This window comes from Maylandia zebra, linkage group LG15 (assembly GCF_041146795.1).
Source record: "Maylandia zebra isolate NMK-2024a linkage group LG15, Mzebra_GT3a, whole genome shotgun sequence".
NCBI lineage: Eukaryota > Metazoa > Chordata > Actinopteri > Cichliformes > Cichlidae > Maylandia > Maylandia zebra.
Window position 1 is genome coordinate 722070 of NC_135181.1, and position 72089 is coordinate 794158.

At 44.2% G+C, this 72089-nt stretch overlaps 3 protein-coding genes across 3 annotated transcripts in view; all 3 read left to right on the plus strand.

Moving 5' to 3' along the window:
• Positions 1–2530: 2530 nt before the first annotated feature.
• On the plus strand, positions 2531–32701 carry emilin1a (elastin microfibril interfacer 1a). The gene is made up of 12 exons (XM_004542308.5): positions 2531–2874; positions 20338–20454; positions 22276–22442; positions 23472–23571; positions 23798–23906; positions 23990–24160; positions 26238–27512; positions 28024–28438; positions 28685–28801; positions 29572–29589; positions 29689–29823; positions 29922–32701. The coding sequence occupies exons 1-12, from the start codon at positions 2762–2764 to the stop codon at positions 30239–30241; spliced, it is 3057 nt and encodes a 1018-aa protein (XP_004542365.3). The 5' UTR covers positions 2531–2761; the 3' UTR covers positions 30242–32701.
• A 1713-nt stretch (positions 32702–34414) lies between these two features.
• Positions 34415–48479, plus strand: ankef1a (ankyrin repeat and EF-hand domain containing 1a). Its single transcript, XM_004542307.3, has 11 exons — positions 34415–34596; positions 34882–35088; positions 35830–35991; positions 37846–38045; positions 38133–38282; positions 38474–38597; positions 40666–41482; positions 41719–41945; positions 42203–42342; positions 46933–47088; positions 47262–48479. The coding sequence occupies exons 2-11, from the start codon at positions 34899–34901 to the stop codon at positions 47388–47390; spliced, it is 2295 nt and encodes a 764-aa protein (XP_004542364.1). The 5' UTR covers positions 34415–34596; positions 34882–34898; the 3' UTR covers positions 47391–48479.
• Positions 48480–71212: 22733 nt separating this feature from the next.
• Positions 71213–72089, plus strand: part of snap25a (synaptosome associated protein 25a) — a 33059-nt gene continuing 32182 nt past the window's right edge. The window contains exon 1 of the mRNA XM_004542306.5: positions 71213–71382. The gene's annotated coding sequence lies outside the window, so the exon portion shown is untranslated. The remainder of the gene's footprint in view (positions 71383–72089) is intronic.

Genomic DNA, 72089 nt, shown 5'->3' on the forward strand with positions numbered 1-72089 from the left:
CAGCCTGCAGCAGCAGTTAATGAGCCATGAGCCTGTGGAATAAAGTACAGTGGCTCTACCATTGCTAAACACAGGCCACTACTTCCCAATCTGATAAATATGTTCCAGCGTTTCTTTGGAAGGAATTTAGTTTGGTATGGATCTGCGTAGGTCAGGGGTCACTGCGCTGGAAATCCAGTTCACAAAGCTAGAACTGGGCAATGGCCAATTTTACAAGCCCAGCAGATGCTTTGCTAACTGTCACTCTGACTTATGAGGATGCTGAGCTGCTTGGTAGAAAACATCAAAAAGGGCAAGCATGGCAGTCATGCATCAGCTTGTACCACACCTGGCTTCCTAACACTGTTGGGTGTATTTCAATGATATATCTGAGTCATGGCCTAGCAGAGTTTATCTTTAATTTGCCAACTATCCGTTTATCATCATGCATACAGCTGCAGGTACAGCTGCATGTTCCTGTTATGGTCTATGCTCCTCAGCATGCCTGGCTCTGCTCTCAGTGGGGAGTCGGCAACAGCGCAGCTGGGAGAGCTGATCTCATTTGTGGGTTGATGGGAGGGCTGCTGAGCTGGGCATTCTTCTGTGGCAGCAGTGGAGGAGATGCACAGCTTTCAGTGAGTGAAAGAAATAAACCAACAGACCAAGAGAACTCCAGGGAAAGAAAACAGCCTCCTACAACCAGTCTCACAAAAGTTGCTCATCAGGACACAGAAACTGTTCGAGGCTCTCTGAACATGAATAACCAAACGCGAAAAACAAACCCAGTGTCATGAACCGAAAGGTTTGCGAGGAAAGTGGAGCCAAAAACGCAGACAAACACGGGCGAGGAATGCTTTACAGCGATATTTATTTGGAACAGTGACCTAAAGTGACGAGGGAGGCCCAATAAGGCTAGTTGCAGGAATGGGGAAGAGGTCGGAGAGCCGGGGGAATTTTCTGTAACAGAGGGAGAGGGAGCTATAGTCTGAAGAGAAAACTGGAGCTTGATAACTAGAAACTGGAGAATTGTTTGCCTTACTGTGCCAGTCCGGGTTAGTATCACTGAGGGGAGGGGAGAGAGGTCCGTGGAAAGTGTCTGGAGGGTCTCAAGCTCAAGCGTGGAGTTCGGAGGGCAGGCGGGTGAGCAGGCAGGGAGACAGAGACTGTCCAAGTAAGGTGAAGCCAGGGTTGGAACTCCACGGAATGAAGGGAAGACAGAAATTACTCCAAGAGATAAATCACACGAGGAAAACCACGAAGGGCAAACGTCATTTACCACCGAGAAGAGTAGAACAAACTGGCGAGGAGAAGCAGTCGAGTCAGCTTAAGTAGGTCTCCCGCTGATTGCTCGCAGAAGAGGCTCAGGTGAAGCACTGCAGTCTCCGCCCCAAAGGGATGGCTCAGCAGCCACAGAAGGAAAACCCCTCCGGGTACTCCCACGGACCATGACAGCCAGTGTGTCCTTTCCCCCCTTTTTCGTCTGAATCACAGAGTGTGGACAATTAGAGTTCAGCAAATGTTTCCAAATACATTTGAAAGCACGGTACAAATAAAAACGACTGTTTTTAAACCGACTTTGGACACCGTGTCACTCACAGGAGAGCTGCTGAGATCGCAGCCGTCTATATTTAACTGTTGGGCATGTTGGCCCACTTTGGATACGTATAATAGCAGGAAGAGAACTGAAGCAGGAAATGAAGAGCAGCGTAAATCATGGCATGAATAAAAGCTCTCTCTTGGCTCAGAGAGCACAAGAATATCCACAATGCTTCGACTACTTGCTGTCTGTGTGCGTTTGATTGGAGTCGCTCGATGTCATCTGCTTCTCAGACTGAAATCTGACATCAGCCTACGATATAAAATCCTTACTTTGAGTTAATCGATTTTCTATTCCAGGCTGGCTTAAAAGATGAGACTAAAAGTTTTACAGTTACAGCGTGTAAAACAAAGTAAAATAAGTAACTGGGACAATATCAGAAATAAATAAGCATGTTTCATGCCTCAGAGCCTTGACTTTAGCTCAGTGTGATTTATTTTAACGTGAGCACATATTAAAATAAATATACTTTGAAATGTGTCCAAACTGACACATTTTAAAGTATATTTTTGGGCGGTTTTAATAGTTCAGAGACAGGTTGTTGTTCTAACTCATCCATCTAGATAAGTTATGGCCATCTTTTCTATACAGTTTATCCACAGTTATATTTACACTGTGATTTTGGCGCAGGGCCTGAGAGCAGAGGAGTCTACTTCGTATTCTGACGATTTAGGTTATAACGTTTATTAAGTAAAGTTTAAAAATAACTTTGCTCTGTGCGTGTGACTGTCTGTCTATGAAAAGCGTTTAATAAATCAACTTTACTACTTACTAAAAAGATAACAACACACTGAAAAGCGTCACGCACGTCGACATGAGTACACTTGGGAAGCAGAGTAGAAAGCGAAGTGCACTTCCAGTAAACTGAGTATCAAAGCGAAACAGACAAACGGGGGAGGGTAGGGGGCATGCAGGGAGGGAGGGAGCTGGCATGGGGCTCACTGAGCTCAGCAAACTTGCTTCTTGTTCCTTCGCTCTTCAGCGGAAGTCTGCCTCCAGCACGCTCGCAGTTTAGCGTCTGAAATGCACTTGACTGGACTCTGCGGGTCTTCATCATCCTGTGAAGTCATGGCTCTGCGTCTGCATTTACCGACTGTGCGTCACTGAACGGATCCAGCGGGCTTTTTCTTGGAGAGACTTTGGACCTAAATGACTTTCATTTGTCTTTGACTTACATTGGATTTAATGATGGAGCATTTATTTTACCTGCTTACCTTCTTACTAGCCCGTGTGTGTTCGGGTCTGGGATACGCGGAGTCTACAGTTCCAGCGGGTCAGAGAGCGGCGAGCAGGCACAGGTAAGGTCCACCGCGCGCAGAGATCACCAACCTGTGACTCGTTCAGTTTAAAACGTTTGTTTACCTAAAAATAGTTTCAAATTAAACTCTTTGGTTAAAAAAGTTTGCTTTGTTATTTTTTCTTCTCCAAAGAAAGGTTCGAGACCTGTGAATTTCCCCACTGGTCCGTTCATGGATGAACTCATGGATGCAACAATCTATTAGTCAACAACTGTTTAAAGTTTGCTTGTATCTGTTTAAACCATTCAAGCATCAAATGAATGGGCCGTTTATAAGCAGCTCACACGTGGTCTGAATTCTCATTTTCACATGAAATGTGTTATTGGTGATAAAGTCTCTTACGCAGCAGAGAATCGGGAATAAAGCGTGAGTAAGTGAGTGAGTGGGTGAGTGGGTGGGTGGAGTGTGATGATTCAGGGGCCCCGGAGCTGGACAGAGCTTATAGGAATTACAGACATTTACTGTTCCAGATCCCCAAGTGAAAATTTTTCAGGAGGCCCTGAATCTCTCACAGGCTTCAAGTGTCAGAGGAGGATTTATCATTCTGCTTTGGAGCTTGTTAAGTAGAGGTGAAAGGGCTCACATTGTTCAGGAGCTGTCTGCCATAAAGGATGTGATACAACCAGGGCTGCTAGGGAATGATGTGTATTCCCAGACTGGTTGGCAAATGGTTCCTGGAGGTTGCTGGCTCTGGCTGTCTGAGTTTACAAAGAAAGTGCTGCACAAAAATCTCCTAGGAGTTGCTTTGGTTGCCAGCAGGTTGCCACAGTTGCTAGCTTCTTTAGCTTGGATTAACTTTCAAATGGCCGTGAAACTTTTATAAAAGGGAAACTCTCCATTAGGGCTGCCACGAATAGTCGACTAGTCACGATTACGTCGACTATCAAAATCGTCGACGACTGATTTAATAGTCGACGTGTCGTTTGAAGCTTTGTAAGATCCCAAAGGACGCAGGAATAATAGCAGGATTTAAGAGTGTAATAACGGACTGAAACAGAAGATGGCAGCACTGCATGTACAAGGATGCCAAACCCCGAAGAAGAAGGAGCAGTGTCCGGTATCGTAGCTGTCTCCAAAGTTAGCGGCTGCATCCTTCGGAGGCCGCATTTGTAGACCAATTACGTTACAGCGACACGGCGAAGTCTGTCCAAATTCGAAGACTCCACCATGCCGAAAAATGCATTCTTCATTTCCCCAGATATGAAGGATGGGTCGGGCCCAACCTATCCCAGAATTCATAGCGCAGCCCAGCTCAGTTTCCAACAATGGCGGCAGCTAGTTAGTTTTAATATTACTCTTATTATTCTTTCTGGGTCACAAAATAAACGTTTAACATATTTTCAGGCGAGAATGTAGCTGTGTAAACCTCAAATATCTGCTCAGTTTATCAGGACACCACATATTTTCAAAAGGGCTCCGACGTTTTCGGAGACGTCTGTTACCCGTCTGTTCTATCCTGTAAACATGCTTTGTAATTCCGTTAGTTTTTTTTAACCTTTCATGTTGGCTTCATTTTTCAGAACTGCTGGTTCAGCTGGATTTGCACCATTCCCGTTTTGATCCTAAGACAGCTGCTTAGTAGTCACTGATGGCGTCCCAGCTCAGACCCGGCCAATGATATTGTTAGTGGGCGTATAATTTTTATTATCCTGTATCCACCCCGTAGGTTGTTATTAGCATGTAATTGATCGCCTCCTTCAGGGGCCCGTGTGTGGACGACCCCCTCAGACAATGCGAGTGACTTGTACGGCTGTAAATGGATGAATAAAGAACTGATCTGATGATGTAGGTAGTCGCACATGTGTGTGAATAAAAAGGTTCACTGCACTCACATGTGGTGTGGGTCTGCCTCGAGGCCTGCATGTGTTTGTAGTTAGTGTGTATGTGTCGGCAGGATAGGCCAAGCTTCTGGGAGCTGAGCTCCTGCGACAGAGGTTTCTATCAGGTTTCTGTGCTGCTGATGCTGTCTGTGACGAAAAGCAGCTGTTCACGTGTGCATTCAAGTTGAGCTGTAACCACAGACAGGAGGACACAAGATGGAGATGGAGAACGAGTTGATTGGTCGAGTGGAAGCAAGAGATAGGAAGCTAAAAGAAAAAAAATCAGACGGAGACAAGTAGGCATAAAACGTTCTCTGTCTCTGCAGGAGTAGAAAAAGTGGTATAAAAGGCTATCTGGAGTGAGACCAAGCAAGCGGGCATGGCAAAAGAGAGTGAAAGAGTGACAACAAGGCAGGGAGGGGAGACAAGACAAGAAAAAAGACAGACTGACAGGGGCAGAGGGGGGGCTTTGCTTCTTAAAAGGCTTCCTTTTGCTGCAACCAGCAGGCTATGAAGGAGTCACCATGGTTGGCCTGTGATGGACACACACATACGCACACACAAAGTGACGTATCAGGAAGAAGAATGTATTGGCCCATGACGGTGCAGTTTGCCCCTCTGACATCTGTTTGAACTCAAGTGATCTGTTTTGACAGATGTGTGAAGTATTCCAAAAGCGGCAAAGGCTTTGGTATGAACTGGAGACATCCAGCAGAGGTTTGATTGCGGGATCAGGAGGACCCAGAGCTTTCTGACACATCTCCTGCCAAAATCTCCAAGCTGCAGATATTGACTGAGGAAGAGCGGAGGAGATGTTGGAGATGGATGCAGGTGGACTGCAGACCTGTTTTGGCTCGTTGGTAGTTTGATGGACGAGGCATTAGATCACCACTGGAGGGTAGCAAGGAGCAGAACATGCTTACTGTCACCGTCTGTTAGTTATCACACTTAGGTTCCCTTATACATGGGTCACAAAGGGAGACAAATGCACTGTACACTTATTCAGACACTGGAGTAATCTGGAGCAAAATGAAATGAATGTGTAACTTTGTTGTACCTCCCTGTGCAGCAAATGGCTTTGGAATAAGTCGGTCGCCTCTCTCCGTACTCAAAAGTCTAAACTTTTTATTTTGGTGTCCTCAAACATGACACTGAGAACAAAAGTCTTGAATGCGGAGCCCTGATGGTTTTTGGTACTTACTCCTGTGGCTGAACTGAAACGTCAGTCGTAAACACCGAGATTTGCTGTCAGTCCTTCATAACTGAATGACAAAGGCTTCTTTGTTCTGGGCCTAAGGTTTAAGGATCCACTGAAAAATGAATCAAATGTGAAATTTCCAAAAGCTTCTTGACCAAAAGTTACCGGCAGAACCACAAGACTCTGTTTCACTTTCTAACCTTCTCATTGTGGTTTTCTGTTTAGAACGCTCTTCTTCTGTTTAAGGAATTATTAAGGAAACAGGAGCAGATTCGGATTGTTCAGCAATGTGGGAGCTGCTGTCCACAACTTAGCTTGTCTTAATTGCGTCTGAGCAAGCATCCGTTCATTAAGCATCGCAGAAGTTTAAAGGCAGCGTTCGGTGGTTCTAGTCCTCTTTATTTAACATCAATGCATGCAAAACCTAACTGACCACATCTGCATAAATCTACAGGGAACTAATCCTTAGATTCAACTAAGCATTAGCCCAAAATATCATGTTCACAACTGTTGTTCACCCACATGTGATCCAACACTTTGTGCTCTTCGTTTATAAATTATAAACACCTCATAAAGTGCTCCCTCAGCCGATCTTAATGCACGGTGAGACTAAACAATGAGGGGGTTGAATTTCTCACACACTCAAGTGCTTAAGTTTGGCTGTGTGGATGGTAATGCCTGCCAGCTGATACAGGCTGAATGATCTCAGCATTCGTGGTAGCTTTTTTTTCTTTTAGGACCACCGTGGAGTTCAAATTTGTGGTTTTGAGTGAAATGTCTCAACAACTTTTGGATGACTTGCGATGAAATTCCAAGCAGAAATTGATGTCGCTCTCAGGGTAAAAAGTAAACAGTGTTGTTAAAGAGATGTTTGCATATGAATGTGCAGAATCAGGGGGCATGGGTGCAGGAAGCTTTCACGTTTCTGTCGTAGTCCAAGAATTGTCGACCTGTAACATTTGAGTGAGTTTGTCTGTATGCGGGCAAACGGTCTGTGTGGCTGAAATCCAATCTCAAAATCACCAACTGTAGGCCTACTCAGATATTATTGCTTTGTATCACTTTATCAAAGCTGATAAGCATCCATAGTGTGAATGGACAATGATCTGTACACAGACTAAGAACCGGGCTGATGTGTTGGTTATCTTTATTTAAACCTGGTGGCTGACACCCACAACACAAGACAACACTGACTGTTGTCAGATACTGAACCCCAAATTGCTCTGAAGTGTTGTGAATGTGCATAAATCTCGGTGGTTACGTGAACGTAACATGTTGTTTGAATGCTCAAGTAGATTTTTAGGCCGTTTACCAATATGAAGCACTTTGGGGCAACCGTTGACAGTTTAAATTGAAGACTGTGTTAAATATCATCTCATGTAAGCAGCAGCTAAGAAGCTCCAATGAGCTTTCTAGTTTTAGCATGTTACTATGGTAACATCTGCTAATTTGCACTAAGCATGGCTATTACTTTAACTCTTGTTGCAACAGAATTGAAGAACATAATTATTTGATTTGTCTGACTGGCACAGAAGTGATTAGCATGTCCTCTATTTGTCTTTTTGGCACGTGTTTGATCAGCTCCAGCTCATCTCTGTCAGTGTAATATTTCCCTAACAATCACCCATCTATATGACACATCTACCCACAAAATTACTCAGAAGTGAGGGGCGTAAACTTCATTGTAAATTTAATAGGACTGCACAGTTAGAACATGTTTAACGCTGCACTATGCAGCCGGTGGATCAGGCTGTTTGTCTCCTATTGAACCAAAACTTGGAACGCGCTCAAATTCACTTTATCCGTATTTTCTGCTTCCTGTTAATTAGGTCAGTATAAAAAACATCTCCTTAAATATGCTAATGCCATGTGGGAACAGGGATGCTCTCCAGGCACAGCCTTTGTAACCTAATTACCATAGTTTCAGCGCGCATCACATATGAGGAAGCCGTCCTTTGTTTACATAAACCTACAGAAAGTTATAAAGACTGGGATTTCTTCCCATCACATCCCCCCACACAGCTCAACAGCTGAGACTATGAGCCTCGACTCGGGTCACGGATGCCATGACAGGACATTTGTACTACAAACAGCTTGGAGAGCTTTACCTTGCTATTCTGGGCAACTGTGATTTTAAGGCTTTGAGCACTTATGCTCTAAATGCGCACGCTTCCATAAATGGCTAAAATTCAAGTGGGTCACCAAAAATCCCCCGCAGACCTCCGAATGCTGATGTGTCTTAGCAATAATATTAAAGCAAATGGCAGAATCCTAGACATTCTCAGTATATCTTGGTGACCGTCAGGCTAAACAATCAGAGAGAAGTTTACATAGTCACGCACGTCCTGGTGTGCGTGCCAGTAAAACGTGTGCAGAGCCTGGAAATATGCGTGCGCCTGCCTTTTCTGTACGTTAGCCTCTCCAAATGGGATCGCTCAAGCATGAGTGAGTGCACTCGAGTCATCCGTGGCGATCCGTGTGCCTTTCACTGTGTGTACAAGGACTTCATAGGGACGCTCGACCTCCGGTTCACAGTTCAAATGCTAGCCTACCCCTTTCAACCCACTCATTCAGGTTGCTGTCGAGGCCTCTCCTTGAAGATAAGTGAAAGATTCCTCAACAATAGACGCCGCCAAAGGATTTCTTTGTTTAAGCATTAAACCTCAGCCCACTCCTTTCTTTCTTTCACTCCCTCTTCCGCCCACTCATTCGATGCGAATATTCTACTTTACCCGCACGTTCTCTGTGCAGGTCCCATGCAGTGATGCTGCTGAATATAATGAACCTGGAATGCGTGGGTAGAGATGTCAGATCACAACTTCCTGCTTGGCTGTGAAGTTTCTGTCTGCTGTTTTACAGGGAGCTGAAATTTATTGGGCATTAAAGCAAGGTTCAGGCAGGTGTAAGACTTTCACTCACGCTGAGTTATAGCTCTGTATATAAAGACAAGATGCATACGTTCAAAGATTCCCTGCTCTGTGTCTGCCAGAGAGCTAATGAAGGCATAGTTTGCATGTTTGTGACTGTGGGAGACTGACGACGTGGATGTGAGGATGTGAAGCCAGCATTCAAGGCCAATCGTTTGGTTACTTTCTTGCATTGCAAAGGCGCGGCTTTCCCGTTTCGTTGACTTAAAGCTGCTATAATCATTAACCTTCTGGTAACAATGACTCACATTACTGTTTACAAGAGAACACTTGTTCATAGCTACAAACTCTAAGCAATTTCCTGGTTCATCCTTAGAAATCAGCAACATCTTAAGGCGGCAAGGCAGCAGGTATGTCTTATCATGTTAAAGTAACTTTATACTCACCTTCACTTTACTCACCTTTACTCTACTTTTTAGCCCCTTTCAGTATTTTGTTTTGGTTTTGTGGTCTGTAGCTTTAGTGTTTTAAGTGAAATTGAATTCAGCTTTCCACAAAAGTCAAAGTTAATTTGTGATTTAACAGCTGGTAGCTTTGAACCCAGGCCCGACTTTACTGTGCCACCACATGAGTTATGAGCTAATCCCCGATAAATGGGTGTTTAAAAAAAGTTGCTAGAGAAAATCTTGGACATTTTTTTTAGTTTTTGAAATGAAGTAAAAAACCTGTCCCGCCTTTCTCATGCAGATGCTGATTTTCTGCAGTACGTCCGGCAGGTCGACAGGTGATGGAAATTACTGTAGATGCTGTGAGTTTCTCAATCCCAGAACATTTCCAGTGTGCCATCGCTAATCTCTTTATTACAACTGTCAATAAAAACTAATCGGCTCATCACATGACCTCCTGCCTCGAAAAAGAAAAAGCCAGACAATACTGTTTGTGCAATGAACACCTCCAAAGAGCTGCATTTGTACGTCCTCTTATCTGACAGAAGTCTCTGTTACTGCTGATGGTTCAAAGCTGTGAGAACAAAGTTACACTTGTAAATGTGACAGTGTCTGAGGGAAGGAGCGGCTCAGGAAATACTGATACAAATGTGTGGATTTAAAGGGTTTTTAGCGCTATGATAAAAAAAAGGTTACATAATGCAATTTAATAAATGGATGTGGATTTTTGAAATGCCTTCTCTGTGTGTCCATTTGGATTACTTCCACATGACCCCAGCCTCAGTCACACCTTCTTCTGTAATTACCTGAACCAGTTTGTCCACTTCCACTTGAACTCTTTCCACTTGCACTGGCACAAGGAAAGCGTCTACAGACTCAGCCTACATAGTGAGTTTCAACTACAGTTCAGCAGGTTTAACAATGTTTGGTTGCACAGCACAATAGATGTTTGAATATGGATTGAATATCATTGTACTTTAGCTTTACATTTCTGGCTCTATCTACTACTGTCAGACAAGCATCCTGAAAATACACAATGTAGCCATAAACATCCTGAAGCATGTGCAGGAACTGCTCTGCACATGTGCAGTATTATACTGTGGAGCTGATATAGTAAAGGAAACGTTGCTGAATGGCCCCTGATGGGAGGCAATAGTACAGACCCATACATGGAGACCTGTGCATTTCAAACACGAGCGCTTTAATTCTCAGTTGCCTGTAATAACTCAGATTTTTAGCTTTTTAGCTTTACAAACTTCTCCAAAGTCCAAATGTCTTAATGTCATTTACTCTTAGACATGTTTAGAGTTTCAGTCGGTGAGTTATCTAACGGGATGTGAGTATTCGGAAACAATCCAAGTTTTTTTAATGCTTTATTAGTTTATCGAAGCAAAGAAAGGAAAGCTTTCTCATCATTAAAATGCATTAACAGCAGTAAAGCGTAAATTATGTTTATTGTAAGCAAACTGTAGAAAAAGGATTCAATACTGGCAACAGCTGTGCACTTTAATTTGGGAGTACAGCAGTGTACTGGGATTCATGTGAATACAATCCAACTGGTACAATTTTGGCAAGTGACACACTTTTTTTGTAGCTCTGCCTCTGTATGCCATCACGCTGGATCAATCGGTCAGCTTCAGTAAGTGTAGACTAGGGCTGTGCGATATGACCATATCCCGATATCAGACATCTGTCTTCCCGATAACGATATAAATCACAAAAATGTAACATTTTCTGTAAATTCTGTGAATCTCGGGCAGCTCGACTTGAAGTGTTTCCAGCTGGGCGTCGTGTAGCTGGAGTCGAGTGTTTTAACCGATGCATGCAACGACACATTTTTAGACACAAGTTGTAACGGCCGCCGTTTCCTTTCAAGGTCTGAGTCTAAGGTTTATTTTTTAGCACCTGACGGCTCTTTTTTGTTTCTCATCCATAAACTCTGCATACTCTTTCACATGATTCAGTTTATTTTGAAAAGTCTCAACAGGATCTTAAGCTTTATTGTGAAAGGTTTACTTTAAGAAATTAATGTAGCCACTACAATGACCATCAAACGATGAAACAATATTAATATAAACAGTTTATTTTACGACACCACGAAACCAACGATAGCGTGATAGGACACGATAAATGTTTTTATATCGTTATATCGAACAGCCCTCGTGTAGACCTTCAGCTCTGATTCAAGGACATTAACAAAACTAATGCATGAGCTGTTTATGACAGCGGGACTGTGACCAGCATTTTAGGTTTATTTACTGTTTTTGATTCCTCATGATTTATTAGAGTAATTGGTAAGTTCTAGTGTATTATTAGTATGTCTTAGTTTCATCCATGCTCCCTTGTTCATGTGTTGCTTCCTGTTTCTATCTTCCTCTCCTTGTGTATCGTTCTGTCTATTGTGCGTTTCATGTCTGCGTGTTCCATGTCCCGTCGTCAAGCCATGTCTTTCCATGTTTCCTGTTTTGTCTGAAAGTCTTGTGTTTCCATGTTCGGTGTGTTTAGTTTTGCTTCCCCTGTGGCGTCGTGTTCACTTGTATCAGCTGTGTTTCCAGGTGTTTCCACTTCCCTTGTTACCCTTCTGTGCATGTGTCCTCTGTGTTCCTCTCTTCATTGTTGGGTCGTCTGTTTACTTCACGTCGGGTCGCAGAGTCTTGCTTTCTACTCTTCGTGTTCGTGTTCTTGGCAGGTTTAGTTTACTTCATGTTCAAAGTTTTGCATGCTGCTGTTCAGTTTACATGTTATGTCTCACGTCTTAGTCGTCATAGTAAGTTTAGCTGCTCCCAGTTTAGTTTCTAGTTTAGTTTTGCCCCAGTTCGCCTCGCCTTTGTTTGGTGGTTTTTTACTATCAGCCAAATAAACGGCTTTTTGTTAAACCTTCATTTTCTCTCTCCTGTGTCTGCTTCTGCGTCCACTCCGCAAACACCCCGACTGTGACAGTTTATCAACTACAGCCATTTTTACACAAAGCCAGTTTTTTTCAGTAGCTCAAAAGTAACTGGACGACTGACCGACAAGCTCTTTTATGTCCAGGCGAAACCTGCTACTGTATTTTTCTAATGGTAAATGAAGCAGATCCTGGAGGTCTGGAGCTGATTCTGAGTGTTGAACTTGGTATGTTTTGGTGGTACTGTCCACTCAAGCTCTCAGTACGAGGTTGAAGGAGATGTCAGTGCAAGTGAACATGCCCATCATTAAATCCAAAATAATCCCATGAGTGTAATAGCAAAAACTTAAGGAGCGATCAAATCGACAATCTTTAGTTGGTTACGAAAAACAAGTTCATAGTTGTGAACCGCTGGTTACACCCAGGAACAGGAAGCACAGGCTGGCCTTCACGGAAAAGAGCCAACACAGTTTGGACAAAACACAACTTTTTGGAAAGACGAAACAAACGAAATGTAGCAGATAGAAGGAAGAGAAAAATATCGTTGGAGGAAATGTTCTACACTTCACTCACTGACTTTCAACCAAATATTAAAACCATTCCTTCTATTTAAAATTCTGTTAGTTTGTCCAATTACTTTCGACCATCTGAAAATGGGGCACTATGTATAAAAACATCTGCCAATGCTGAACAGTTAATGGAGCAATTTTGTTAAACGGCCTGAAATAACGCTGACAGTTGGCTCTTCAATCACATCCTGCTTGTATGATTTAAAGTCCCCCATCGTGCTGGTCAGAGGCAAAACTACAAAAACGTGTCACTGTCCAAACACCGGCACTGTGAAATCCAAAGCAAGTATTTTAGTATCCATACGTCACGGTCTTGACGGTGTGTCCACGGAGGAACACGTGTTCCTGCCGTGTTATGTTCTGAGCAGTGATTTTAATGATGATGTTCACAATAGTAATGTGTGTTTGTGAAGAATGAGCAGGTGACACTCAGGTTTGCGTCTACCTTTGTGCGTGTGCTAGTGCTTGTTTAGGAATGCACAGCTGAGTGTGCGTGCAATTGTGTTTCACACTTATGGGCAAAGATGCCAAGTCTAGTTAGTGCACTTTCATCTGAGTGATTTCTCTGCAGCCGTTTGGATTATTGGGACTTTATTGGATTACGGCTGAGAAAGCCTAACTTCATGCTGATTAGCCAGAGAGGAGAAAACGGGTTTGCTGAAACGTTTCAGATGTGTCATCTATGCAGCACAGAGCCTGAAAACTTCAACAAATCCAGCAAAGTCTGCTTTTGGGACAGACATGCACTCAATGAGCTTTGCGCTTAGACTTCGTCATCATCTGACAAATATAAAGACGGCTGTCATCCCATGATGGAAAGACTGGAAAATGAGCCCACAGTGAGGGCGGTGTGTACACTAAGTGTTTGAAAGCTGCCAGATCGAGGCAGTTCTGGATGTATATGGATACGAATGCGTGTTTGCACATCTGTGTCTGCTCAGAAGTGAAAAAATGATCGATGGTTACGTTTATTTATATGAGACGTTCTGTTCTCTGTCAGAGAAAATCGGGCGGGGTGTTGCCAGCTCTAAGCTTTATCTGCTGTCAGTGAGCGGCAGCGCTGTCCCACTGAATCCCTGTGACGAAAACAAGTCAGCTAAAGTGCGAGAACAGGAGGATGAGCGGTGACGATTAACCACGGCTGTGTGACTTGAAACGCTCTCTTTTTACTCTTGCTTTGATGAACATGTTCGATTCCCATTTCTCAGTCATTTTAAGTAGAAGAGAGCAAGACCAGCGGTAACCCAGCAAACCACCACGAAGCATAATGCAGTGCAACCGACCACCAGACCGAGTTTTACAAAGACATTAAACACAATGTAACTGAGGAAAATGTAATATATTAAAAACAGCAATGCACAGCTAGTGGAACAAATCACACGAGTGTCTGTGCTGCATCTGTGGAAGCATATAGAGGCAGCTCCAGTGCTGTTTGGACGCATGGGCGCTGGGTGATTTCAGCCAAATATCATTCAGCGGTGCCGACTCTAGGCTGAAAGCTAGAAACCACTTCACATCAGTGTGAGGCAACGTGATATGCTGTAAACGGACCAAATAAGCCACAAGTTTCTGCGCACGGCCTTTAACTGCCATCAATATTTCATGTGTTTTTCCCATAACCCCTCCACTCAAACTCCATGTCTTATTGGTGAAAAGAGAAACAACCATCACATGTATTATTAGCCTTTTACATGAAGGACCACGAACAGTGAAAACTCCTCTTTCAGTCTAAAGATGTTTAACTACACATTTAATCCTTGAGATGTGTCAATATGAGATAAAGAAGTAAAATCTCAACAGCACGTCTGAGTTTTTCTGCTTGCTGTGGTACCCTCTGTCTGAAACATGCTGTTAGATGTTAGATGCCTTACTGATCGATCTAACCCGCCACAGGATGAGACAAAGATCGGAGGTCAGAGCAGCTGTTGGGTTATTTCAGGTTGAATCAACATCTGCACAGTTATTTTCTATGGGATCAACTCGATTGACACGCAGATACAAAAGCTTCACAGACAGACACTAAAGATCTAAATAATTAACAAATACTTTTTGTGTTCACTGAAACAAAATGTATTATCCTCATGAAATTTCTCACCCTTCAGCTGACATCAAGCATCGAGTCAGCAGGAAACTATGGTTATGATCCACAGAGCTCACTTTCATTAAGCCACTGCTCTACCAAAACAGTGCGCAGGAACACTATAAATAATAATTCAACATCATAGCACACATCAGAGGGAACGTTAGGACGCTCCCTTCAGCCAATCCGAAAAGATGTTAATGAGGGGGAATCACAGGCGGATTTAACAGATGTAACCACTGTTTTTGACCCACTCATACATGTCAGTGATAATCTGTCATCACATTAAGTAAACCGTGGCTGTAGAGTGAGTGGTTTACACATGCACCTAACAGAAGACAGAACAGACACAGGTCAGTTTGTGGCTGCGTGAGGAGGGAAGCTGTGAAAACAAAACTAACAACAGCCATGAACGTCTATGAACATCTATTATTGTGGACAGAAAACATAAAGAAGTCCCATTTAAAAAAGAGAGTAACAAATCTTACAGGCTGTTTCCATTTTAAATGAAACTTTAATCCCTGTGTGCTTTAACTTTTCTACTCTCAACAGAAGTTGTTGAAAAGCCTTTTTGTAAGTGTACAGTGAAAAGTAACAGTAACTACTTTAAAGCTCGGGGCGCTGAGCGGGCGGCCACGTGCCGTACGGCTGAGAGCATCCATCCTTTACCGCATGTCTTCCCCTCGCTCTGCCCCCGCCCTCCTGTCCTTTCTTCACTGTTGGACTGACGTCATGAATTTAAACCAAAATGTTGTCTGAGGTGCTTCTTTAACCATCACCTGGACCTCTTTGCTTTCTGCAAGAGAAAATTATGCTCAACGGTTGTTTTTAACTGTTTTTATTGATTATAATTAAATGAAGTGGATGCTGCTCCACATCGAAAGGAGCCAGCTGAGGTGGTTCGGGCATCTGACAAGGATGCCCCCTGGGCGCCTCCTGGGTGAGGTGTTCCAGGCATGTCCCACCGGGAGGAGGCCCCGGGGCAGACCCAGGACACGCTGGAGAGATTATATCTCTCGGCTGGCCTGGGAACGCCTTGGTATTCCCCCGGATAAGCTGGAGGAGGTGGCTGGGGAGAGGGAGGTCTGGGCCTCTTTGCTTAGGCTGCTGCCCCCGCGACCCGGCCCCAGACAAAGCGGATGAAGATGGATGGATGGATGAAGTGGATGTCTCAGATTCGCGACCTTGGCATATGTTACGGAGCTGATGGGCTCAGCGTTCGTATGTAACGCACAGGCTTTGGCACCGCGATCAGGTTGATGGGGTATTTGCAAATGTCCTGACCCAGCAAAGTTTCCCGAAGCAGATACAGTTTTTTCTCCAGAACTTTGGGAAAACCTTTTGGGAAAAAGCTCCAACAATAAGTAAAGTTTTTAAAAATTGACATGTTTAAGGTGTGGATGTGGTTGATTCCATCCATCTGTAGCATATGTTATGTTTCAGATCAACAAACATTAACAGCAGTCTGACAACTAATTAGTTCACTTTCCCATGAAGAGAGGTAATAGGTCATGGGGGTCAGAACATGATAAACTCTTCTTGTCAATGAAACAAGCTCTGGAATGAGGAGGGGGACAGTTTACGGGGTGAGAACGAAGGCTACAGGAGGAGGAAAAAAGGAAAGGAGACGAGTAGCAGATAATAAACAGAGATGGACAGAGAGGCGCTCGGGTGCCAAAACCTGTGTGAGACTGAACAAGACGGTAACACAGAGAGAAAAGTGACAGACGTGAAGACTGACAGACAGACGGATGAAAGGACGAGACAGAAGAGGGACTGAAGCTGCTGACTGACTTCCCAGGATGAAGGAGCTCCTTGTGTTCTCCAAATTTTATCCATAAAACACTTCATAGTTCTGCGTAGATGACTCTGGGAGTGACACTAATTGGCCGTAATGACCACTGGAGAAATAGCCGCAGATGGGGATTGTGGGTAATATGAAAATGATGATAGAAAGTGACTGAAGGACGTCTGTGTCTCAAATCTATCTGCAGCCGTTATCAAGAGAGACATCAGAGGGTCAAGGGCGATAAGGCAGACGAGGACAAACGGAGTAGCCTGCAGACTGTGGGAGTGTGTGGGAGCGTCGTGCTATGAAAGCATGTTTATGGGGACGTTTTTTTGCTGTTTTAACAAATGTTTGACCGTCCACTTCATGGGAATTATTTTAGGATTAATATTTGAGTTGGCGTGAAAAGTATGGATTAAGTTAAAACCTGAACCTAGCATTAGAAAGCTGCTATAATGAGCATTATTTTATCAACATTGGATTTAATTTAGTGTGAAAAGTTCTTTTCAGTTAAGCAGCCAGTGTTATTTGAGCCACAGCGGGCAGCTGTTTCCACTGAAGTCACTGGCAAACAAAGTTAGCCACCAGCTCTTAGGAGCTGCAGTATTATTTTACTATTTTACTTATTTATTTACTTTTAACCTTTTATATTGTGTATATTGTCTATTTTGTTACTTAACTGTCTGTTTATTTTAATCTCTGTGTACAGCGCTTTGTGACGGCCTGTCTATGAAGAGCGCTTAATAAATAAACTTTACTTACTTACAGTCCCCTCAGGGCTCAGTGAAGGAGGGGAAGTACATGACGTGAGTGAATACTTCACCGGGAAACATAACTCTAGATGCATGCTGCTGTTGATCTGTGATTTTGCTCTTTGCAGCCACTTTATGCTTGGTGTTGTGGTTTTCCATGTGTGTACTGTAGGATCAATGAACATCGTGCTTCCTTGAACAGGTGGGAATCGGTGGTTCAGAGGGTTGATCAGAGGGCTACCCTGTCAGCAGTGACACGTGTGTGCACCATATATAGTACACCTTGTTAGTATTAGGTCAGATTGGTCTAAGGAGCTTGGAAAGAAAAGCGTCTGGACTTCTTTAAGTTGCTTGAAGATGTTTCACCTTCAGTTTGAACTTCTAAGGAGCTTTCCAAGCTCCTTATACTACGATGATGACTGAGAACCTTCACAGACATTAGGTCAGATTCCCTTTAGCGTTCAGAACTACTTTCATTCTCGATGCTATAGATTCAATCAAGTGCTGTAAAGATTCATTGAAGATTCATGTCTATATTGACATGACAGCATCACACAGTTGCTGAGATCCATGATGTGAATGTCTTCTTGCACCAAAGGTGACCCAGTAGGATTGGGATCCGGTGACTGTGGGATTTGAGTGCAGTGAACTCATGAAACCAGTTTGAGATGATTGTACCTCTGTTACATGGTCCATTTTCCTGCTGGAAGCAGCCATTAGGAGATGGGTAGGTGTGGTCATAATTGGATGGTTGTTTAAATGAGGCTTAGTTCGTAGTAAGCGGCCCAAAGTGGCATCAAACGCAGTTTTATCACCAGCAGCCTGACGCATTAATAGAAGGAAGGATGGATCCATGCTTTCATGGTTTTTACACCAAATTTGGACTCTGTTTGAATGTTGCAGCAGAAATGCAGACTCATCAGACCAGGCAATGGTTTTCAAATCTTCTTTTTAATGAGCCTGTGCCAGCTGTAGTCTGAGGATCCTGTTCTTAGCTGATAGCAGTGTTCCTTTCTATCAGCTTGAAGTAGTCTGGACACTCTCTCTGACATTAACATTTGATCACAGAAAAATCAGAAAAAGTGTTCATGTGCGATAATCCCAATCAAACCTGTCTGGTTTAGCAGTTTAGCAGTTTAGCAGGTCATGTTGACCATGTCTACGCACCTAAGTGCACTGAGTTGCTGTAGGCTCAAATACAGTGAAACAACCAGAGAGAACACCATGTGGACAGTGAGGTTACTATCATAAACTAACTTCAGCTTTTTGTGTGATTCTTGTGTGAAGTCCACTAAGTAACCCAGTATTAGCACAACCAGCTTGTAGCTTTGGAACATCAAAGTTAACAAAGACAGGAAATATAGTTATGTTTGGAAAAACTGGAAACTGATGTTGCTGATATTTGTTTGCTTAGACGAAGCGACCTGCATCCCCGGGTTAACATTATGTGCTTAACTAGGCTAAACGTTTTCTTACTCTTATATTTTGTTATATATTCTTCCTGTTAAAAGGGAGTTTTTCCTTCCCACTGTTGCCGAAGTGCTTGCTCATAGGGGGTCATATCCCACATAGCAGTCAGGTCTGGCCCGGATCTGGTGTCAAGCTGACACTGCTGGCTGGCTTCTGGCATAGTAAGTGGTATATCATCCAGATACGAGCCAGGTGTAGATGGCACTGTCTATGTGATGGCATGCCATATCTGGGCCGATTATGGTTTGGGTTATGTGGCCCAGGCTCATAGAAAACAGGTCTGGCCCAGCATCAAGCTGGCACTTCTGAGTGACTGGTGTCATGGCAGAGTGTGTGTCAACCAGATGTGGGCCAGGTCTGGCAATGATGACACTGTTTATTTTCCTATTTTAGGTAGAAGACCCAAATGTCATGTTGCAATACTATACTGCTATGGTAGCTAATGTTTCAAACGCAGGTTTGACAGGTTTGTGAGTGTACACTTTATCCAAAACCCAGTGAGGTTTCACTCATGTTTGCCGCTGGGTGGCTGTAGCTCAGCAGGTAGAGCAGGTCACCTACTGATCACAAGAGTGTGAATGTGCATGAATGTAGTTAGGAAGCACTTAGCTTAGAGCGAGTGTGTGAATGCTGTATGGAGCCCTTTGAGTAATCTGTGAGAGTAGAGAAGTGTTATATAAGAATCAGTCCATTCACTGTCTGAGCAGAGTTTCGTCATGTTACTTTTGCACTATTATGTTCCGGCACATGTAGTTATTACATGGGTCGATTAAGGTACACATTAGGCTGACATCTGTTCTGGGCCATCACAGGGCCAGCAGCGTGTCTGCTGCTGGCCCATGCGTGGGCCACCTTTGGCAAACCAAATCTGGGCCACCAAAGGGCCGTCATTCTTTGAGGTATGTGGGCCAGATCTGAAATGAATATTTCTTTTATTTTTATATTGTTATCTGTAAGGAAAAACGCAAACAGGCGCTTTCATACTTAAAGCACATTTACAGTGTATCTACCTTCATTGGTTTATGAAGGTATTGCTTCATTTTTTAAAACTGATGTAATGAACTGAAAACTGTTTGCAGAGAAAATCTAATTTACTTTTGCAGTTACTTTCCCTGGTTCACGACTTCTCAGATTTGTGGAAAGAGATCATGCATCTGACAGGCTTTTATAAATGTTATGCTGGGCATTTGTGAATAAATGTAACTCTGTGTTTACTGCAAAGAGATGCAGTATAAATACTGCAGTGAACTTGGTGTGTTGCAGTCATTGTTAAATTCATGTACTTATCATACATGATCTGACTTTTGCACCAATTTTCCTGGAGTGCAGCACAGAACAATAACTGCAAGTCTAAGGTCTGAGATATTAATCTACAAAAACTCCAAACAGTGGAGACTCACATTCAACGTGTGACCAGAGTTTTGATTGTCATTCCTTCCCTGTTTTCTGTGCCAGGGAACGTAGAGCAGAACTGGAGTGAGGGCGAGGTGCTATGTTTGTGTTAACGCCTGACTCGAAACTCTGAGCTAACCGATAGCCATCACACACTCATTCATCTGCCATTTCCTTTTCCCTGCTTCAATAGGAACTGGTGCGCTTATGTGGTGACGCGCACGGTTAGCTGCGTGATGGAGGATGGCGTGGAGACGTACATCAAGCCGGACTACCAGCGCTGTGCCTGGGGACAGTGTCCTCGAGTAGCGTGAGTATCTATGCCTCGTCTCCGTGTTTCCGGATTCTACCCCGAGTTTAGCCTTGCCGTCTTCAAAGCCGCAGGAGTCCTGCACCCTGTATCCATCATTTTGTTCTATTTCCTGTCTGTAGACTTCACTCAGCTCTCTCAATCTTTTGTCTCCACGAGGTCAGGAGGGCGCCTGGTTGAAGCTGGGCTTCCACATGATTGCAGCTCCGTACTGGTCTCTGGGTAATCTCAGTGATAAAGTCTCTTTGGTGCAGACGGGTGAATATCTACTATTACAAGTAACGGAGCACATTTACTAGAGATAGGACTCGCTAAATGGGTTTTCCAGTCGTGGATGTAATACTTGGAGAAAACATTAATCGAGCATTGCTGATGTTTTCCCTCCTTTGAAGTTTTCACTGTGTTGTCTAACCCTGGCCTTGCCGCTTGATCCCGATGCCTGCCAGGGGCCTCAGTCTAAACCTGGGCTATGCTAAGAATGAAGCCAACAGGAGTTCCAGGCACCGCAGTCTCGTCTCCTACCCTGCAAAAACAATCTTCTCTTGCTCTCTGTTTCTTCCTTTTATGATTCTCTCACTTTCACTTGCTAACTCTGCCCAGCTCTTGCTCCCATTTCTTCGAGCCCTGTTTTGTTTTTCTTCTACGAGGACCTTTTTTCTCACGCTCACAGAAAAGGGAGCTGGAAGACGAAATCTTTTTTCTGTGTTACCTACAGTAAAGTCACGAAAGGAAAAAAACTTTTGCAGCCGCGGCTTGTTAACATGCCTGTGATGGTAAATCTTTATGGAGTGCTTTGGCCAATTTCTGGTCTATTTATTGCGTTAGGACTGCAAATAAGACCTCTTCAGAAGCAGAGCTGAGTGGCACATTAATGATACGACTCCAGCAAAGCTTTCCAAATAAAACATGCTTTTCTTTTTTTGCAAAGGAATGTCCTAAGAACGAGATTTTGTACTGGCTCAGTGCAGTTCCTTTGGAAAATGGGAATTTAAAGTCCCTGTAATCTCATTCATCATCAGTAGATGATTTGCTGTGATTTTCCTCACATATAATGACCTTTGCACATGAATATCAGTGTACAGCACAATGATGATGTCTCATGCAGGGTTTAGGGGCCGCTGCAGGTCTTTGACTTGGTTACATTGCAAATATTAAATCTTGCAGTGTCATCACCGGGAACAAGTTGGCTGCAGTTTTTGAAGGCAGAAACATTTGGTGCTGTATTAGTGATCTGTGAGGCTGTACTCAGGCATGGCTGCACCTTGAAACCAAACACAGATGATAGCATGCTGACAGGCTAATACATGTATGCCTATAGATTTTTTTCTAAAATCTATCCTGACTTTTCTACACTCCATACAATGATACCAAAAAAAGAGTAATATAAAGCTAAATCTGGCCATAGAAAATGAAACAATTTTTGAGCCACCCCATATGGAAAAGATAAATATAAATCTTATAAAGTTTGTATCTGTCTTGTGTGAAACTTGTATGAAAAGAGAGTGAAAACAGATATAAGATCCTTAAAAATTATAAAAATGAAACTTGTATGTTTTGGATACTTCCTAAAAGAATATATGAAAGTACTGAGAAAGTGGCCACGTTCATGACTAAATCATATCAGCCTTATATGAGTCACTATATGAAGTAGGCCACATCTGATGCAAGTCTTTTATAAGTTTATTCTATTTCTCTTCCATATGGGACACTATAAAGACGACCAACACAAACTAAAAACAATCGAGATGAAAGGGTCACGGGGTCGGACGAGTGAAAACACCAATCTGGATGTCGTTTCACAAACTCCTTTTTCATCCTCAGCTATCGGACGTACAGGAGACCGAGATATAAAGTAGCTTACAAGATGGTGACAGAAATGGAGTGGAGGTGTTGCCATGGTTACTCCGGGGAGGACTGCCACAGTGGACCACAGGGGACACCTGAGACTGGTGTCGCGGACACAGGTGGTGGGCAGCGGGGAGGAGAAGGTGAAATTACAAACAAATCATAAAATATTCTTTATCTTCTGAGTTTTGATACCTCAAGAATGAAAGAAGACGTGTGGCCTCTGATAAAGTAAAGGACGACTGCTTCAAATGGTCATAACATTAAAAAAAGAAGCTCAGGCTGCCGTATTATGTGCGTCACACGTACTGAACCTCAGTGAGCTGTGTGTTTCTGCAAAATGGTCCAAATCTGGAAACATGAAAACAGTCAGTATAAGTAGCTGACTGAAAAACATGTCGAGACATTTAGCAAATAGATTTACAGCATTAACCTTCCTGCCTTCTTGGGACCTTTTTGTGCCACTGCTATGTGTTAAATGGCTGCCATTTCCACTGTGTTCAGTGGAATATAACCAAACTTGCCACAGGATAGTTTTTACCTGTCAATGTTAATATTCCAGTGTGAATTCCTTAAATCAGCCTAAAATGGCTGAGCAGCAGAAATCCCCACACCCATCACCCTGGGGACCATTTTCTGCCCATTGACTTCCATTATAAACGCTATTTTTCAACCCCAAATTATCATCATATGATTTTATTTTTTCTTCTTTTCTTGGATGTCAATGAAGACTCAGGGCCTTGAAGTTTTAATTTTTAAATTGCAAAAAAAATGCAAAAAAAATAATGGCAGGTCAAAATGTATGTTGGTGCCAATCTTTGGTCCATCTAAAGGCCTACTTATAATGACAATCACATATTACTTCAACTGGTTTTTTGTGGAAATATTTAGTTTCGTTTTTTGGTTTTTGGGGCTTATAACACAGGGCGCTCATGTAATAACACTGGGATTTGAAGGGTTAAAACAACGAAAATATAATTAAAACTTTACATGAATATTTCAGGGAGAAGTAGTTTTACAAGGTTGGCTAATTTAAAGTGGAATAAAATATGGATATATGGTCTTTTTATGGCGTGGCTGAGAATGGTCCCTAGGGTGATGGGTGTGAGTTTTTTAAAGGATGGCAGGAGGGTTAAGCAGCACATTTCACACCTTCCTTTCCTTTTGTCCAGGAGACACAGAGAAGATCAGACAGCTGGAGAACACCATTCATGGCCTGACCAAAGACCTCAGCAACATGCAGACCACCATCAATGGCATAAACCAGAGGCTGTACGTCACTGTTGTTTTTAACACACGTGCACGCTTTATTTCATGGACTGAGTTGAGTGTTAGTGAAACGCTGTTTAGTGGAAATAAAGAAACTAAAGTGTTGTTAGGGTCACGCATGGACGGCACACTTTCAATTCCTGTTTATTGCACTGGAGATATACCTCAGCTTTGGAGTGGATGAAAACTTCTCACACGCGAGGGAATCAAAACTGTTTCTATCTCGTAGGCACGGGCTGACTGGGGCCATTGTCCCTGCAGATTCAGCTCAACCACACATGAAGGAAACCATCAACAGCATCCAGACAAAGCTGGATCATCTCTATAACAGAACACAGGTAACTGCGGCTGTCCAGAAGTCTGCTGTTTGTGCACGCAAGCATGGATGATGCTCATTTCTGTGACTGTTGTGGTCGTTTAGGCACATGATCAGACGCTGCTCACGATCAACAACCACCTTGTGAATGGAGGAGGTAATGAACTGGATGGAGCAGACCGAGGAGGAGGTGGAGGTGACCAGCTGAACATCCTAAAGGAAGAGATACTGACAGAGCTGGAGAGGAGGGTGTCTCTGTCCTGCTCTTCCTGTCAGGTAAAGTCCAATATGTCCTCATTCATTATGTCATAATTATATCAATATGGCAACAATCACCATTATTTCCCCACCACCAATAAGACATGAAGGCGTACTTGTGGTTTGTTTACTAGCAGTTCGATGTTCATGCCTTTGCCCCTGTGGGAAGCGATTTCTTCTGCCCAAAGCAGTAAAAGATAATGGCCCCATGCTGCAGCATAAACCGCTGCACAAACAAACAGTAAAAAAGGATTACTGAAGAAAAAGATGAGAAAAGTGCAGCGACAATAAGGAAACAGTTTACCAGCTGCATTACGTTTTTTTGTTGGGATTCAACATAAATCAGATAAAGTGAGTTTTCATTTGCCTCGTGTGCTGTCATGGCTCCCTGTGGGCGTCGACACATAAAGGGCCCCACACTTGCGCCCACCATAGCACAAAGCCACTCCTTTGTTTGTCCCAGGTGCTCCTGCATTGTCAGATCTTCACTCTGAGCACATATGACCTAAAATGCTGCATACAAAGCGTCGTAGCAGGGCGATTGTCTTAGTACACTGGGCAGCTTCTACAATGACACCTACACCTGTTGCGTAAACTAGAGGACGTTATATCGTCTTGCGTCTGTCGCCGTATGTACACTCTGCTCTTATTGGCACTCAGCGAATGTATTTACCTCAAAAATGAGAAAAGTTTAGCCTGAGCGCTTTACATCATCAGCAGGTTTTTTGCCCATGGTCTCCATGTCACTGTTAGTCACTTCCTGTGTGGAAGCTTTGGACACTTTTGGCTAGCTGTCAGCCCAACCACCCCGTGCTGACTGATACTTGATTTATATAGCACCTGTTTCAAAACAAGGCTATAAAGCCTTTCGCACAATAGAAAAATAGGTGGAATGACGAAGGTTTGTAAATATACTTTTTTATTCAGTATGACACGAAAAGAGTAAATGAGCCCATAAACCAAGCAGGAAAGTGTTTACAGAGGCACAAAGTCATTGACCCACAGGCCTACGTCAGTCTTTTTATAGCCACAGCTGTCGCCACCTGTTGGTCTTCAGATAGAATGCAGGTTTAAGGCACTAACGCATTAGCTTAGCCTCACTTTCTACTGTCTGTGTTTTTGCCAGCTGTGATCTCAGTCAGTAGGACAGGGGTGGGCAACTCCAGGCCTCAAGTGCCGGTGTCCTGCAGGCTTTGGATCTCACCCTGGGTTAACACACCTGAATCAAATGATTAGTTCATTACCAGGCCTCTGGAGAACTTCAAGAAATGCTGAGGAGTCATTTAGCCCTTTAAATCAGCTGTGATGGGTCATGGACACATCTAAAACCTCCAGGACATCGGCCCTCGAGGCCTGGAGTTGCCTACCCCTGCAGTAGGATATGATTACACATCCACCTGCAGCTTAGCTGGATGTGCAAATCTGCTGATGGTGAGTTTGTTAGCAGATGACATCATTTAAGAAAAAAGCTAGTTACAGGATCCAGTCTGGGATTGGATGAAGTAAACAAACATGGTTGCTCAAGACAAAAATATTTATCTTTACTATAGCCTCAGATTGCACTGTATACATAATATATGTAAAAATTCTTTGCAATATTACACAACGAGTGATATTTACAGGGAAACAATATTGAATCAGAACGTCCTTCCTTTTAACGGAGCGCTGTAACCTTTGATAAGAAGATGAAAGAGGGGTTTGGTCGTGGAAACCCCACCTCCACCATCCCATACTTGATTTCCTGGCCTGTGTTAAGTAAACAGTGATCCATAAAACAATAAAAATAATAAAACATCAGCACAAACACTTTGTACCAGGGGCTTCGTGGGGTGACTCTCCAGGGCTACGCAGCTTTCCTGTTGGTGTGTAGATGGCTCAGTGCTTTTCTCCTATAGAGTGAAGTAATACAGATGGTATTAGTATAGAGATACAATCACTCCTGCTGAGAAGCAGAACAACAAAGCAAACCTACAGTTCAGGAAAATGTACCTTTGAAACCCTTAGAAATCACAAAAAAATCAAAGTTTCAAGGACGCTGAAAAAATATGAGCCTGACATCATGACGGTTATGTCTCGTATGTCTCGTTATCACCAGGTCGGCGTGGAGGACATGAGGCGCCAGCAGCAGCAGGACAGGGACCGGATCGCAGCCCTGGAAAAGAGGATCAGCTCCATAGACCAGCACTTGAGGCAAAGCTTGGAAATCTCTCGCAGCGAGACCGAGCGCTCACAGGCCTGCTGCAACACAGTCACCGAGCTGGGAAGGAGGCTGTCTGATGTCGAAGTCCGACTCACCTCCACTGCAAACAAGTGTGACGCTATTAAAGGGCGGCTGGATAAGGAGCTCGGGACGGGTGGAGGAAAGGGAAGAGTGACAGAGGACCGGTTGAACGGCAGGCTAAGAGAACTGGAAAAGAGGATGAATACCACAATGAGGAAGACGGAGCAGAGGTGTACTAACACCGGGAACAACATGAAAGAAACTGTGCAGAGAGACGTCACTCAGCTGCGAAACTCGGTCCTCGTTCAGCTCGATGACCACAGCTACAAGATCGGTAAAGTAGAGCTGGATGTGGCTGTTCTTGCAGACACGGTCAAGGACCACAGTCGACGTTTAAGCAAGCTGGAGAACATCACGACCTTCCTCGACAGACGGCTAACATCGACCACAGACATGTGCAGAGACACCTGCGGGCCGAACGCAAGAGACCGAACAAGTGATGAAACTGTGAAAACTTTAGAGTGGAGGGTTGTGGCCAACCAGGATGAGATCCAAAAGTTTAACACCAAGCTGAACAACCTGTCGGTGTCAGGAGACTCGCTGCTTGAGAGAGTGATTAACTTAACAACTGATGTGAAAAAGATAACAGCTGTGACCGGGAAGGATGGCGAGAACTTCAACAGGATCTTCACTGAAGTGGAAACTTTGGGCCGCGATTTTAAGGAGTGTTTGATATGCAGCACTGTAGAAAAGGACCTGCTCACATTTAAAAACTCCACCACGATCAGCCTCAACAGATGCCAGACGGCACTGACGGATCTGCGGAGAAAAGTCGACTCGGGAGAATCTGTCTGCTCTCAGGTTTGCTCCAACCTCCAGGAGGAGGTGGGACGACTCAGAGAGGACGTGGAGGAGTGCACGGTGCAGTGTAAAACCAACATAAATGATCTAAAGAAACGTCTGGAAGGTCACACTGTACATAGTGGAAAATTAGGAGGGGATCTGAAGTCTATCCAAGGAGAGCTGGCTGAGGTCATGGATACTTTTAGCTCCATTAATGACACTCTGAAGGGCCTGGGAAGGACTGTGCAGACACACGGGCACACGATAACAGATCTGACCCACATTAAGGACAATATCATCGTTGAGGTAAGAATATGTGATGCAGATAATAGCCTAGTTATGCACACATCTGTTTGACATGTGAACCTTTTAAAGCCACTAAAGGCTTTTTCTGCGTTGCATTGTGGAGTGGCTATAAAGTAAGCAATGAACCAAAACAAGGAGGCTATATCAGTGTGACTGTTGGTAGCTTGGATCAGCAGGCATAGCAGCGGAAACTGCCTGGAAAAACAGAAAGAGCAGTGTTGGGCGGGCTGCGCAGTTGTTCAGTTCAAATGCACTGCAAGTCAAGAAAACACCAGCAAACAGAAAATGATGCAAAAGCACACAAAAGAAAACAGAAGTTCAATAAAAAACAAGAGAAATTCATAAAAATTTCCAAATGCATCGTGGTTACCTTTGGAACTGTTTTCATAGAATATTTATACAGTTATGAAAATAGGATATTACAGATATTTGGGTTTTCTGACAGATGATGTGCTGACCGTAGGAGAATAAATTGTCTTTTCATAGTAGAACTTTCAACACTCTTTTCAAGGTGAACAACCTGCAAACGGTCGTGGCAGACCACGTCGCTGACTCAGACACTCGATTCAGCGATCTGGGCAGAGAGATCCAAATAATCAGGAGCAACCATGTGACTGAGATCGGGGAGTGCCGGAGGTCCAGTGACGGCCTAGATCGAAGGCTCTCCAACCTCGAAAAAGTGTCTGGGCGCTTCGACTCGGTTTCTGGAAAGCTGGAGGGCATCAAGGAGGGCTTGGACCGACACGTGTCTGGGCTGTGGACCTCTGTTAATGGACTCAATGTCACAGTTACTTCTCAAGGAAATGCTATTGAAAATATCCAGAACGTCCAGCTGCCTCACATCCACTCCAACATACACAGGCTGAACTCTTCAGTGGTCGACTTGGTCAGAGACTTCCACAGATTCAAAACACGGGACTTTAAGGGTGAGTCACAGAGGGCAGATGGCGTGGGATTTGAATGCTGGTCGAGAGATAGTTGCTCCCAACTGAAGGGAGGTACGTTTGGACTGAGGGAAAAATAGATGAAAGAAAGATTCCAGGCAGTTGTCATAAAATGATTTAAATGGTGCTCTCTGCCTAAAAGCTAAGTCCCACGAGTTCTCTTTAAGGCTAGTGTTACTGGTACTGGAGTGTTTCCTGGCTGTCTCACCAAACATTGCACTCCTTCAGGTCCACCTGGTCCACCTGGGCTCCGAGGAGAGCAAGGGCCCCGGGGTCCGATGGGACCCGAAGGGAGGATAGGACCTCAGGGCAGAGATGGCGAACAGGGACCAATGGGACCCCCAGGTAAATACTGTAGGCCCAGTGTTGGAACCAGAGTAGTGATCATCTTAGGCCAAAAAGATGGAAGTTAAGCTTAATCAAGCTAGCTAAAGTTAGCTATGTTATTTAGGAATGTGCATTTGTACCGTTAGGATGTGACTCCTGGTAAAACCTTTCACCAAACAGAGGCTTCTTGAACAATCTGTTAACACCGCAGCAGCAAATCATTTTTATTTGGCTGATAATTGGCATTATTCTCAACTAGATGATCAAATTTAGGTAGTTTTCTCTGGGCTTATTTTTTATTTTTGTGTGTGTTTGTTTGTTTGTTTGTTTGTTTGTTTATATCTCTCTATGGACATACTGCAAATCGATTTCCCATTGGGGACAATAACGTTATCACCATTGAAATCTTAAATCATCACACCAACTAAAATGCAGTAGAATGTGATTTGCTCTAAATTTTCACTCAAAAAAACATAAACTATAGAACTATGAATTTCTAATGCGACCCAGCCATGGGACAAGGCACATGTGTGAGCCGTCTCCCACTGGGACACAAACTTCAGTACAGAAGAGTAAATTTAGGTCAGAGTAATGACGAATACCATAAATTGACTTCTGCTTCTTACTAGTTTGAATTTACTTTTTATATAAATAAACGTGTATTAACAGACGTATTTGGTGCATCTTTGATGTCTCTTCATTAACATGTTGCATATGTACAATATAAACATGAGGAATGGTATCGCTGGGTCTAACTCGCTGTTGTTGTCTTTCATCTTACTTTCCAGGTCTCAGAGGGGAACAGGGTATGTGGTGTTCTTATCAAACAGCAGATCAAAGTGCGACTAACTCTTTGATCTCGAATCCACGGTAACACCTGCTCTTTGTTTCTGCTCTATCATCAGGTCCTCCAGGCTCCGATGCCCACGTGCCACGCCTTTCCTTCTCTGCCGCCATGACCCGCCCGATGAGGAACACGGGAACCATAGTGTTCAATGAAGTCTTTGTCAATGAAAATAACGCCTACAATCCCAAAACAGGTGAGTTTCACTACAACGGACGTTTCAATAGTTTTAGGTTTTCTTTATTTCAACTTGGTGTCTGCAGTCAGTCATTATGACCTCGTCCTGTCCCTCAGGTTATTTCACAGCTCCTGTGCGTGGGAAGTACTTCTTCAGTGGCATCCTGACAGGCCACAAAAACATAAAGATCGAGGCAGTGCTGTCCAAGTCCAACACTGGTGTGGCCCGAGCAGACTCGGCCGGATATCAGCCTGAAGGCCTGGAGAAGCCCATGGCTGAGGCAAAGCACATCCCTGGAGCGTTAGCTGTCTTTAACATCATCCTACCCATGGAGGAAGGGGACACGGTCTGTATCGACCTTGTAACTGGGAAGCTGGCCTACTCCTCCGAACCTCTGACCATCTTCAGTGGGATGCTGCTCTACGAAACCATCTGATTGGATGTGTAAAAATCCTGAGCGTGAGAGCTTCTGATTTGTCCAAGAGACAGTGCCACTGAGAAATGCAGATTATTGGACTGGATCTATTCAGCAAGACAAAAGCTTATGTTTGACCTTCAGTGCCAGGAAGGATTTCAGAAGTCCTTTGTAACCACAGTCGTTTGTTCTGTGTTTCACAGCTTTAAGGAAAACTATTTTAGGCAAGAGCCATTGGTGTGTTTTTGTATCCTGAAGAAGCCACTGCACGGTTATCTAATAATGTCACATGTTTTCACTAATATTTTCATATATATCTACAACCAATCCCTCCCCCAAAATTAAATTAAAAAAAATTGGCACATCGTGTAAAATGGAAATAAAAACAGAACACAATGATTTGTGTCACAAATGTCATAAATCCACCTTTTTATTCACAATCGAATACACAAAACATGTTTGTGACTCTTATCACTATATCCCTCATCTTTAAAAAGCTGGGAGTTAAGGAGACCAGATGCTGGACTTTTGGGAGAGGGTTGTTGTCCCGTTGGTGTCTGTTAGAGGATCCAAGCTGCTCAACAGTCCTGGCTCTTCTCTGTTGCACTGTAATAGATGCATTATGCAGCTTAGCATTGTCTAAGGCCTTCCCTGAAAAGATGTCTGGGTGGGAACTCGTTCTGATCTCCCACCTGTATGTATTTCATAGGTACTGATGCGCCTCCACACCATCAGAGAGGCAGGACTTGAGAGCTGCTGACAAGCCGAATGGTGCCTCTTCCCTTTTCTTTAGAGGACACGGCGTCCGTGTTTTCCAAAAAGAATTTCAAATTTCAGTTCTTCCAACCACAGTTTTCCACTTTGCCTCAGTCTATTTTAAATGAGCTTTGGCCCAGAGAAGTTTCTGGATCATGTTCGTGTATAGAGCTTTATCCTGCCTTTGTGGATGTCACGGCGGACTGTAGTCACAGACAATGGACCTTACAATTAGATGCAAAATGTTCCTCCAGCTGTTTCTTTTTAGTAACGTTAACTTTTCCAAACTTTTTTGAGATTTGCTGATGCAAACCAAGTCAAGAGCTAATGTTTTTTTCTCAAAATAATTTCAGCTTAAACTTGTAAAAATATGGATCCATAACATTTCAAAATCATTGCATTCTGTTGTTATTTTCATTTTACATGCCATTCCAACATTTTTGGAACTGGTTCAGGTAGTTTTTTTTCTACTTTTAGCTCCGTATTATGTCACTGAGAATGGATATCCCTTATATGGGCACCTTAGTTGTGTAGCCAATAGGAAGAAAGTTGGCTCAAAGTGGGGCGGGGGAGCTGAAATTGCTTCTTTCAGACAGAGGATGAACTACGGGGCTACGCCAAGGACCAGTGTAAGATAAAAAAAGGGTTATTTTTAACCAGGGATCCTTCAAAGCTACAAAGCTAAGCAGAGTTCAAGAATGAAAACATGGAGCTGGAAGGGAGCACCACCGGTGCCATTTAAAGAAAGGTTATCTTATAAAAAGATGATTAATGTGAGGGCTTTTTGTCCCTTATCCACCCACAGCATACCAAACGATCAGAGGTTATTACACACACTTCCTGAATTATTCCTTGGAGTTTCATTCTTACCACAAGTAAATTCCCAGAAATACAACGCAGAGTGCCAATTGTATTGGAAAAAATGCAGAGTGATGAAGTCCAAACCACTATCACTATTCTTTAGGAGGAAATGCGCAAATGAAGTCACTGATAGTTTGGTGGCGAAACCACAGGATTTTATAAATCATACAAAACAATAAGAGCATTATAGGACATTAGCTGTGCCCAGAAACACAAGAGGACGTGGAGGACTGCCAAGGGCAAGAACAGTTCTTCTAAAGGACGTTTGTGAGAGTTCAGATGGTGAAAGTTATGTCGCTGTTACTATCAGTCGATCTTACGCTGGAGTTTTTATGCAAAGCAAACAATAACAAATACAGAAGCTACACTTATCCTTATATCAAGTATACAAAGCCTATTTCTTTGATTGAACACACACATCCTGCCTTTGGTTGTCTGTTTTTCAACTGTGTATTTTGAAAGGTGTTGTACATATTTTTAAATGGCTTGCACACTTGTTTGCAGATTCATAATGCATTTTGTACATTATGGCTTAAGAGTGTATTTTCTCTTTTTTCGTATCATACACGTTTTCCTTTGCAAGGAGGACATGTTTGTCATCAACTCTAGTGTGGAAATATAAGTGTATGTGTCTAAGCATTGTGTAACCTTAACAGACTGTACATATTTTTATGATCTTTAAGAACTGCCACTTCACCTTGCATGGTACTGTATACGTTTTGTATGTTTTGCCACGTGTGCTACAAATACAGATACCCAGTGTTATACGGCTCATGTTATACGGCTCACGTCAACAGTATCGCTCTCATCTGGATTTGGTTTCTTTTATTAAATGAGCTGGTATGCATCAGGTTTTACACACTGCCCCGCCTGCTTTGGACTTCACTTATTTGATCTGGCACTTCTTTGGCCTTCACAAATACACACAGCTGGGCTGACTTTTGTTTCTGGCTCCTACTTCAAACCTCTATCATCTCCTCCCTCGACTTCAACAGGCTAATTTTAGCTTAAGACAAGACAAGGAGTCTGTTAAACTGTTTTTCTTTCATATGCTGCACTGCAGTGACCCCTAGTGTTCAGGATATTTACTCCAGCAGCTGTTAGGAAAAGCTTAACAGTCAAGATGCTCATTACTTATCAAAGAAAAGATATGTGCTCTTATTTGTGTTATGTTATAGCCTCATTCCAAAATGAAATTCTACACAAGTGAAAAACATTTTTGCTGGAAGTATATAAAATATATAATTACATATTACATGCCCATAATTACTCACAGACTTTGCTCGACATCGTGTTGAAGCACCTTTAGCAGCAATCACAGCCTAAAGTCTTTGAATATGATGCTACAAGCTAGCACTCTTGTTTTTGAGCAGTTTCTCTCATCCTTCTTTGGAGAACCACTCAAGCCCCACCAGGCTGCGTAGTCATTTTTGGCTCTCTGTTCAATCAGGTCCAAGTCTGGCCTCTGGCTGGACATTCACAGAGTGAAGCCACTCCTTTGTTATCTGGGATGTGCACTTGGGGTCATTGTCCTGTTTGAAGATAAACCTTCGCCCAAGTATAAGGTCCAGAGAGCTCTGGAGCAGCTTATCATCAAGGACTCTCTGCACATTGCTGTATTCATTTTTGATTCCTTTCCCCTTGATCCTGACTAGTCTTCCCGCTGCTGAAAAACATCCCCACAGCATGATGCTGCCACCACCGTGCTTCACTGTGAGGATGGTGGTGGCCGGTTTCCTCCAGACATGATGGAGGACATGAGTCAGGCCAAAGAGGTCAATTTTCGTTTCATCAGATCAGAGAACTTCAGACGTGCAATCATTCGCCTCTTACTGAGGAGTGGCTTTCATCTAGCCACACAGGCCTGATTGGTGGAGAAACTTCTGGTGGTGCAGAAATGGTTGTCCTTCTGGAAGGTTCTCCTCTCTCCACGGAGCAACGCTGGAGTTCTGTCAGGTTCTCTAAAACCTCTGACTAAGGCCCTTCTACCCTGATTGCTCAGATTGGCTTGATAGCCAGCTCTAGTCCTGCTGGTTCCAAACGTCTTCTATTTACAGATGTTGGAGGACACTGAGCTCAGTCAGACCTTCAAAACTGCAGACCTTTTTCTGTAACCTTCCCCAGATCAGTGCCTCCATACAATCTTGTCTCGGAGGTTTGGGATTGTCCAATTCCTTGGACTTCATGGCTTGGTTAGTGCTCTGACATGCACTGTCAACTTTGTGACCTGATTTATACAGGTGTGTGCTTTTCCAACAGAAAACATCTGACAGATGATCAGTGGAGACAGGATGAACATGATGCCAACCTTGAGTGTCATGGCAAAGGCTGTGAATACTCATGTACATGATCTGTTATTTTTAGTCAGTTTGCAAGTATTTCAAGCAAACGATTTTAACTTTGTCATTAACTTTTGACAATTTTGAAAAAATAAAATAATCCATTTGGGGAAATGGAAGCAAAGTGGTGACGCTTTCATTTACGACAATTTCAGTATTGCCGAGCTTATCGAGAGACCCTGAAAGCAGCATCAGACGCTGCCGAGGGCACGAGGTCCTGCCCGGGATTTTCGCGCGTTCCGTTGCCATGGAGCCGACTTTGTTTCCTTCTAACGGCCCGCACAGAAAAGTGAAAAGCCTGGGAGGAAAAGCAGGTACAGACGGGACCCTCTCGCTGACCAAGCCTGGGTTTGTGGACCACAGCAGCAAGTGTCTGTCAAACAAGGGGAGCCCGTGTAACCCGTGCGTGTCTGCGTGCAGGTGCGTGATGAGCTTGAGGGTTTATGCGTCTGTACTGACAGATTTTTAACAATACTCGTGACTTTATTTTTCATGTACTGTGGTGATGTTTGTCTTAAAGAGACCAGAAAAAGCACTGGGCCACTTTGTATGAAAGTCGCCATTCACATGGGTAACATGAACAACTAGCTTATTTAAACTGCAGTTTTTCAGAGGAAAAGAAAGCACCTAAAAATTGTAATTCAATTAAAACATGTTAGAACCAAATATTTGCGTGCATGTTAGAAAGCTCCTATTTCATACCAGCATTCAGTGAGTCCACAATGAGCAGCAGAGTGGCAGAGGGCCGCCTGCAGACCCTGCAGATCTACCGCCTGCTTCAGCTGGTCCATGAAGGGGATACGGCACAGATAGAGAAGATGGTGCAGCTCGGGGCGGAAGACCTCATCAGTCTCACAGAGCCGAAGGACGGCGTGGGGGTGCTCCACGTGGCAGTTTCAGCCAACAACCTAGGTAATGTATGCCTGTGGGTTGGCTGTGGCAGACTCATTCCTTTGCAACAATCAGACACATTTGGTTGGACGAGTGCTATGTTTGTTCAGCTCAAATACTGTGGGTATTTACAGTACAGGTTATTTCATTGGAGATATCGGAATTTCAGGAGCGGGACCACGCCTCCAAACACGCTCCTTCCGGTTGTCATCTGTATAGGTTCCGCCAGTTCTGCAAACTGTTCATTGTCGTTTACGTGCCCCACCGTCCCTCCCTCCTTGTTCTCAATTCTTTAACTTCTTCATTTCTATTTAGTCCACGGGGATCTGCCAGGCCCGGGAGCCGTCCCCTTCGAGGCCTTCCCCAAACTGCAGCTCAATTCATGTCAAAGCATCACTTTTACCTACTAAAACGCTGTCAAACCTAAAATGAGGACGTGGGCCCAGCGAGTGAATTTAGTCTTTGTGTCTTTGTTTGCATGCCGCATTACTTACCAAAGAAAATATGTCCACAGAGATTTGTGGCAGCATGTAGAGTTCTCAAAAACGGCAGCGCAATGGAAAATGGATGTTATTAAGTTTGCTAAACATCTTAATCACTGCCTGCAGTAACACTGGGGAAAGAGGACATGGGGTATAAACATGTATTTCCAGTTACTTTTAAACATAATCTGCATCAAGCCCAGTTGGTCTGAGAATTTACCACAAGCCCAAATATGATCTGTCTCCGGATTGTTTCTGCTTTCTCTTTTTCTCCTCGCAGAGCTCGTCACCTTCCTCCTCTCCAAGGGAGCAGATCCTAACGTGCAGGACAAAAGGGGCCGCGCTCCGATTATGTTAGCTGCTGAGCTGGGCAACCATCCCATTGTGTCTCTTTTGGCCCACAGCGAAGCCAACCTGAGGCTCCTGGATGTAGAGGGCAAAAGTGAGTTCAAAACTAAAGGCATTACTATTTATAATCTCTGTGTAGGTTTAGCAACACTGCACTGACAGAACAGTTACGGGATTTCAAACACACTAAAGCTTCGTGGCATGAGTTTCTATGGCCGATGGTACAGGTGTAGGCGGCCCACTTTTGTTCATGTAGTGTGTATATGGTGGTAAACAGCAGGGTTTTCTTCAGATGTCTAGTTCAGAATTGCAGCTGTCACACAATTCAAATAAGTTTTCACAATAAGAACCCAGAGGCATTTCAAGGGCTCAGCCCAATGGCGATGCTCACTTTTAGAGGGACATTGATGCCTATCTTTGTCTCCCTTAGCTTTAACCACACAGTGGGTGATTTTCAACGACTTGGCAACTCGAGAGAAATTCAGTCACATCTGGCGACGTAAAGTGACTATGGGTGAAAAAACTATGGCAATGAGAAAGAAGTCTGAGTCTTTCTCAACTTCAGCTGGCACTGAGAGCGCAGGATGCTGGTGGCTGACAGCTAACAGGGAAGTAAATACATTAGAAGTTACTTAGGTGATGGGAGTCTGTCCGTTAACAGCCGACTGTTACCTACAAAGTAAGGTTTGGGAAGCTAATCGCTTCCTGTGCGGATGCAGGTTTATCCCACGATCGTTTTAAACAAAGAGACTCTAAAGCTGCAGCTTTTTGCTTTCTGATTAAATAAAGTTTTGAAACAAAAATATTTTGTAGCATTTAACAGCTGCAGAATGATCAAGGCTGATATTATCACAGGAACACGTGAGAGTTGAATTTCAGAGCTTTTTTGTTTGCGATATGTCATATTTGTTTAAAAGTTCCTGCACAAATGAAGCTCATTCACTGTGTGCCAAGTGTATCAGATGGTTTGCTTTAAATGTATGTATTCTCATTTGAGTCTCAGTTTCCCAAATGGGGGCGTTTCCATCTCAAGTTAGGTCAGCTGGATCGCTTGCGGCGTCTTTCCGCTCATGAACATGCAGAGTTTGTCTCTTTAGATATTGATGAGGAGGTGGTATCCCAGACAACTCCAATCAGAGCGCACAAAGGTCTTCTGAAGGAGCTCGTTGAAGTAATCGTGATAATGACCCCATTACAGTGTGTCTGTGGTAGCGATTACTCTAACTGGCTCTCCTTTGAGAGGTAGATCAAGGCTGAGTGATTGAATGCTTCCTGACGTGTGCATAATTTACATACTGTATGATGTATGTACACATGTGTGAAGAGCCATATGAGGTTTTGTTTGTGTGTCATGCCACATGGACACGTCTAATTACAGATCAAGTCCTAATGATCGTCTCCTGTGAAACACGCTGAGCAACTTGATACGACCCAGCTCTCCCTGGGGTTTTGTTCAGCCTGGCCTCAGTGCTCACAGCAGGCTGAGCTTCAGTAGTCACACACACCTGTTTGTGTTATCCGTCGTGTCAGGAATATGGAGTAATGTGGGAATAATCAGAGTGGGGAAAGTAAAACACAGCATCCTGCCCTCCCTCCTTTTACAGCAGTTTGATCCACCAGCAGTTAGCAGCTGTGCTCGGTGCTGGAAGCGTGGAAGCTCTCTGTCAGAGCAAAGTTTCCCGAAAGTTTCCTCGCTTTTAATTTTGCAGTAGAAATGAAGATGGCTTGATTTGACTTGGCAGAGTTAGCTCGCTGATAGCTGCGAAGGACTGCAAACACTGGATTAGACGGAGGGTCCACATTAATATTTGAAACAGCATTTAGGTCTTAAGTGCTTAGCTATCAAAGTAGTCTGATTACACTGATGTACAGCTTTATTGTTGACGCTTACTTGCTTCTTCTGTCTCATGAGCTTTTCCTAAACTTTTGCACCCACGCTGTGACTCAGATGTGCTGTTCTACTGCATCTACCCCACCAAACGCCACTGCCGCTGCCTGCAGGTGTTGCTTAAGTGCGGAGCCGATGCCAACAGCGTGTCAGTGCAGGGGATGCATGTCTTTCAGCTGATGTGTGAAAAGGCCCAGGAGTGCACCCCCCTGTGCCTCATTATGCTGAATGCCGGGGCAGACCCCAATGCGGCACACCAGGTAAACAACAGGGACTGTGAGACCTGCGTTTTGAAGACAGTCTGTTGGAGCTGAAGCCTTTCCTCTCCTCTCTTCCCCTCTGCTCAGAAAACTGGAGTCACAGCGTTGATGGAGGCAGGCAAAGCAGGGTCCCTGCCGCTTGTTAGAGCTATAATCAGGATGGGCGGAGACCCCAACGCCTCTGACAGGAAGCGGCTCACAGCCGTCCACTATGCTGCCATGGGGGGCTTTTTTGAGGTGTAGTAGCTGCTCATATATAATAGCTGACATCTTTTGAAATGGCAATAACATGCAAAGTTAAGCTGTATCTATTAGGTCTTATTCTACTTTGTCCTGGAAGCTGAATTAAAATGACAGCGACCCACTGTTAGTGTAAGCAGCACCTCGGATTTAGGCTCGTCTAACGTGTTGCTCTGGGCTGTGTTCAGGTGCTTCAGGTGCTGTCTGCATACTCAGCAGACATGAGTGCGATGAGCCTTAAGGACTGCACAGCCTTACACTACGCTGCTGCCTCGGGCAATGCAAACTGCTGCAAGTTCCTGGCACAGAGAGGTAGTGTACTCTTTAAAGTCTTCTTCTGTGATGAGGCCTGTCACTCCTGCTGATGCCTTAATAGGAGCCCGACTGTGCAGATATTTAAAGCTCATATCAACATTACGTTCAGTAATTTCAGTCTGATGTCACTTGTAGGCTAACGCTGAAACGCAGGAGGAGAGCACAGCAGCTATTACTCAAAATGTACATGAGGAGAAAGCTGGTCACAGAGCATTGCAATCGGCTCCGAGTCTTAAATGTGTGTGTTGGTGTTTGACAAACAGGGAAACAAACTGAATACTTAAGTAAAAAGGGCTCATCGTAATACTTACTGTTGAACGAGGTAAATAAAAACCACCATGACGTGTGCTCTGCTCGAGCGTCTCGGTCATTCCTCAGACCTCTGATGCCTGGAATCTGCTGGACTCGCTGTTCTAGCCACTGGGACCACTTTGGACTTGACCTTTCACATCTCCAGCTGTTCTTTCCGCCCATCGGACTTCTTCCCAATATTACAGTAAGCTAGGATTGTCGCGTCTGCAGCCTTGTGCTCTTTATCGGCCACAGCTCTGTGTGGTTGGTCGTCAGCAGCTGTCTGTCTGCGCCGCCATGACTCTGTGGAGTCCTTTAGGCCGAGCTCTTCTAACCTCTGGTAGGATTTATTGATGTCAGCCACCTCCTCTGTCTAGCCCATGCAGGGGCTTTGTCCTCCTGTTTCTCCTCCTCCTGTTAGCTCCTCAGCTACCTAAGGCACTGTTGTAGCAGCTCATCTTGTGGGTGGGGGTGGGGGCCATGTATTCATGGTTGCTTCTGGCTTGTCGCTCTGATCCCCTCCCTCTCTCTCGTAGAGCCCAAAGGTGCTGGACTGCGTTCCCAGGGTCCCACCTAAGCATCTATGACACTTATGTGGCCGTGATGATGGCCGTACGTCTGTACTGGCTCACATCTTATTGCTGTCTTCTCAGCACCTGCCTCACCTTCTGTAGGCGTCGCCTCTGTGAGTGCGTGTTCATGAGGCTGTCACATTATTGTTGATCACGGTGTTTTTGAGGTATTGCTACGTAAGTATTGTATACCCAAACTGTGTAATGATTCATATGCATGGCCTGTGAGAGGAATGCTGACGGTTACACTGAATATTTTCAAGTTTAAAAGGGGAACAGGACTCTATTTGGAATATGGGAGTTTCAGTTCGTTCCAAAAACTGCTCTACGGTACCTTTTTACGGTACGATGATTTCAATATGTTACCCTCCGTTTGTAGTAGTGTTCGTATACATGGAAACGTAAAGGAGCACGCTCCACGTTACTGCCAAAATGTTGAAATGTCATTTCATTTACACGCGTGTGGAAGAGTCGAGCACATTTACACGCGTGTGGAAGAGTCGAGCACATTTCTGATTCTGTTCTGGTTTCTTTGATACACGAGCACGTCTCGTTTGATCACACACGGGGATTTCCCAGCTGCTATAAATATGGATCAAACTGTCGTTTTATGATCAAACGCACAGTCGTTTCAGAGATTAACATAATAACACAGTCCCCCTGCTTTTTTCATGTTCACACGTGGAAGTATTGTCCATAATTACCAGCTTGTGCACGCCTGCTGCTCACCACACCTGTCATTGTGTGTTGGTTTTAGCGCGTTGTCAGCTTCCTGTGTGATCAGAGGTCTTTTTGGACTGTTTGCTGCCCAGCTGGGGACAAATCTGTCCCATCACTCATGTTTCTTAAGCTGATTTGGAGACATTTCTGTCCTTCAACGCGCATATTAAACCCTCTCTTGTATTGGAAACATCCCACGTTCATGCATTTGTGACTTCTAGGCTGGACTTGTGTAATTCGCTGTTATCAGGATGTCAGACAGTACATTTGTCCCATGTTGACGTCTCCTCACTGCTTGGACTGGGTTCTGGGTAAACTCCAGAACTGAATTTCGAATTCTTCTCCTCAGTATTTTTATAACAGATTGGAGGATCAGTGTTCTCCCCTCTGTGTCTGCATATCTCTGGTATGATACTATAGCTGCAACCACAGTCCTGAGGACATTCTGCCGTGTGTTTATATAACCTCTGCTCTGTGGTCAGGTTGTAACCCTAAACTGAAGAACCGGGAAGGTTTGCTGCCGCATCAGATTGCCAAAGATTGCGGTCACAACGCAGTAGCCAAGGAGCTCCGGAAGGCGGAGAGGAAGCAGGGAAAAGGCAGCGATCCCAGCGGCACCGGGCAGATGTCAGAGCTCTGGGCACTGACTCTCCACGACTGGTCTCAAGAGTATGAAGCCGAACTGTGGAAAGCCTTTGGCGACAAATCAGACACAGTTACTGCAGAGAGGTTTATTTCTGTATTAGAGGAGCTACAAGCTCCAGTTGAACCAGACCGGATCCAAGCAGTCATCTCAGCCCATGGAGGAGACGTCAACATCAGTGACTTCATCAGAGGAGTCAAGTACATCAAGAAACCGTTCCGCCTCTCCTCGTATATGCCTAAGAAGAAAAAGGGGGGAAAGGGAAAAAAAGGGGGCAAGAAGAAGAAGAAGGGTCCGTTTGTTCTCCCCATGCCCGTTTGCACCCTCCCACCGGAGCTGAAGCCCCGACGAGCAGACGGAGGCCCACCCAGCTTCATGATCAGCTCCTATTTTAACTGCTCGGACGTCCTCCGATTCGACCCGGCTCACCCGCCAGTGCATCCGGTGATGAACGACTCAGGATGGTACATACACAAGCCACCGCCGGTCTACGTCAACGTGAACTCCTGCGTGAGAACCAATGATCTGGAGTCTCTGGACCAGGCCTTCAGTGAAGGGGTGCCGGTGGACGTTCAGGATGAGTTTTACAAGACGCCGCTGATGGTCGCGTGCTCCACTGGCAGCTATGAGACGGCTCAGTACCTCCTCAGCAAGGGGTGAGAAAGTTCATGTTCTGATTTCAGTGCCGTTTGTTTTTTCTGTGGCTTTACAATAAAAGCCAAATTAATATTTTCAATATTTTTTACCCGTTTCTTTAGCTTTGTATCACAAAGCACGCACACAGAAGCAAACTGACTTTTTCTGGTGTTTTCTGGTGGCTGCTGATCCGAGCCAAAGAATGGGCCTAAATACTAATACACGCCTTAAACCCTGACATCACTGTCTGTGACAGGGCTGATGTGAACGTGTGTGACCAGTTCTTCTGGACCCCCCTCCACCATGCGGCGTACGCCGGGCAGCGGGAACTCATTGAACTTCTGGTGAATGCTGGAGCTAACGTCGATGCCCCGGCCCTGGGCGGAGCCACGCCCCTCATGAGGGCCATTGAGACGTCTCGAGTGTCCTGTGTGGATTTCCTCATCGAGGCGGGTGCCAGTGTGCTTGCAGAGAACAAGAGAGGTGTGACGTAGTTCAAAGCCTTTGTACCTTTTTCTTATAATGCCACAATGGAAACACGTGATTTTGTATAATTACTCTTTAACTCTCCATCAGCATTTACTCTACAGGTCTCCTTTGTGGCGATGTATAACGTACCAGCATTCATATCCTGTCTTTATAGGCCCATTGACTACAACCCTACATCGTAGCACTTTCACATCTATGGCCACTTTAGAATCACCATGTCTCGTTTAACTGCCGATTTTACTTCTGTACAGAGCAAAGCTGCCTTGATGTTGCCAGAGATTTTGCAAACCCTGTGATAATCGACTTGGTCAAACAAAAGATGGATTCTCTGCCTAAACCAAAGGACAAAGCAAAAGGAAAGGAGGCCGAAGCTAAAAAGCCTAAAGCCAAGGTACACAAATAATCTACGACTTAAAGGAGACCTTTGAAACACATTAAAATCGTTTGCCTTCAGACTTTCCCTGTTATCTTTGTTTCTCTAAACTGTATCTAATGTTCACTCTGTACTATAGGAATATAGCAAGTCTTGGTTCTGATATAGTGCTTTTCTCCTCTGTTTGAGCGTTCACAGCATTTTCACCACACAAGTGCGTTTTCCTGGGCCTCAGTGCTCTTTCACACTCCCACGCTGATGTATGCAGCAGGGGCAGCTCTGGGATCAGCGTCTGGGCCACAGAGACAGCCCGCTCTGTCTCCTGATCCCCATCATGACCTCTAAATCATGTAAAAGGACACACGCTGGTGTTGCTCTCTTCTCCCTCGTAGCAGCAGGGAAACCCGAGCCTGCAAAGGGAGCCGATTACTTAAAGCTGGGCACTCGTACGCAAATGACACCACATGTGTTTGGTTACAGCTACACCGAGCTGGTGTTTAGCTTTGTATTCCCTGTAACCAGGTCACAGTCGGTTCAGATGTATTGATGTTGTCATTAAGACCCTGAAAGCAGCAGGTGTTTGTGACGCGTTCATAAATAATCAGGAGTATTTATAATTCAATGAAAATATCTGTCACACAGCGAGCCGACGAATCACGGAGCGTTTTTCTCTGAGCTCGGTCGGAGGCGGTATGAGCTGCTTTCACTGTTTTCTACAATAAAGGGTAATAATCCTCATCAGGCCCACTGGAATTCACAAACTCTCTGTAAATCATGCACCTTCAGCACTGTGAGTGATTCAGAAGAAGCCCTGTGGTCGTCCTACCCTCTAACCACAGCCGTGGGAACATGTGGGGGCTTCTGTGGGAAGTACACCACTCTCAGTACCCGACTGCATGTTGCTCTTGTTTGTCTTTAAAAATTAGTTACATGTGAACAAAAAAATTAATGTTTGTCAATGAAAGAATAATTACACTAAGAAATATAGGACGCACGCACACACACACACACACACACACACACACACACACACACACAGAGCAGCTAGGGGATGGGAAAGGCAGTTTGATGCCAGCAGAGCCGATGATTACCTGATAACAAGCTCACACAAACAGCACAGAGCTCTGCAGCGTCTGTGGTGAACGCCAGAACATCCTGATGAGAACATCAACACCCGTGTGATCGGTGATTAAGTTAATAATGGGCCTTTGTGCAGAACGATTGGTGTAGCAGCAAATTCTTCCCATGACCGCGCCTCACATGTAGACAGGGTTTTACAAAAACAGCAGCCGTCAATATCCAGCTTAGCCACAGTCCTGGCCAATCAGATGATAGCCTTTTTTGACATGCAGTTGGCAAAGCTCAAGTTTCACATCCTGCAGCCTGCAGACAGTTTTCCTGCGTATGCTTTGACAATGCCAGTGATAAACATTCATTATTGCGATGACACACTGACACAGCGGTGGCGGCAGATAGGCTGAACACCTGACGATGATGGCCGACAAAAAGAAACACTCGAATCGATGCAAATTGCTTAAAGCAGGCCTAGATGATCTCCAGCTGCAGCTTCACAGGACCTTCAGTTCAGTCTAACTTGGTACCATCCAGAGGCAGGATCACATCAGCAGCAGGTAGCAGTGATGCAAACATCTGGCAGGAAGTCATATCTCGTAAAGTTCACAGTTCTGTGGATAATTATTTGCCCCTTTCCTGATTTCTTATTTGTCACAATAACATGTTTTCAGATCATCAAACAAATGTTAATATTAGACGACGATAACCTGAGTAAATATTCATTCAACTAAATGATCCTACGTGGAGCTGTGTGGAAAAGTCATTGCCTCCTAAAGCTACTAAGTGTCAACCGTGACAACAACTGCAGTCAGTGATAACGAGCAGTGGATCCTTCACTGTGGATCCTTCACTGTGGATCCTTCACTGTGGAGCAACAGTCTTCTTTGTTTTAATTCAGCCACAGTGGAGGGTTCTTGAACATGAATTACCAACATGCTGGTGTGTGTCAGATCGTTGTCCTGCTGCAGAAGCCAAGCGCACTTAAGCTGCAGCGCACGAACTGATGGCCAGATATGCTTCTTCAGGATTTTCTGGTGGAGCTGAATTCAGCAGGTTTGACAGTCGTTTGATGTTCTTTTCATGGAAAGCCGTGCTAGTTTTATGCCGGCATAACAGGACTCAGACGAGAGCTTTACCTCGTCGGTCCACAGCGTATTATCCCAACAGCTTCATCACAGTGTTTTTTGGTAGATATGAGCCTTTCTGTTCTCTTTGGTCAGCAGTGGTTTTCTCCTCGAACTCTCATTTTTGCCCCGTCTCCTTCTTACTGTTGAATCATGAACTCTGACCTTAACACACACAAGTGAGGCCTGCGGTTCTTTGTTGCTCGGGGTTCTTTTGTGACCTCCTGGATGAGTCGTTGATGTGTTTTTGGAGTCATTCTGGTACGCCGCCCACTCCTGGGAAGGTTCTCCATTTGTGTACAGTGGTTCTCATCGTGGTTCGCTGGAGTCCCAAAGCCTTACAAGTGGCTTTGTAACCTTCTCAAGACGGATGTCAGGGACTTTGTTTCTCATCTGAAACATCCGAGCCATGTAAGTGTGACATACAGTGGGGCAAAAAAGTATTTAGTCAGCCACCGATTGTGCAAGTTCCCCCACTTAAAATGATGACAGAGGTCAGTAATTTGCACCAGAGGTACACTTCAACTGTGAGAGACAGAATGTGAAAAAAAATCCATGAATCCACATGGTAGGATTTGTAAAGAATTTATTCGTAAATTAGGGTGGAAAATAAGTATTTGGTCACCTCAAACAAGGAAAATCTCAGGCTCTCACAGACCTGTAACGTCTTCTGTAAGAAGCTTTTCTGTCCCCCACTCGTTACCTGTATGAATGGCACCTGTTTGAACTCATCATCTGTATAAAAGACACCTGTCCACAGCCTCAAACAGTCAGACTCCAAACTCCGCCATGGCCAAGACCAAAGAGCTTTCGAAGGACACCAGGAAAAGTATTGTAGACCTGCACCAGACTGGGAAGAGTGAATCTACAATAGGCAAGCAGCTTGGTGTGAAAAAATCAACTGTGGGAGCAATCATCAGAAAATGGAAGACATACAAGACCACTGATAATCTCCCTCGATCTGGGGCTCCACGCAAGATCTCATCCCGTGGGGTCAAAATGATCATGAGAACGGTGAGCAAAGATCCCAGAACCACACGGGGGGACCTGGTGAATGACCTGCAGAGAGCTGGGACCAAAGTAACAAAGGTCACCATCAGTAACACACTACAACGGCAGGGAATCAAATCCCGCAGTGCCAGACGTGTTCCGCTGCTGAAGCCAGTGCATGTCCAGGCCTGTCTGAAGTTTGCCAGAGAGCACATGGATGATACAGCAGAGGATTGGGAGAATGTCATGTGGTCAGATGAAACCAAAGTAGAACTTTTTGGTATAAACTCAACTCGTTGTGTTTGGAGGAAGAAGAATACTGAGTTGCATCCCAAGAACACCATACCTACTGTGAAGCATGGGGGTGGAAACATCATGCTATGGGGCTGTTTTTCTGCCAAGGGGACAGGACGACTGATCCGTGTTAAGGACAGAATGAATGGGGCCATGTATCGTGAGATTTTGAGCCAAAACCTCCTTCCATCAGTGAGAACTTTGAAGATGAAACGAGGCTGGGTCTTCCAACATGACAATGATCCAAAACACACCGCCCGGGCAACAAAGGAGTGGCTCCGTAAGAAGCATTTGAAAGTCCTGGAGTGGCCTAGCCAGTCTCCAGACCTCAACCCCATAGAAAATCTGTGGCGGGAGTTGAAAGTCCGTGTTGCTCGGCGACAGCCCCAAAACATCACTGCTCTCGAGAAGATCTGCAGGAGGAATGGGCCAAAATACCAGCTACTGTGTGTGCAAACCTGGTAAAGACCTATAGTAAACGTTTGACCTCTGTTATTGCCAACAAAGGTTATGTTACAAAGTATTGAGTTGTATTTTTGTTATTGACCAAATACTTATTTTCCACCCTGATTTACCAATAAATTCTTTACAGATCCTACCATGTGGATTCATGGATTTTTTTTTTCACATTCTGTCTCTCACAGTTGAAGTGTACCTCTGGTGCAAATTACTGACCTCTGTCATCATTTTAGGTGGGGGAACTTGCACAATCGGTGGCTGACTAAATACTTTTTTGCCCCACTGTATATGCAAAACTAAGAAATCAGGAACAGGGCAAATACTTTTTGTAGCACATTTATATACACAATAAGTTTTGTTACTGATGCTCCTCAGATTCCTTCACCAGGTTTTCTCAGTCCAAAGTAAACATTAGCTGTCCGGTGCTTTAACAGAGTACTTCTGTTTCCTCGGTGCAACAGCTAAATCTTTGGATTACTCTTTATCCTGCCTCTGCACCGTTACTGAAAACCATTGAGCTTTAATCCTCAAACATAACGTTTATTGTTAGCGACCTAATCTTGTGCATTTGGACATCTCTAGCTGCCTTTAACCAGCCTGAATCTGACACTTTGTATTGAACACAGCGAGGCTGCAGAAGCTTTGAAAGTCTTGGTATTCACTACAGGTTGCTGCTGCAAAAGTCGCTGTGCAAGCAGAGACGTCGTCTGCAGCAGCAGAGAAGACTCCACCCCAGAAGGATTCAAATAGCGTCGTCCTGCAGAACACCAGCATCACGACTGGGAAAACCAAACTCGTGGACATCACCTTTGTGCCAAAGACGGTGAGCCTCTCCACCGTTTACAAGAAGACGGCTTAATGTGTCTTCTGCTGCCGGCTAGTTGCAGCAGTCACAACGTGCACAAACCAACCCTGCATTAAGCCCGTTAGTGCACACATGTTCCTGAAGAAGTGACTGTGTAATTCCACTTCTCACTCTGACTGTTTTTGTCTCAGGTTTGGGGGAAGCCGCCCACCACCAGCCAGCTGATGTCAAAGACAAAGGTGGACTTTGACAACCTCGTGATGCCTTTCAGCCGCGACCTCCAGGGCACGATGCTGGAGCTAACAAACAGCGCAGAGTAACAGGCAGCGAGGTTAGACAGAGGCTGACATCTTGGACTGAAACTGGCCACTTATCATAATTGTGGATGTTTCATCTTTTCCACATGGCTTCTTTCTTCTGCCTTGTTGGACATCGTGCTTTGAATAACGTTTCCTTCCATCGCATCAGGTTCCTGCTGCTTTCATTACGGCTCTGTGCCCGTGACAGACGTGGTCACAGGTTTGATGTTTCCAGGTTGTGCGTCTCTAATCATCGATGTTATAACTCAGGATTACCTTAAGAATATTTTTTTCTTTTTTAAGGAGGCACAAGCATCCACTTGGACTCAACGATGAACCGATTGGACATAATCGATTCACTTTTATTGTTTCCTTTTGGGAAAATTTGTCATTTATCACAGCCAGGTGATTAAACGCAGACAGCACTGCACAGCAACATGTGGCAAAGAACAAAGGGCTTGTGGCCCTGATAAACTACATTGCAACTCAGGAAGCACTGCAGCAACATGGTGTATGGATAACATTATATCCACAGGGTCAAAGGTCATAATGTTGTTTGGCAGCATGACTCAGAAGGATGAACTGTGAGCCGATCTGTAGTGTTGTTGAACACGTTTTACAAACTGCAGCTGTTTTTCGGTGATACGCATCATCTTTCACTGCTTTTTCTGCTGTCATGGCAACAACTTTGCATTTCATGAGAATGAACTTTATGGGCCAAATGTGTGATCGCTTATTTTAAAAAACTGTTTGTTTATTTGTTTATTTAGCTTTTTCTTATTTCTGCTCATATTTCTGCTGCTATAATGGCTCAATGTGGTCATCTCTGACACGCAGAGTGACCGGAACGATGGGTTGTCAAACCTGAGGTCTGGGGGCCAGAATTAGCCTGGCAAAATCCCCTACTCGGCCCACTGGATGTTTTAGGACTTTTAACTGTATTTTCATTAAACCTACAGCTGTCCTACTAATAAAGACTCCCCCCACAGCTATTCATAACACAATAATGAAGATAAACAATTAAAAAACAGAAAAGTTCCTGTTTTCTCACTATCGACTACAAAAAACATCTTCTTTTTATACAATGTATCCACAGAAAAATGAATAAAAGGAGACATTTTCTGTATAAAATATTCCACTCAATGGCAATGAGCCCCTGGAACCTTTTCTCTAATTTATTTCTTGCAGTTTCAGAGTTGTGCTGGAAGATTTCTTTCATTTATTACAGCAGCATTTTTGATCATGTAGAAAAGCTAAGGAGTATTGTTGCAGTTGCACTTTATTTTTCTTATTCTGAGACATCTCGGGGGTTGGATGTGCAACTAAATGAGGTTACAGTTACAGATAATGGGGTATTGATGTTTTTACATGAATTTGTCTTTGCTGGTTTAAGAGGGGGACAAATATGTGGTTTCAGACAGTGGATGAACTGAGAGGGTGCAGCAAAGATAAAGAAGAACTTATTTTGAGTTGTGAATCATGCAAAGCTACTCTAGTGGTCTGCAAGAATAGAAAGATACAGAGCTGGAAATTAGCACAGTTCGTGAGTGAAATAAAAGTGTGCAGATGCTGCAGATGGTTCAGATCCTGCCAGCTCTGCAGTAACTGTGCCTGCAGTGAGAGAAAACAGATCAAACCACACGCTTAAGACGTCACACAAAGAAAGAAGTCATCATCGCAGCCTGTCAGGGCTCTCACGTCGCCTTCGTGTCGGGGTGATTTGGTCCTTCAGCCCTGTGCAGTTCCATCTTTGTACCAGCACATGGCGCTGTTTGCCAGGTTTTCCAAAGCAGCGGTCTGGTTGTTTATTAGAACAGAAAACTTGGAGCAAGCTCTTGTGTTTCGAGCACAGAAAGGCATCAAAATGGTAGCCGTTCATCTTTGCCCAGATTACCTTAACGATACTGTGTCTGAGCCCTGTTTGGATAAGGCTTGTGTTTTGGATGTTTGCATGAATGCAGCTACAGGAAACAGACATTTCTTCTGCTTTAAATGTCGCATTGAGGCACACTCCCATCATCATCGCCACCTTCACCTGATAAAATTAGATTGCAGCGTCCTCGAGGTCCATGGGGACGGAGTTATATAATCAAATATATCAGCAGAGAGGGGGGGTTCGAGGTTCTCAATACGGGCCCGGGTTTGTTTAAATATACATAAGCACAACGCCATCGATGACAGTGGAGAGAAAGAGGGGGATGGATGGAAGCAGTGAGACAGGCAGAAAAAGGCGCGCATGTATGTAACGATGCTCAGAGAGACGAATGGAGACGGTGAGCAGGGGAATGGAGAACATATCACTGAAAGCCCAGCAGTGCCATTCATAAAGAGACCCGAGAGATGAGGGAAGGTGAGGAGTGACGGCGAGGAAAGGGAAGGCAGAGGCACACGGGGGGGGAGAGCAGCGGAGGGTGATTCAGAGGATGGGGAGGGAGCACGACGGAAGAATGGGAGTGGGCGGGAGGAGAGGATGAGGGCTTTTCTAGCACAATCAGTGGCACACAGGTTAGAGGGAGTAAACAAGGCTGTGATGCAGCGCGTCTGTTAGGGCGTCGGCTTGCAGCATGTTTGCAGAACCACTCGGAGACACATGCGAGCGGCTTTGAGTTAATGTGTCATTAGCGCAGTCAGGAACAAGCTCTCCTATTTGAACTGTCTGTGTGAGCGTACCATGAAAGCGTGCCAGCTGAACATGCCTGAGAGTCGCAGCCTGTTTGGAGCCTCCCTCCTCCCCTCTGCTGAGTATCAGTCTGAGCTGCAGGCAGCAGCACTGCAGTCTCTCAGCTCGGGCCCTGCTCCGCTTACTCAGCACTTCAACCCTTCACTTCCCCAAACAGCCTCTGGGGACAAACACAAAAACACACACTATATTATATTATTGCTGTTTGTCACATTAGAGCATTATTGATGTGTCATCATTTGCAATAATCGTGCCTTCATAGAGACACAAATGTGCTCACATATGCATCCAGCATCCAGTAATGACATACATGCATAACCATGCACAGACTCATTGTGCACATGCACGACGTGCAGTTGTGTCTGTCTGCCTGTAGTCTCCAGAAGCATCTACACGGAGATCCACATAGACACATAGGTGTTAGCTTAAAAGCTTTGATGATGAACAACATTTTGGGTTAAAAAATCTGTTTTTCTCCGATTTCAGGGTGAGATGGATCCAGTGCTCGTGACTTTTCTCACCAATAGTGTAAATATGGTAGCCACGCTCCCGTCGACAGCACTGTGCAGATCTGTATCCATTATTGATGCGGGAGTCGTGTTTCACGCTGAATGTGACACAACAGGAGAACGTACAGTAAGCTCTGCCAGCAGCTTTTGTCTTTGTTTAGCACCTGTGCAGGTTTACTGTGTGTGTGTTGCAGTGATTCATCATTCATTAGTGCAGCGTTGGCAGTGCCATAGATCTCTTTATCTTTCTCAGCTTTAGATTCCAATTTGTTCCAGGCCTGGAACTTTTATTATGAGAGTATTGATCTGAATTTCATAGTGAGACCAGTAAGGCTGGGTGGTAAACAGAGGATGGGGTCTTGGCTCACATAAGCAGAACAATTCCTGGGAAAGACACCAAAAGCTGGTATAATAAATATCTCTCAGGATGCATTGCAGCTGCAACCATTTCACTGACTGTACTTTGATTTAAGAAAAACAAAAAAAAAACAGTATTTAATGGTATTTTAAGAAAAAGAGAATAACAGGAGGCCAAAGGAACAATATTTGATATTACCAGGTCACTATAATCAAACATGGGATTTTAAAACACTGACTCTCTACTTTAAGATCCTATTATACAGAAACATATTGTTTCTGTAAGGAACACGCTGGCATTGGGCTTTAATCAGCTCAAACTACAGGAACAAATTTCCTCTGCCCTGAAAACAACTCATCAGCATTGCTGGCAGAGATCATGAAGACCAGAGCGGTCCCATTAGACTTTAACTCTGCTGGCTTTCAGTCTTCAGTATGGTTTTACAGCACACTGAAAATATACCAAAGTCCAAATAAGCGCCTCCACGAAGAAGCAGGACTGGCACATAATAAGTGTAAAGCTGAATACATATCATAATAGTTTAGTGTACTTAAGAAGACATGATATTATTAATTTGACTTGGGAATGAAGATTTATGAAACTGCATTAAAAATTATATTATCTAATGTAGGAGAAAAAGGAATGCGACACTGCTAAAAGTATTACATATATGATTGGGTCTGGGTGTAAAGAAGGGTGAGTATTCTACTTAAAGAGGACCTACTGTGCTCATTTTCACCTCTATGTTTTTATTCAATAACTTTTAATGAGGTTTTCCATGATTCACTGTACAAAACAATCCTCCCCCATCTTTTTCTGTGGAATGGTACAGCCCCTTATTACAGATGTTTCCTGAAACAGTCCTATTAGCTGTTCCTTTAAGCCAGCTTTCTACTGATTGGCTGCCTGTTATAAACAAGCAGGTGGGCGGGGCTGCTGCGTTCACAAACAGAGCAACTGCTGTCCTAACAGGTAATGCAGTACTGCACATTTTGGTATTTATTAGTTAATAAGTCAGTACAGGCGCAGTGTTGCTGATACCAACATATACACACCGATACCAGTATGTGAGACGTGGACTGTGCTTCCCTGCAAACAGCACGTTGGATCAACCTCAGGTCTTTAAATGTGCTGTAGGTTTTAAATAAAGTAGACAGTCAACACAAATACGCTCTGACATTTTTCATACAGCAGGTTTAACGTATATTTTTTAATTTCCAAGAAGATAATTTCATACAATTCAAGAGGTCACATAATGATATCAGAGACTAGAAACAAAGTATCAGCTGGTATCAATCTGATACCCATACCAGCATTATTGATATTTGGATCAATCCACTGACCTCTAATGTCAGCTTTCACGGACGTCACCTGGAGCCACGAGTAGAAACATGTTAACAACAGGAGAGCTTAGAGCCCACAGGTTCCTGCGTTTCTCCTGGATACATGAGACCAAATCTGATTAACACGAGTTCAGTTTCATGACTTGACCATGTCAGTGTTGTGCTTTTGTTTTCAGTGGGACATTTTGGATTTACAGGACTGATAAGAGCACTTTGATGTCCTGTGTCCGAGCCTTTGTGTGCGCTTGGATCTTACTGCAGTGTCAGCTGTACTCCCCAAACTGACCTTTGAAAATACAACGAGGAGAGATGGTCACACACACACACACACACACACACACACACACACACACACACACACACACACACAGTTACACACACACACACACACAGTTACACACACACACACACACACACACACATACACGGAGTTATACACACACACACACACAGTTACACACACACAGTTACACACAGACACACACACAGTTACACACACAGTTACACACACACACACATACACGGAGTTATACACACACACACACACAGTTACACACACACAGTTACACACAGACACACACACACACACAGTTACACACACACACACATACACGGAGTTATACACACACACACACACAGTTACACACACACAGTTACACACAGACACACACACACACACAGTTACACACACACACACATACACGGAGTTATACACACACACACACACAGTTACACACACACAGTTACACACAGACACACACACACACACAGTTACACACACACACACATACACAGGGCCTGCTCAGTGGCCAAGAGAGAGACGTTTTAATCAAACTTAAAAAAAACAGCCATAAAATATAAAATAATAATAATATAAAATCTAAATGTTATATAAGGAATTGTTAGCAGGGCTTCCTGATAAGCCTGTAAATAATACAGATTAATGTTATGTAAAAAAAAGCCACTCATGCGTCAAGACTGTGACTGAACTGTTTTAGTTTTGCTGCCATGCAAACACTCGTTTTATTATCTAATTAGGAGTCTGAAGAGTTCTTGTCGTTATGTTTCCCATTAGCTTTATTTCCCCTAAAGCCCCACACATCACACACTTACCGCTGCCACTGCACTCTCACTCTGAATGGTAAGGATACAGCCGTGGCTGTGGAGCACAGGATGCAGAGAGGAAACAATGAACCGAATGCCAAGCATGCCTGTGTTTCTACAGTGTTCCTGGTTTTATCGTGTACGAGAGAAATGTGCTTCAGGGTAGAAGAGAAGGAGAAGGTGAAGGCTTGTTGTTAGGCAGCCGGTAGGTGATAAAGAGGAGGAGCGTGAGAGGACTGAAGAAGATCTGCATGGAAGTTATGGCAGGCGAGGAAAATCACTCAGACACAGTGGAAGGTGAGGATAAGTTTAGCGGTGAGTAAAAGTGGGAAAGGGGTGTCTTTCAAAAAGAAGGTGGCCTTTAATGAAACTGCAGGTATCATCGTGGGTGTCAGTACAATAGGCTGTATTTGGGTGTGTCGATTCAAATATGAGGACGCAGCGATCGAAGACAAAAGAGAGGTGTTTTCCCCAAACCATGTAGCCACTGCAGAGCCCAAAGCTGAGCGATTTCTTTTCTGCAAGAGTTTTGCTATGCTGCTGCTGCGCTACTGAATCGATGAGGAGAAAGAGGAGGAGGAGGGTCAGCCTGGTATAGGGTTGTTTTACTGCAGTGGAGGCTCTCTCTCTGACTTCACATTGATAGGCCCCATATCTTTCTCTCTCTCCCGTCATTCTAACTGGAGTCTCATCTATCTGTCTTTGCTTGACTCGCTGTCTCTCCCTGTCCTTCTGCCCGGTTTTCCCCCAGGCAGGACCTTGCTCTCTGATACCTGGCGCCCCACTGTCCACAACTATTCTGGCAGCCTTGGGTGAAGTTGTCTCAGATTCTTGCAGTGTGCAGACATCCAGCATCCTGCCAAGATCCTACACTTTTCCTTATTAGCTGCATCAGCGTCTGCCCTGTACTAACTTGGCACATTTGCACAAAACTTATTCTTCTAGAGTTTGTTTGGAAGGGAGTTTGTAGGGGGCAGTGGTAGGGATACACTGATGGATGGGTTTTTCACCTTATCAAAAACACTGTCGGGATGATCTACGATGAATAATTCAGTTCAATTCTATTTATACAAATCACAGCAACAGTCGCCTCACAGTGCTTTATATTGTAAGGTCGACCCTACAATAATACATACAGAGAAAACCCAACAATCACATGACCCCCTATGAGCAGCACTTTGGCGACAGTGGGAAGGAAAAACTCCCTTTTAACAGGAAGAAACCTCCAGCAGAACCAGGCTCAGGGAGGGGCGGGGCCATCTGCTGTGATTCATTTGTTTCTTGTTGAGAGCGTTTTGAGAGAAAGTGTCTGTTTGCATCCAGCTGCCTGTTATATTGAGACACTGGCTGAGATCGTTACAGAGTAAGGTGTGCATAGAGAGGAGGTCGGGGAGGACAGGCGGGTTAGTACAGTGTCAGACGTGGAGACGCAGGAGACCCTTTTTTCTTCCTCTTTCAATCATGTTTTTCAAAGTATGACCACAATCATGACCAAACTGTTTACACAAATATTATGCTATTATAAAATGTAACACAAGATTACAGTTTCACTCACCAAAACCAAAGTAACACAGCAAATCATTTTGTTAGACAAGTCGAGTAAAACTGGTGTTAAAGGCACTGAAAGTGTGGGGACCTTTAGTGAAGTGAGTGCAGATTTGTCATAGCAGACAGCTGTCAGCTACACCACATTGTTTCTGCACTAACTTTAATCTATTTCATGGATTGGTGACTATCTGATAGACAGTATGTAAGACTGGGCAGGGCTCTGTCTGGTTTAATGATGTGCAGTACAGGAGCTCCACTGTGCTGTCTCCATTCCTGCTCACCATGTACACCCCAGGACACGCAGAGAAACACTCTGACCATTCTGCAGTGGTTGGATGTCTGGAAACGCGGTGTCTGCCAGAGAGTAATTATTACTGTATTATTGTTGTTATTTAACATTTGCTGTAATAAACGAATTCCCCGTATATGGTATAAATAAAGTAGTTATCGTTTCTTCTCCAGGATGATATAAACATTCCCTCCCTGTCCAGCTGTCATGAAGTGGGAACGATCAGTAGAGGCTGTAAATGTTTTTTGTATCTGGCTGGAAGAAGGTGTATTAATACTGTAAAGTTGGGCATTTTAAAATTGGGAGTCTGTGGGACTGAATCAGTTTTGGAGAAACTGCAGGTTCATTAAAGTTACCACTTATGTCAAAGAAACACATTAAACACAAACTTTGTCATTTGCACCCTTCTCTGTGTAGAGTAAATTAGATAAATGAGCAAACATTAGAGTTGCTGCTTCTTTTCCCAGAGCCAGGCTAGCTGTTAGCTATTAGCTGTTAGCTGTTAGCTGTTAGCTGTGTCATAAAGTGGGAAGGCTCCATCGGTGCCCTGTTGGTTCGTGCAGTAGGGTTTAAGTATCAGCTCTGTATTAGGGGAGAGAAATTCCTGTAGGTACTATTTTCACAACAGGGTTCGATGATGAGTAATGCCGATGCTTTCAGTGTGCGGCGCTCTGTTCCTCATCGCTGATTCATAAAGAGCGACATCTGTTTGAACCGCAAACAGCCGCTGATCAAAGCTCAGCTAATTCTGATTAAGAGCATCACACAGGAACTCGATGCTGCTGTTTTCTCTACAGTGCTTGTATTCTGAAATGTGTACAGTATTTTATGTTTTTGTCTCTGTTGAGGTGATCCCAGCGGTGTGTGTGTGTGTCTGTGCACTGCACTGTGCAAAAAAAGGAATTCATTTAGTTAATGCACTTAAGGTTTTTAGTGTGTGTTTCTCTTCCAGTGAGTTGTTGGGAGCGAGAGCGTCAGAGACAGCAAAATCTGACAAGAGAGAGCAAGAGGGAAGCTGATGGAAGGGAGCAGGAAACCAGACCAAACATGGGCACAGGTGACGCACAGAGGATACCCAGTTTCCATAGCAACAGGCAGGTGCAAGACATTGGGAGCTAGTTTTCGATCTGCTGAGGTGAAACATTTGCATGCACTTTGCAGTGTGATTAGAACGACGCTCACACGAGTGCGATGGCAGAGCTTCGTGCATTTTCGGTCATAGATGTGAGAAAAGCACACGTGTGAAAATGGTCTCCGTCACAGAGAAGACGCGATTGGCCAACCAGCACCGTGACTTTGCTGACCCTGTTCTGGGAAATGCCTGACGCATTGGCGAGGGAAGGGGAGGGGGGTGAAAGGGGAGTCGACAGGAAAGGGGAGAGGAGGAGAAGGATGAGGCAGGAGAGTGAGATTAGAGAGGAGGGGGTGCTGGGGGAGAGAGTGTTGATCTGTACCCTGGAGCTGCAATACATGATGAAGAGGAGGGAAGAGAGACAGAGAGGGGGATCGCTGGGCTAGGGTGAGGACAGGGAAGGAGAAGAAAGCAATTTCAAAGAATGAACAAGAGAGGGGAGAGATTAGAGCAGGACGTGAGGAAAACTTTAGAAAAGGCAGATGCATGCAGGGTGTGCTGCAGAAATGCTGTTCATGCTGTAAAGAGCCACAGCTCCTTACAGCATGAACACTTCTGAGCGCTTGTTTGCCTGAATGATGGTAAATGGCCTGTATTTATATAGCGCTTTACTAGTCCCTAAGGACCCCAAAGCGCTTTACATATCCAGTCATCCACCCATTCACACACACATTCACACACTGGTCTGCTGTGTTGCAGTGGAGGCTATACCAAAGTGGCTGTACCACAACAGGACTTTACACTGTGATGTCGTTGCTGTGTATCCTGGTGCTGTGCATCAGCCTGATGTCACCCATGTAGAGGAGGTGGCTGACGGTTGCTCCGTTCTGTAGTTCTCACTGAGGGGTTCAGGCCTATGCAGAACAGCAGTGGGCAGAGCATCTTGGTAGATCCCACACTTGATGGTGACTTGTGAGCTTTAAGTTGGCCTTTAGTGTTGTCCACCACATCCCCACTGAGTTCCCGATGAAGGCTCTTAGGCTCCTGTTTTAGGCATGCCAGGATCCAGGTGTGGGGCATTGAGTCATAGGCCTTCACAGTGAGGCTGGTTTTGCAGTCTCGGGCAATTGCTCTGTCTATAAGTAGGTGTAGTTTCGCCCCTCTGGTATTCCTGCCCATCCGTTTCTGTGCCCTGCTCATGTGTCTGTTCATCTTAGCTGCTATGATGCCTCCTTCCACATGATACTGAGGCAGGTTATTAGCTGGTATTTTGATGGGACCGGTCCTTTCTGGGGATTATTGAGGATCAGGACACTCGGGGTGTGTCTTATCTACTAGCAGCTGATTCATTTGTGCTGCCAGACTCATAGACTGCAATCAGCTTCTTCAGCCAGTAGGTGTGAATCATGTCAGGCCGGGTGCTGTCCAACTCTGACCCTTTCTTGGATGTCTGCCGCTGTGATACTTGCTGCATCCTGTTCAGAGACGTTGCTGTGGTCTGCTCTTAGATCCAGTAGCCACTGAGCATTGCTGTTATGGGTGCGTCCTTCTCCCATGTGCTCTTCCAGTCTTGGTGGTGCTTTTCTCATATTGTTCCCCTGCCACTGAGAGTACACCTTGGATGGTTCAGTGGAGAGCAGCTGGTTTCTTCTCCTACTTTCAATCTCTCTGGTTTATCTCTTCAAGATAAGACTGTGAGTCTTTGCTCGGCAGTTTCCAAGGTGTGGGGATTTTGCTGTACTTGGCATCCCTTTCTTTATCACACCTTTCCACTTCCCTCTGCAACGACATGAGGGCCTTTAGTCTCCTTTTCCATGGAGGGTACTGCTCCAGATATTTGAGATTCTAGTTGGACTCTGAATGTAAGTACTTATCGTGAATTTTGGTTTAATGTAAATTTTACTCATCACTGTTAATCATCACCCCCCCCCCCCCTCCCTCCCCGTGGAGCTCTATGCCAACCAACGCCCCTCAATCAACAATTTAGCCGAAGTAGAAGTTGACACGAAAAAGTTCAATTCATATTTAACTTTCAGGAAAACATTTTCTTAAATATTAGAATTGTGTTAGCAATATAGCATGTCCATGTGTTAGCATGTCCATGTGTTAGCATGTCCATGTGTTAGCATGTCCATGTGTTAGTATGTCCATGTGTTAGCATGTCCATGTGTTAGCATGTCCATGTGTTAGTATGTCCATGTGTTAGCATGTCCATGTGTTAGTATGTCCATGTGTTAGCATGTCCATGTGTTAGTATGTCCATGTGTTAGCATGTCCATGTGTTAGCATGTCCCGAACAGTGTGAACTGTCCAAAAACTAAAATTGTTTCTGTGCAAAACAGCGAGAATATCATAGTAATGCACCAAATAGTTGCAGGGATATTTAAAATGGACTGACCATCTGGAAAGCTCAGCAGCTACCGTGGACAAACAGGAGGTTGCATCAAATAAAACAGAGCATTACCAAAGAAAACCTGCGCAATATGTACGTGCAGCCTATTCTGCCATTCTTGTCATTTTTCACTTGTCACTTTTCAGCATAGCTTTAGTTTTATTAATGAACACTGAAGCATCACAAAAAATCATTCTGGTCTATTTGAAATTCCTGCGATGGGCATTTATCTGCATTTGTCTTTAAAAGCAAACAGAAACGTCTTGATCTCCATATCCTGACGAAGCTGATTGCATTTCTCTGCTCACTGGCCCTAGTCATGCATCGGGGCAGTGTCAGCTGTTCAAACATTACCACACATTTATATGCAGTTTCATGTATACACATATGCACATATGGGAGAGAATTCTGAGTTTATTCGACAGTAATGTGCCACTTCCTGTGAGCTAGCCAGGAGGGACTTTAGATTCTGGGCCAGTGCACCCTCATCACTTCTGCTCCTTTTCTGCTCTCAGTTCTGTTGTAATGTTACATCGCGTTGTATTACGTTACATTTCCTTACCTTGTGTTGCTTTATGTAACAGCGCTTGTGCATTTGTTATTGTGTTAGTTTGGGACGATATCTTCCATAACCTGCTCTGTCCAGTTGTTCCGCCTCGGTCTGTCTCTGCTCGGTTGGAGTGAAGTGTTTAAGGACAACGCTTCTATGTCGTTTCCTTGTTTGAGTCACAAATACCACATACCACTCACAGGATGTAAGCCTGTTCTACATGCTTCATCCCACACTAGCAAAAAACAGAAGACAAAAAAGAAGGGGGTGGAGTGGGGAGGTGGGGGTTGCAAATAGATCCAAAGAGGAGATGAAAACAGGAAAATGTGGGGAGAGCTGGAGCAAACAGAAGAGAGAAAATACCAAAGCTAAGGATAGAAAAGGAAAAAGAATAAGGCCGGGGAGGCGTAGCTGTGCGGGTCGATTCACAACCATTCTCCCTCTAACGGTCCTCCTCACCATCGGATGCAAGACCTCCAGTCTCACACTCATCAATGTCACCACTCATTCCTGATTCATCAATACCTCAATTATCAGATTGAATATCACTCTCCCCAGTGGGATGGCTGAGACTGAGAGCTATTCTTCATGCACGTCCCCGTTGATGTATATTTGCTTTAGCTCCAGTTTAACCTCCTAGGACCTGCGTCCACATATGTGGACGTCACATTTTGGGTTATTTAGACCAAAATACTCAATTTTGCTTAACAAGGGCCTGATATCCACTCACGAGGACATTATGCTGCTACTGTTCTATCAAAATTTTAAACTAATATCCTCATAAGTGGCTCTCATTTTTCTTAGAAACAAAAATTAGGTAAAAAAAAATAAATCTGGTAGTTCTTTGTTTTTACATTCATCAGGTCCCAATCAGCCCAAATATCAAAGAGAAATTAAAAATGCTGCTGTGGAAGAGTTCAGGCCGTTAAAGGCTAAGCAACATAACAGGCCTGCACGCAAACCGTCAGAGTCAACACACAGAGCTGCTACAAAAGATGAGACTCAGTCATGTTTATACGATATTAGCAGCACTCCACTGAGACACGAGTTCTTCTTAGAATAATGCTGAAACTTACTACACGATGACTTGGTATCTAAATCACTCCTCATGGTGACACAACAGCACACGTGCTAATGCCTACAGTTGTGGTCAGATGTTTCAAATACACTCATCATGGCATGAATGTCGTGGTAATTTGGGGATTTTAATGTTTTCTTTGAACGTTACCGTTTCCAGGGTGGAATGGTTGTACAATGATTGCATTTTTCTCTAATGACATTTAAAAACAGAAACTAGGTGCCACAGAGAAGAAGCCCTCGCTCCAAAGTCAGCACCTTCAAGCTCAAGTGACATCTGGAGCTCCCCACATGGACAAGCCAGATGCCTTGTGGAGAAAAGTTTCATAGTCAGATGAGACAATGTCAATGGAAAATTGTATTTAGTAGTCAGTATAATCTTTTAGTGATATAAGTTTGCTTATGGTAGGATGCTGTTTGTAGTTATTTGTATTAGGAAATGTTTAACCATGTATACTTAGAGGCATATAATCAATTGTGTAGTGATAAGATGTGTGATCTCTAGCAGGCTGCAGGCTTGGTTCACCCCCCACATCCTGGGAGCGTGGGAGAGGTCGCACCTTGTTTTATTGTTTTAACGTAGCTATGTCTGTTTTAGTCTAAGTGCTTTAACTGCTGGACTTCCTCACCGTGCCATCTAGGGTGGGGGAGACTACCCTCTTTATGACCAAGGATGTACCTTTTGTGTTTGTATGTTATATGACCCTTTTGATCAGCAGTGACACACACACACACACACACACACACACCACACACACACACACACACACATACGCTCAAGAGTATAAATAAAGACCGGGGCAGTTCTCTCACTGGAGTCTCTTAGAGTGGAGACTGCCCTTGCTAGCAAGAACTTCTGTGTGTTTCTCTTCTCTGAGTCTTTACTGAAGAAGTGTTTTAGAACATTTTCCCTAACAGACAAGAATGGAGCTATTTGTCCACAGCGACAAGACGTATGTTTGGAGGAGTAAAACTGAGGCTTTCAAACTCTGTATCAGCTGTGGAGCACGGAGGAGGCTGCATCCTGCTCTGGCACTTTTTTTTTTTTTTTTTTTTTTTTTCTAAATGACATCAGAAACAGCAGTATGCGACATTACGTGATGGCAGAGCTTCAGTTCATCCTTTGTCATTTTTTTTTTTTTTAAAATAAATAGGACAGGGGGAATGAATGAGAGAAAGAGGGGGAGAGAAAGAAAGAAAACCAAAGGGGAGGAGAGACGGTGAGAAGGGGGGGGAAGAGAGAGAAAAAAAAAAAGAACTCCTGGGTCACCTGTATGGAGAAAAAAAAAAAAACAAACAAAAAAAACAAACAGAGGAGACAGCAAACAACAAAGAGCAACATAATAATAGAGAAAACAAAGCACCATCACAATAAACTAGCTAGTCATAGATATCAATATTTACTAAATAATAAACGATATTGTGCAGCACGCAAGATAGACAGCGCACAGTGTGCTTTGAGGCAGCAGCCAAGAAAGCTTTAGTCCGCGTCTGTGAATACCCATGTGTGCATACCTGTGTGGATCAGCATGCTTGCATTCCAAAGGTTTCTCCATGTAATGATCTGCTAGGGAGTGTGGGGGGGCCACAGCCCCGTCCTCCAGGGTGTGAAGCGGGTATGGAGGAGATCAAAACTCCAGACATCCAGAGGCCCCCAGAACACAAGAGACCATGGAAGACCAACAGAGGGGCAGCCGCGCCACTGTCCCAGTAAGAGCTGAGGAGAGTCCCAGATGAGGGCTCGCCCAGCAGCCGCGGAGCAGAAGTCAGGGGGAGTTGCAGTGACGCGCCCGTGAGCTCTGCTCTGGCACTTTGCTCCCAGAGCTACTGGCAGGTTGTAAAAAATAGATGGAATAATGAAGGAGGAGGACAACCTTGATATTCTTAAATGTTACCTCAAATGACCAGATAGAGGGTTGCATTCAGACAAAGTTTGATGTTGCACCAGGATAGTGATCCCAGATGGAAAGGATACAGCAGGCTAGCAGTCCTGAGCTTTGTGATGGACTGAGCAGCGAAGGAAACTTAGGCACAGGTTAAAGTCCAAAAAAAGGATTTTTTATTTAACCCCAAAATCATAATTGGTTAAATCCTGCAAAAAGAATCAACATCTTGGGCCCATAAAAGAGGTCAGAATAACAGAACTCTACTCAAAGTTGACAACAACACTGATAACGCAAACAAACTGACCTAACTTAACAAGACAAAGGGAAACTTAAATAGTGGCTGATCAGCCCACAAAAAGGGGTAAAACACACAAAACCTAACTGAAACTAACATAATGAAGTCCAAATCCCCCCCATGGTCCCGAGTTATGGAATGAGCCAATTTGCAGCTTTCCATCAAGGCTTGCTCCGCCCCTTTTCCACCTCCTGGCTCCTCAATCAAGCGACTGGAGCAGCTGCAACTAAGGTAACTCAGAAGACAAAGATTAAATCATACATAACAGTGTAAACTAAAATGTGCGCACTTATTTTAGAATGCAGTGTTATGTAAAAGCCTCTGCACTAATATGGTGATATTACCACTGTGTGGCTGTAAGTGCAGCCATCACACCTCAATCCCTCTGAAATCTGTGCACTAGATCCAAGATTCAAAGTGTTTATGTGTCACAAGAGAAAAGGCATTTCTTTGTGCAATGAAATTCTTTCTTTACTGTCCACCCACAGATGCCGAATAATATATACAATAGAAATAGAGCATATAAATACAAATAGTACAAATAAATAGCTGAAGTCAGAAAAGGAGACAAAATATGGAGATTTGAAAAAGATGTGCGCAAAAGAGCTATAGCTCAATATGTAAGACGACCAGGCGTGCAAAATGGGTCAGCTGTTCAAGAGTCTGGTGGCAGTGGGGAAAAGGAGTTAGTGAGTCTGGATGTTCTGGACACTTCTAAACCTTCGTCTCAAGGGCAGAAGTGGCTAGGCTAGGCTAGGCTAGGCTAGGCTAGGCTAGGCTAGGTCCCTATTCAAATGAAATGTAAAAATCCTGCTGAGGAGAGCAGTCAAACATCCAACCTGAATTATGCCAGGAGCTTACTGATGGCTACCAGAGGTGTGTGGTCAAGGTGCAACTACAAGGTCAGCTTTGAAAATCAGTAAAAATTTCATATTACCTACAATTTTTTACAGATCGTCTTCAAACTTAACAACAATATACTAGGCCTTAGGGAGCATAAGTACTCAGATTCACTAAGCATTTGACTTTCATAGTTAGCACCTGTGGTCAAAGTTGACCTGGAAAAAAAAATCATATAGTAGCATAGAAACACAACGATGCCAATAACAGGCTGACATCATCAGATTGTGATAAAAACATCATAAAACATGAAGGTTTTAGTGTAACCATTAGCCTTTGGTAAGAGTTACAGTCTCTGAATGCTCTTGTTTCCCATCAAATCACAGAAAATATTTTTAAAAGCCTTTAAAAAATCAAAAAATATCCTGTGTTGTTACTTGCTTTGGTTAACATGCTGCTATATCCAGCACCAACAGTCATGATATGAGTAAAACAGAGGCTTTCTCTTAAACAACCCTCTACAGTACATGTGTTTGTTTCTTGGCCTCTCTGTGTTTTTCTCACCTCCCCTCGTGGCCGGTGGCTTCCCTTTGTTGGAGGTCTCATCCTGTTAAAAGGGAGTTCTTCCTTCCCGGGGTCACCAAGTGCTGCTCGTAGTGGATAATGTGATTGTTGGGATTTTCTCTGTGATGCTACAGTCCAACCAGGGTAACAGAGATCACAGCACAATCAAAATTATTACAACCGTGTGTGATAGAATTGCAGACTTGTTACCTTTGAAATGGTCTCTTCAAAGACAGGGATCTGTGACGACTTGCAGTCAGATGCACCAAAAATCACCTAGTCTGGTAATTCTATATATATTACACTTACATATTGAATTAAAATGTTAAATGATAAATATAACCATAGGAGTCTGAGGAACGGAGCAACTGAAGGAAATCTTGGCAGTTTTGCATTAAGGTGAAAAAGGCCAGTCGCTTGAAGAGATGCAGCAGAGAGATATAAGTAGGAGAATCAACCAGCTGTCCTCCACTGAACCATCCGAGGTGTACTCTCGGTGGCAGGGGAACAATACGAGACCAGCACCACCAATGGGAGAAGGACGCACCCCACAACAGCAATGCTGAGTGTCTACTGGATCAAAGAGCAGACCACAGCAACCTGCTCTTAGATCCATGTCCAAGAAAGGGTCTCCAGCACGAGGAGTTGGCCAGCACCCGGCCCTGACATGCTTCACGCCTACTGGCTGGTTTTGCTGTTCACATAGATTGTTGATATTGTTCGTCAGTTTTCACACCCTGAAGCTGAAGATGGCCTTACAAGTACTGACAGTAGCCACCCACTGTTCAATAGTCGAATCAAATTGTTATGTGTTCACTGACTGTTATATGAAGTGTGTGTCCTTGTCTGGAAATAGCCTTGTAGGTGTTTTCATTTCTAATTTCAAAACAATGCAGACTTTCTTCTAATGATCATCGACTGCACTGTTAAGTTTAACTAATAGAGTCTTTCATTCCTTGACTTAATAAACTGATTCTTCAGCTACTCCTACGATATTTGTCCAGATAAACTTTTTGCTTTTTTGTTGTTTTTACTGTGCAGAATATAAACGCAGCACAAGATGCACTGAAGGAAATAAGCATTAACACGACAATATAAAAACACTGGAGTCCCGTTGATGTTGTGAATGCGTTATCCTGTAGCAACACATTTAAACATTTTAAAGACCATTTTGTGTACTAAGACTGTTAAATAAAGTAACGAGTAAATGAGGATGTTTTATGAATTGCAAACAGAAAATATCCTTTGAACTGTAAAAACTGTAAATAAGAGCTGGGCAGATGTAAATGCTTCATGTGGTTGAATGCTCAGGAACACAGGCAGCTGTAATCAGATGCAACATTAAAATAAAAACGCATCGTCGTGACGAGCTCTGAACAGACGGATGAAAAGCGGTCTAATTGTGTGCGATGGCTAAGTACGATGACTAAGGGCTGATATTTGAGGGAAATGAAGGGGGGGGGGGGGGGGGCAGAGTTTAGTGCTGAGTCACAGCACGGCTGCTGCTGCCGCTGCAGCGCCCTCCCCCACACTGAACTACTCAGCCTGGCTGACTAGCTTCATCTCTCATGCTTCATCCTGCCCTCTCTGTCTTCACAAACACACGGACACAGAAACACGTATATAACATAATACAGAGATGCAGCCTCTCCATCCATCACTCCATCGCTGCCTCGCCTCATCTCTAATCTCATTCTTCTGCCTCAGTTGATTTTGTCACTTGCAGCTCTTTCGCATCTCTTTCTATGTTTTTAGGCCGTAACTATTGTGGGTTTGGTTTTTTTGCTTCGTCACTCTTTCACAGCTCACCCCCATCCTCTCTCCTCCGCCTTCAGTTCCTCCAGCCTCCCACCTTCCTTGTGAAGTTTGTGTGAGCTTGTCTGCTACAGGGCTGATAATGCTGCAGCTAATCTTCCCTCCACTTGCTGTGTTTTGCTCTTTGACTGTGAGACAAAGCACAGTTACAGCAAAAGCTCCATCGCCCGAGTTCCCCACACACACACACACATGCACACGTACATGCATATGTGCATGCACGCACACGTACATGCACACACACACATACACACATATGCACACGTACACACACACAAACATACATGCACACACACACACATATACATGCATACGTGCACACACACACATGCACACGTACATGCACACGATGGATCAGTAAAGACTTCATTCTCTCACTGAGAGCTTTTAATTCATGTCTTTATCATGATAACATCAGAACTTAAGGCGTGTCTTTATATTCAGATGCTGAACAGAAGAGACCAGCTCGCCCTCAAATCCACAAGGAAAGACTTTAGACCTTGCAGCCACAGTTTGCTCTGTGGTGAAGAAACTGAAGCAGTGCCAGGGGGAAGTTTCTGGAAATAGGCTGGCAGTGCATGTTTCAGACAACTGATAAATCTGTCAGATAAAAAAACAAATAAATAAAAATGTAATTCTCATAACATGTGAAACTGGATTAACCTGAATCTACCGATGATAATAATACTGTCGTCCAAATCTCTATGACAACAAAATCGTCAATGATTTTTCTGAATCACTGGACGACAAATTCAGCTGTTTTCAGAATCAGAATCAGAATCAGAATCAGAATACTTTATTGATCCCTGGGGGAAATTATTTTTTGTTACAGTGCTCCATTTTAAACCAACATTAAGACAAGACAGACAATACGCTAACTAAGAATAGTACAATATATACATACATATACATACATACATACATAAGTCACTTATAAATAAATATTTGGAAAAGAAACATGTGTAGCTGTAGCAGCAAACAGTGTGTTAAGTGGATGCGTTGTACAGGGAGATGGCCACAGGCAGGAATGATTTCCTGTGTCGTTCAGTGGTGCTTTTCGGTAATCTCAGTCTCTCACTGAACGAGCTCCTGTGACTGACCAACATGTCATGGAGTGGGTGGGAGGTGTTATCCAACATTGTCTTTATCTTGGACAGCATCCGCCTCTCCGACACCACCTTGAGGGAGTCCAGCTCCATCCCCACAACATTGCTGGCCTTACGGATCAGTTTATTAAGTCTGTTGGCATCTGCGACCCTTTCTACATTCATGCTGTAATAATGACGTACTGCTGTAAAAAACATTGTTAGTATCATAGTCCCAGTCTACCCAGTGTCTGAAGTTTATATTCCTGACTCCTTTTTCTTACCTTCTGGTCATATTTTTGATGGTATTGTTCTTTGTGTATTTTGCTGTTTAGTCATGTTCTCAGTTCTTGGTTGTTTACAGTTTAGTTCAGCTGTTGTCTTACTTACTCACCACGTTTCACTTCCTGCTTTATTTTAAGGATTTGTGCCTCGTGTTCAGTTTACTTCCCCTCCTCACATTTTCCCAGATTGTTTGCGCCCATGTGTTTCACACAGCTGTGTCCAATCCCATTTTCCCTCAGTGTGTATTTAAGTCTTTTGTTGGTTGTCAGTGCGTTGTGATCCCGCGCTGCTCTCTGGTTTTCTTTGGTTTTGTGCTTTTGTGTTTTTCCCAGATTCTTGGATGTAGTTTCCTCTTTGGACTTTATTTTCCCAGCACACATACTCATTAAAGGCACACTTTAAGTTTTCATTTGGATCGAGTCTATTTAATCGTGGAGGCAAAAAAACACAAACAAGAAAACAACCAGCAGAAGCAGAATGAGACTTAGCGTTTGTTGCAGCTTCACTGAAACCTTTCGATTTTGAGAATGTAACCATCTGCAGGTTTAAATGAGAAGTTAGATGTGCCCGAGGTTGGATTACCCACATGTAATTCCCCCAGGACACCAGACTCCCGGGGGCCTGTGAGTTTCAGGTTCACTGCATGTTTTTTGGTACTTGTAGCTGCAGATTTGGTGGAGAAAGCCCTGCATTGTTATCTAATGCTGTGGGTCTGTCATTGTGAAACAGTAACAATCTGAACCTTTTTAAATTCAGGGTTTTTTGTGCTTGCTGAGTTCACGTTACTCAGTCTAGTCATTCAATCTAATTACTACCACTGGACTAATGGGCAAAAACCTCCGGAGCTTGTAGAAGCAGGAGCTAAACAGCTTTGTATTGATCCAGATGTGCTTATAGACACGCTATAGATGGATTGTTTATCCTGGTTTTTCTTTTCTGTTGTCAACAACCATGTGAAAACTGTTTTAAAAACAGTTATGAATTATTGTTTCATAAGGTGTTTTTTAATTTATCATTTAAAAGAAGCCTTTCTCAGATGACACTGGGCCAGGTGCACCCTGGACTGGTGACCAGTCTGTCGCAGGGCTGACACAGAGAGATTAACAACCATGCATGCTCACTCCTGCAGACCTACAGCCAATTTAAAAACACTTATTAATCTAGCACACTTAACATTCAGCTGCCAAGCTAAATACCAGCCTCGGCTGCACTTCTGTTTAGAGCCAATGGCTAATGCTAGTGTGAAAATAAGATGGCAAACCTTAAATATTATGGCTGCCAAATATTAGAGGGTAACTGTTTGGAGCAAAGTTGCTTGGAGTCGTCCAACGCAGCATCTCTGCTATGCGTCGGTCAAATAAATGAATTGTTCCTCCTTTTCTGTTTCATCTTGCGTAACAGTAAACATATTGCAACTCAAAACTCAGATTTATTCCTACGAATATTCAGAAAGTAAAGACAGTCAGTCCATAAAACATTTCCTAACTGGGACTCCTATTATTGAAATAATGCTGACAATAAGTGGTGTGTGAGATTGTTGACCTTAGTTTGCTCGAAGGTGTGTCCTGTACTGCCAAACAAGTTCAGTATACTCGGGCTGTCTCTCCCCTCATGCAGCTTCAGCTCCATCAGCAGTCTCACAAAGTGTTTCCACTAAGTAGTTATCAGCTTGATAGATCCACCCAGGGTTTCCCAGTCTAACTATGCGCGTTCCCATCAATGAGAGGCCGTTCGCCATATATGACCAATCACAAACATGACTGCTTGCAGCATTGTAGCATTTCATTTTTCATAGAAAAATAATCCACAGTATAGAAACACTATTAAAGCTACATGGAAAAACAGATGCCTTTAAATTGTTTTAGACCAGCAGTAAAGAGGAAAAAGGAATAAAGTTTGCTTTGCTGGCAGTCTGCTCATGAGGGATGTCTCGCTATAATATCTGAGCACACAGGTCGACAGGATCCTCCAGGAGTGGTGACGCTGTTGTCCAGAGAGTTGATTGGACAGCTAGTGGTGTTTTTGTGTTGCAGCATAAGTTAGGCAATAAAAGTGAACCAGCTTTGTGACCGAGTCAAACCCGAGCTTACCTCTTTAGGTCCTGAACCCTGCTCTGTAGTGCCGGCCTCACAGCCTCTGATGCTTCTGTTCAAACTCTAAATCCTTCATTTCCATCAGAGCCTAATTTTGTTTGCCGTGCTCCTGTGATGTTGCTTCAGAGCAAAATGAATGAACGTGAAACCTGTAGATTCATCCTCTTCACCCTCCACACTCAAACACACATCTGCAGCCACGTAACAGCCCTCAACACACACACACTCCTGATTCCCGTCCTCTCTCCTCTGGCTCTTCTCTCCAAATGGATTTTTCGTACAGAGTTATCATTATCATTCATTTAGGAGACAGGTTCGCTTCAGAGTAATTGAAGACACATTTGTTACAGTGCAGAGCAGAGGCAGCGGCTGGAGGGGAGGGGGGCATTCCCATGCCGCTGAGTCCACAGACGAGCTGAGGAAACATCAGTCGCTGTCTTTGTGCACGTTTCCCTCTCGTCACGTGATTGTCGTTCAGTATTTTTTCATTTGGAGCGGAGATGACGTCAGTGTCATGAAAGGCGACCTGTCAAAATGCAATGGCCTGCATGTATGAACTCTGAGGGGGATGTTTAAACTGTAAGGGACAAAAAAGTTTAACATATAACGACGTATAACAGAGTGAAACACTGCATTCTGTGGGATTTTTGGCACCTGTTCTCCTTTAGTATCATTATGTTGACTCTACATGTAAACAGAGACGACGTCGTTTTTTGTTTTTTATTTGTTTGCGTGTTTCCATGAAAGAGAATCAGAGAGTGACGCGTCTGGTTCTGTCTGATATCAGGCAAACAAACAAGGTGCTAAACTTGGAGGGTTGGATGACCCACAGGTGTACGTGCCGCTCACTCAACAGAAACAGACACATATGCAAGGACACGTAATTATAGTTTGTTGTGAAGCTTCTGCTCATGGAAGACTCTTTACTTCACACTATGTTGCTTATATTTGAGTGTTTCTCTGCTTTCCTTTTCTGCGATGCTAGTCACACAGCTGGTTTCCTGTGAGCTTTAGGACTGGCGTACAGTTGCCTCCAGTCTGCCCACTATCTAACTCTGTGCTTACTTGACAAACCAAGAAATCGCCAACTGCTACCATGGTTACAGCTACCAGAGGATTATTGTGCAATTAATAAGTTACTATTGGGGCGACTGTGGCTCAGGGGGTTGGGACGCGTATCTGTAACCGGAAGGTCGCCGGTTCGATCCCCGGGCTCTCTGTCCTGGTCGTTGTGTCCTTGGGCAAGACACTTCACCTACTTGCCTACTGGTGTTGGCCAGAGGGGCCGATGGCGCGATATGGCAGCCTCGCTTCTGTCAGTCTGCCCCAGGGCAGCTGTGGCTACACCTGTAGCTGCCTCCACCAGTGTGTGAACGTGAGAGTGAATGAATAGTGGTATTGTAAAGCGCTATATAAATCCAATCCATTATTACTAGGCCTCATGTTCCTCTCCATCCATGTTAGCGAACGTTCTTCGGTGTAGGACCTTCAACATCATGCCTGTTTTGTGTGTAGTAATTTGATGAATACCTTATGATATTGCAGTAGCGTGTGCACCACGTCGGTGCAATATGATAAGGTTTGTTTTGACACCGAACATTTTGGCTTTGGCAGCTGGTCGCTTTGTCCACTCTGGTGACCACAGATCGTGATTACTCATACTCGTGGGATTTAAAATGATAGTGTAGAGCCCCACTCACGTCCCACTGACACCGAGTGAACGCTGTCAGTGTAACAAACCGACACCTCTGAGGCTACAAATGCTCTAAGGAACTTGTCGGGTGTTAACTGACGATGCAGGATCATCTTGCATGAAGAGAAAGGCCTGTAGGGATGTATGAACAGCTGATGTGTTGAATCTATTTGGCTTCCATGTGCTGGGCTCTATGAATCACACAGCAGCAGCATATGAAACCATCTAAACAGATGATAAGCTGCTGTCCGCGCAGCTGCCCGTTATAACAAAGACTTTTTGAAGTCTCTCTCTCTCTCTCTCTCTCTCGATGACAGTTATCTATTAAAAGCTGCTGCTGACGTCAAAAGTGTCCGCCATCTTTGAGGAGAGCTGCACCGCTTTCCCCCCCATTGAAGAACAAGTGAGGAGGAACCAGCCGACGCGCAGTGCCTTTGCTGCAGTCACATACAGAGAGAGGCTGGTATCGGTTAGCTGTTGATACACGCAGACATTTCCTCCCATACTGACGGCGGGACACCGACAACAGGCGCAGGTAAGACTGGAGACGCTTTTCCGCGAGATTTGAAGCCATTCGTGTACCTCGGGACGGCTTAGATTGTGCGAATCGAGGCGGAAGATGTTTAGTGTTGAGTGAAACCGTGGATGTCGGGTGTGTTTCAGCATAAATGATGCTGGGATACAGATGATTTGTGTGCGTGTGTGTGCTTTTGAGTGTTGGGGCAGTGTTGTGGACGATCTGCAGCACTGTTAGGGCGAGGAAAGCAAAGGACGTGGTTTGGTTGGGGGGGCGGGTGATGCGTGACCTCCTGGGTGATAAATCTCAAACGCGCAGTGGAAAGCTGACAGGATGGGATGCGGCGCGCTATAATGCGCATATTCAGTGTGGGCGTTTTCAGCGCTTCAGCACCTCGGACAGAGCCAGAGACAGAACGCACCGAGGAGGTGAAATCAGCGTCTCAGCGTCGTTTTCTTTTGTTCAAGCATTTATTGCTCTGTAAAAAGAGGGCCGGGGGGGGGGGGGGGGGGGGGACGACCCTGTTTTCCTTGCAAAGCCTCAAAACAGGTGTAGACTGAAGCGTGAATCAACGTGTCGCATTCACGCCACCTAGAAAGGAAATTAAACCAAACAAAACACGGCAGAGTCGCGGGACGTGGCGTGGTTTGTGGGGATGTCATGTAATAGTGAACTGCGCCATGGTGAAGTCGGTGGAAGGAGGGTAGCCCATATAAACAGTAGTG

Bases quoted from the DNA above. Each gene is read 5' to 3' on its own strand.
- ankef1a (XM_004542307.3), top strand. From the start codon at position 34,899: ATGAGCAGCAGAGTGGCAGAGGGCCGCCTGCAGACCCTGCAGATCTAC. The intron at 35,089-35,829 runs GTAATGTATGCC...TTCTCCTCGCAG, and splicing joins AGTTTCAGCCAACAACCTAG to AGCTCGTCACCTTCCTCCTC. The intron at 42,343-46,932 runs GTACACAAATAA...TATTCACTACAG, and splicing joins CTAAAAAGCCTAAAGCCAAG to GTTGCTGCTGCAAAAGTCGC.
- emilin1a (XM_004542308.5), top strand. From the start codon at position 2,762: ATGATGGAGCATTTATTTTACCTGCTTACCTTCTTACTAGCCCGTGTG. The intron at 22,443-23,471 runs GTGAAATTACAA...CCTTTTGTCCAG, and splicing joins TGGGCAGCGGGGAGGAGAAG to GAGACACAGAGAAGATCAGA. The intron at 27,513-28,023 runs GTAAGAATATGT...ACTCTTTTCAAG, and splicing joins AGGACAATATCATCGTTGAG to GTGAACAACCTGCAAACGGT.